The sequence below is a fragment of the Cuculus canorus genome, chromosome 4 (assembly GCF_017976375.1).
Source record: "Cuculus canorus isolate bCucCan1 chromosome 4, bCucCan1.pri, whole genome shotgun sequence".
Taxonomy (NCBI): Eukaryota; Metazoa; Chordata; class Aves; order Cuculiformes; family Cuculidae; genus Cuculus; species Cuculus canorus.
Genome location: NC_071404.1, coordinates 55,155,665 through 55,227,753, shown reverse-complemented (window position 1 = coordinate 55,227,753; position 72,089 = coordinate 55,155,665). Strand labels below are relative to the sequence as shown.

General features: G+C 39.2%; 1 protein-coding gene across 1 annotated transcript; it reads left to right on the top strand.

Moving 5' to 3' along the window:
- Nucleotides 1-20,501: 20,501 nt before the first annotated feature.
- DKK2 (dickkopf WNT signaling pathway inhibitor 2) lies at nucleotides 20,502-65,912 on the top strand. The gene is made up of 4 exons (XM_009564991.2): nucleotides 20,502-21,319; nucleotides 59,666-59,816; nucleotides 60,478-60,627; nucleotides 61,154-65,912. Exons 1-4 carry the CDS (start codon nucleotides 21,062-21,064, stop codon nucleotides 61,402-61,404), a joined length of 810 nt encoding a protein of 269 aa, XP_009563286.1. The 5' UTR covers nucleotides 20,502-21,061; the 3' UTR covers nucleotides 61,405-65,912.
- The last annotated feature ends 6,177 nt before the right edge of the window (nucleotides 65,913-72,089 follow it).

The window sequence follows — 72,089 nt, the reverse complement described above, 5'->3', positions numbered from 1 at the left end:
GTAGAATTTTTTGGCCTTGTACTTCATCAGAGCAAGAGCAGGACCGTTAATTCTGAATGAGAGACAATGATTAGATTTATGATGCAGTAGGAGTTTTGTGTATGTAGACTTCCTTCTTGTTCCATCTTCAGAGCTCTGCTTAACTTCTTTTGTAGCACTTTGGATTATAATTTATTGCCTGGCAACATGTTTTCAGAGACTCTCCTGTCCTACACCATAACACCTAGGCAGGACTGCCATTGAGACCTAATACAGCGATGTATAGGATCTGCTCTTATGATCTCTGTTATCTAGAAAGCAGTGTGTGAGCCTGTGCCAGCGCCATCTCTAATCCACACAACTGTTCCTGAAAGCTTTGATGGAGGGGACAAAGGTTCTAACATTGCTCTTGATTTTTCAGAAAATGTCTCCTTTATGGACCAGGTGATGGTCCATAAGGCCCCCAAAATCCTATCCACCTTCAAGCAGTTAAAATACATACAGACTTGACTGCAGAGGTCAACATAGTTTAGTCATCTTGGGAGAGGATGACCTGTAAGTTACGTCTTCTGCTGGGAACCCATATGTAACCTTAAATCAGGTTTGCTGTTACCGTTGCTCTCCTCCAATTGTGTCAAAGCTATGGAAACACCTTCTGGAAGACACGGTGAGCTGCAGGGGCTCAGTAGCTCTGAAACCTACATGCACAATTCTCTAAGTTGGTGCATGGATAAAAATACAGCAGTGATTCAGAGATAAATGTCTAGCTTGGGTTTTTTGAAAGTTGAGTCCAAATTATCTTAGTTAGCAAATTTATTATGCTCACTATACTCAGGATATTTTGATAATTATCATCCCTAAAAGTATTTTTACAGTAGAGAGGTGGTGCTAGAAGATTCCTAAGTGTTAAGTTAATGAGAAGGGCTGGTGTACAAGGTTTTAGATCATGGAGATATGAATGATAGTTGTTGTGTTGTTTTATTTAGCAATTTATAGATGAATTATTTTGCCATATTATGTTGCCTGATGACAAGTTTAGGTGAGATTATTTCCCTGAGTAAAGCCTAATTAACATGGGAAATATATTTTCACACAGAGTTAATAAGGAGACAGTGACAAATTCTAAAGCTCTTCTTCTCATTTAGGAGGGAAGATGAGACAGCAAGATGATTTTAAAAATAAATATGTATTTGCAAAAATGATGTGCATACACAAGGTCAAAGCTCTTTTGGCAAGCTTTCCAAATGCACTGAGTTATCTAAGGATCATGAACTTTCAAGTTTAGTAGAGGTGGCTGGTAGGTAGGGAAATTCAGCAGACCACTATCAAAACAGAAGAGATGGTCTTCGTTCTCCAAGGAACAAATGTAGTTGTGCCTCCGTCCACATGCTCTGATCTCTACTTCTGGGTGAAAGCTTTGGAAATAAACACTCATTCATTATGAAGGCTTCTAATGTGAACAGTAAAACTTCATGGTTTTTTTCCTTTGGTTATGACCCATGATGGTCATACTCAAAGAAAGGAAACCATATTTGGTAAGAGTCAGCCTTTGTTATTAACAGATTTTATTCATATAAATAATATATTTTATTGCTATAAACTATTGGCTAACGAGATAGGCATCCACCAACAACAGAACTGTGAACCAGACCAAGAGGATATAAGCAAAGGAATGGGGTTGTTTTCATCCTGAATCTTTAAATGGATTCCTGAGATTACTTGGTGCTCTTTTAGCCACTAAAGTTCCCACTGGCGTCTAATTTGTCTTGATCTGGTCCAGTCCAGGCATTGTTTCTTAATCTTTTACATATTCCAAGATGTCACTTGGATTACTAAACAGACTCTGTTATGTTGTCAGACATAATTTCCCATGGAATAACTACCTTGCTGCATCCAGATAACAATCTTCATATGAAGATCATTTGTTGTTGCCCAACATGGACAAATTCCAACTACTATTCTAGTTTAGATGATGAGATTTTTCCGACAGTAGTAGTAACTCCTACATAGAGGACTTACATTAGAAACATATTTATAATTTCCAGATATTTCCTATGGAAAGGGGATTTTTGGACTGATGTTTTTCTTTAGGTAGGTGAGCCCATCAAAAAAGGCTGAAATATGTTTAAGCCAGCAGCTAAGTGCACAGCTGAGCCTAGCAGAACTGAAGAAGGACTTTGTGGAAGTATACCAGTCAAGAGTTACTGGCTGGAAAATATGCCAAAGCCTAACAATTGGAAAATACATTTGTAATGCTGCTTTTTGTTTTTAAAGCTCATAGCATGGCAAAGTAGTGAGTGACAGTTGCTTGGACAAAACGATTCCTTATTTCCCTCCCCCCCCCCCAAAAAAAATTAATATTTCAAAAAAGCATTTTATTCTTCTCAAATGATGCCAACATTTTAAATTCAATATTTAATTTGTATATCAGAGACTAATTTTCCGAATGTATTATGTCTAGATATGCTGAGTATATCTAGAGAAAACTAACTAATATTGAACTTCTGGTTTGTTGTTCTTGTTCTTAGAATTATCATAGTCTACTTTTTTTAAATTATGGAGAAGGATAATCATTATCACAAGTAGGAATCACAAGTTCCATTCATCTGTAACTTGTGTGAAGTGAAAAGGACACTTCATTATTAGCATTGGAAATAACAACAGCAAGTATTATTCTTTTCATATGAATCAGGTGAATGAATGATGCACTGGGTGGGCACAAATGAACAAAAAGGGATGGTGGCAAACTTTGAGTAATCTTGTGCTTGAATCTAATCCTGTAAAGCTTTAAGCATGTGTTAAAATTCACTCGTGTGAATGGTGAAGCTGTTGATTGAGACCTGAATTACCTAGCCAGGATAAGAGAGTTGCTTTAAAGTGAGAGCTGCCAGGCTGTGAGAAGGCACATGTGGCCCATGAACCATTTTGATATATTTGATGAGGGCCCACTGAAGTGGAAGGCTAAATATCCAGCAGCCAAACATAGAATAATATAAACCTGCTGAAAGCATTGTTTTCTCAGCACCAGCAGGGCTCTGTTTCCCAGTGGCTACTGCGTAAGAGGACAGATGAACTTGTCCAAAAGGGCATGGTATGGAAGATCCTTGCCCAAAGCCTCATGCTAGGAGATGTCCAGAGGTGTGCTTCAGTCTGCTTCACTCAGTGGTGTGTAGGCAGAGAGAACTTATTTCCAAAACACAGAAAAGCACATCCAAGCCATAATAATACTGTGTGCATCGGTACAACTATTACAGCTTCTGAATCAGTAGCATCCTGTGCTTTTATTTCTCAGGTTAGGATTTTTTTTTCCCAAGTGATATGAAAACTCTTATGGAAACATTCTTATACATTGAGCCTTTGATACATAGCTGGAGCAACAGGACTTCTGTATTTCCAAAGCTTAGATTTGCTTTAAATGTTGCTCGCTGGACAAGGTATTTGTGTTCCCTAATTCAGGACGTTTTGTTTCCTGTCCTCTAAAACAGACAGTCACAGAGAACTACATGATTCGGGAGGCTTGAGATCAAATCACGTTGAATACCTTTGAGAGAAATATAGCACATGGTAGTGGAAAGAACCATCTCTTAAATGAGATGACAGTTCTCCACCTTGCAAGACGCAGTTGCTGTGGAACTCACTAGAGGGCATTTGACTGTACTTTACAACCCTGAATTCTGATTTAAGGGAGGTGAGTGAAGAAAGAGGTATAAACCAGATATAGGTGTATGGCAAATAGAAAATGTTAGACTCTTGGTCCACTTATTTCAATTGTTGATTTGAGTACATTGGAAATGAAGTTTAGATTAGATTTGTAGAATGTATATAGTGCCTTTTCTTCACTACGGAACTGAGACAGAGGTGTGCTCTGCAATTCACTCTGAATTAATTTTATCCAGTTCTTTGTTCTTACTGTTTTTACTCTGAAGGAAAAAAAGAAAGAAGTAGATAACATACTGATTCGTTTTTATGAAAGCTGCCAGAATAAGCAACTAGGATATTCACTGTAAGTATTTCAAAATATCTAGCATTTCTATTTGTAACCACTTAATCTTATACACATGTTAAAGGAAATCAATTTTTAAAAACCAATTATTTTACATTTAAGTTTTCTGTAGGTAATAGAACCTAGAAGACCTTGTTATTTTTAATATATAAACTATTCCTCTACCTTGGAGCTTTAAAATATAGAGGCATTTGGGTCAGTTGTTTTCATCTGCTGTGTAAACAATCCCTAAATCTTCCGAATTTCCTAAGTATTTCCAGTTGCTTTCAATTTTGAGGTTAAAAAAAGGTGTAATCAAATGAGTCTAGCAAACCTGGTTTGCCCCTCATATCACTCTCCCATCTCATATTATACCTGAGTGCAAAGCCATTCCTGTAATTTACAACGGTAGCAACCTTGTATTTGCTGAAGTGAGAGGACACAGGTATGTTACTGATTGATTAAGAATAAATGATGAATTAGAAGTGGCAGAAGACGTTGTTTTGGGAGTCTTGGGCCAAATTCCAGACTTTTGGCTTTGGTTCAAACTCCTACTGGTACAAACAGAACTGGTTGAGCGCTATCCTTAGTTTTTCCAAAGCATTGCTCTTTATCATCTCCTAGCTCCAAGAGCTACATCTAAAAGAGAGCAAACAAACAAACAAAAAAAGTTCAGTAATTCTCTTGGACTTGGCAGTGAAGAGCCCTGCAGAGAGACTCTATAATGTCATTGTTCGCCGAGGCTTGTTGTTGCATCTCTCAACCATGTCTAAAGAGGCAGGAGGTGAAATGTTTGTGTGGTCCATGAATGGCTGCTGAAACCTGCCAGGTCCCCTCTGGCAGGAAATTCTGTTGAAACACATCAGCTATATTCTTCTCTCAGACTCATGTCACCAATCATGGCATTGCAGTCTCAATTTTTCATTTGTGTGTTCTGGGTACTGGTTATCTGGTCAGCATCCAGACCCACCTGAACTTCCACAGCTCTTTATTTTGCCCCTTGATGTGTGCACTCTTTTTTCCTGTGAACTGGCTCCTTTGTTCAGCCACTGAGTTACCCTGGATCTGCCTTCATGCAGTTTACATGGCTTTTCTCTCCTGCACTGTTAGTATTCCCTTTGTGAACTGATAACCTTACATTTTATGGGGGGAAAACCATACTACCTCTGTTCTAGAAAATGTTAAAACTGATGGGGCATAAACAGTTGCACTTTGGACACATAATAGCTAAAAATTAGAATAAGTTATCCTCTTCAGTCTTTCCTTGAGATTCTTTTTTGCGCCAGTGCCTATAAAAAGCCTCTGAAAGATGATATGGCTGAGGCACAGAAGAGACTAGAAAACACTATGGATTTAATTATAGTGTAAAAAGATGTAGAACATAAAACGTAAACATCAATAGCAATATAATCCTTGCATACTCTTCATGTGTCATTTTAAACAGTCTCCTGTTTGGGCCAGAACCTATAGTGATATCTGCACTGCATGCTGCATCCAGAGGTGGCTTTGGAACAGCGAGTGCAAGCGTCAGTCTGGTGCTGGTAGCCATCTAGGTGGAGCAGCTCTCAGCCCAGGCAAACCACAAAACCACTCGAATAGCAGGCCAGGTTAACCTGCTGTCTTCTGCAGCCAGCACCCAGCCAACTTGCTTAAAAATAGCTCTTGTAATTTGATATGAAACTACTGTGTGTTTGCTTAGTCACATCCACCATCTGTAGAAGGGATGTGAAGATTATTGGTACTACCATGAGGCATAGTGACAGCAACTTTAAATAAAAATCTACTCTTTGAGATGGGGACAGATGCTGCAGAGCCTCTGTGAAGCTCGTTTGCCATGTAACAAAAGTCCCTCAGTACATTCTCTGTCTCATCTGCATTGAAATGGAGAACAGCTGGGGTTAAGTAGATGCACTTCAAAATTGTATTTTAAGTCAAATAGTTACATTAATGAGGGATTGATACCAACCATCCCCCTGAATGATCAGATATTCTGACTCCGTAAACACAACAAACTTAGCTCTGTTCATTCATAATTAAGAAAATAAAAGATTAAAAACAAGCAACTGTCTCTCTACTGAAGAAAATCAAACCTGATGTATCAGACCAGCAAGCAACAATTTTTTCAATGTTGCTTCCTTTATTAAACAACCCCATCCTGCATCTACCATGAAAATTTGGATGGCGGGTTGAGATCACACTGAAAGTCAGGGTGGCCTACATCAGAAAAGCTGCATTTCACAGAACATTTGCTATTGATATGTTGGGAAAGTGTCAGACTTGCGGGAGGACTGGAGAGTATTTGCATGATAAATTAATAAGAAACAGTTTAGTATACTAGATTACTAAAGCATGGTTAATTCCGAAGCCAAAGCCCACACATTCTTAACTTTTTTTCCCAGCTGAAGAGCCAATATAGTCATGTATTTTACAGGAACTGTAACATTGTTCTTTGAAAGCAAACCCAGTGTTTAGAAAATCCAAAAATGAGCTAACAGCACAGCATATAGGCATCACACAGGATGTTATTTTAAGCTGAAATACAAAAATGTCAGTACATTTGATATCTTTATTTGCAGCAGTGTGCTTTGAGAACACAGGTCACATACACTCTAGCTTTACAAATCCTGTGAAACTGAGATTATTTAATTTGTCTTGGGAAGCTTGGTATCTGACAGACTGAAAGGAGGTCTACTCAGCAGTCCTCAGGGGTTTCAAAAGATGCAGGGACATACGTTCCTCTCCCTCAGTTTTGAGAAGGAGCTGTTTTTTAAAACTTCTTTCCTCATCTCAGGAGCATTTTGAAAGTCAGTTTCTGAACTGCAGAGTTTAACCGAGTTTAACTTAGTTTAACTGAATTGGCTGTACATCCCCAGCTACTGCACTCGTCTTCTGGAAGCTTTAGTCATTTTTCCTAGCTTGAAAAGAACAATGGACCAGACCTATAGGAATATATTTCCTCTAGAACTAATTTTAAATGTTGCCCTATTAGGCAACTCAGGAAGACTACAAGGATGTCTTGAGGTTATGCTGGGAGCAAATCAGAAGGGCCAGGGCTCAACTAGAACTTAAACTTGCCACTGCAGTAAAAGACAATAAAAAGTGTTTCTGTAAATTCATTCAAAAAAAAAAAGGGAGGGCTTAGAAGAATCTTTATTCTTTATTGGATGCAGGAGAAACACAGTAAAAAAGGATGAGGAAAAGGCTGAGGTACTTAATGACTTCTTTGCCTCAGACTTTAATAGTAAGACCAGTTGTTCTTCAGGTACTTATCCCTCTGAACTGGAAGACAGGGGCAAGGAACACCCCATAATCAGGGTGCTTACACCACTTAGACACACACAAGTCTATGGGGCCAGATGGAATCCACCCAAGAGCACCAAAGGAGCTGGTGGAAGTGCTCATGAAGCCACTTTCCATCATTTATCAGCAGTCCTAGCTAACTGGGGAGGCCCCAGTTGGCTGGAGGTTAACAAATGTAACTCCCATGTACGAGAATTGCCGGAATGAGGATCTGGGGAATTACAGGTCTGTCAGTCTGACCTCAGTGCTGGGGAAACACTGGAGGTGGAGTAGATAGTCTTGAGTGTCATCACATGACACGTGCTGGACACCCAGATGTTTAGGTCCAGACAGCATGGGTTTAGAAAAGGCAGGTCCTAGCTGACTAACCCAATCTCTTTCTATGACAAGATGACCTGCTTAGTGGATGAGGGAAAGGCTGTAGATGTTGTCTACCTCGATTTTAGTAAAGCCTTTGACATCATTTCCCAAGCATTCTCCTGAAAAACTGGCTGCCCAGGGCTTGGGTGAGTGTAGCCATCACTGGGTAAAAAGCTGACTGGATGGCTGAGCCCAAAGAATTGCAGTGAATGGAGTTAAATCTCATTGGTGGCCAGTCATCAGTGGTGTTCCTCAGGGCTCAATATTGGGGCCAGTTCTGTTTAATCTCTCTATTGGTGATCTGGATGAGGGGATTGAATGCACCCTCACTAAGGTTGCAGATGGCACCAAGTTGAGTGTGAGTGTTGGTCTGCTTGAGGGTAGAGAAGACTCTGTAGAGGTATCTGGACCGACTAGATCGATGTGCTGAGGCCGGCTGTATGAGATTCAACAAGGCTAAGTGTCAGGTCGTGCACTTATGTTACAACAACTCCATGCAATGCTACATGACTGGGGAAGAGTGGCTGGAAAGCTGCCTGGCAGAAAAGGCCCTAAAAGTGTTTGTTGACAGACAGCTGAATATGAGTCAGCAGTGTGCCCAAGTGGCCAAGAAGGCCAATAGCATCCATCTTGTATCAGAACATTATGGCCAGCAGGAGTAGGGAAGTGGTTGTTCCCCTGTACTCGGCACTGGTGAGGCCACACCTTGAATACTGTGTTCAGGTTTGGGTCCCTCACTACAAGAAAGACATTGAGCTGCTGGAGTGTGTCCAGAGAAGGGCAACAAAGCTGGTGAAGGGGCTGGAGAAAAAGACTTATGAGGAGTAGCTGAGGCAATTTGGAGTTGTTTGGCCTGGAGAAAAGGAGTCTGGGGAGACACCTTGTCACTCTATAGCTACGTGAAAGGAGGTTGTAGTGAGGTGGAGTCAGTCTCTTCTTTCACGTTACAAATGACAGGACAAGAGGAAACAGCTTCGAGTTGCACCGGGGGACTTTTAGATTGGATATTAGGAAAAATTTCTTCACAGAAAGGCTTGGAACTGGCTGCCCAGTGAAGTGATTGGGTCATTATTTAAAAGATGCGTAGATGTGGTGCTTAAGGACATGGTTTAGTGGTGGACTTGGCAGTGCTAGGTTGACAGTTGGACTCAGTGATCTCGGAGGCCTTTTCCAACCCAAATGATTCTATGTGACAAAATAATCCTGTTTCCTAAGATCACATGAAGAATTACAACTGGAGCAAATTCAGTGTATTCTCAGATTAATCAATACAATCAAAAAATAAATAAAACCTCCATGTCAAAAGCAGGCATGACATCCATGTTGCTGCAGAATGAAAAAGCTATCAAATGGTCCTGTCATCTGTAAATCAAATGTTTAGTAACTAATAGGTAATTTTATAAGATTAAAGTCAGAGAGAGGGAGTGCAAGTAAGCATTCAATCACCTTAACCTTTTTTTTTTTGGAGGGAATTTTGTCTCTTTGATAATGAATGCATGGTAACAGGCACCGGCTTTCATTGAAGCAGCAAAACTTCACCTCCCAGCCATTTTGGTCTGGGCGCTTGCCTTACAGTTAATTTCACCATTTCACCTTAAGCATTTGACCGTGTCCTCTGAAAAGTGCCCTAGATTCTTGCCCCTTTTGTTTTGTTTCTGAAGAATACTAACTCTGGTGGTAACCATCTGGGTTGCTTTGTTGGTTTGTTACTGACAGTGTGGTCTGTAGTAACAAATAAAAAAGAATAGTCTCAGGCTTTAACCGGGCAACAAAAATGTGCCATGCAATTTCCACAAAGATACTCCTCACTGCTGCCATAGAGATGCTGTTGATGGTCGTTTGTAAACCAGTGGGAACAGAGATAACAAAAAAAGACAAGTAGTTAGAGACTATGCATGTTAAAAAGAAGTAATAAACCAGTATTAATTTTCCCCCTTTGCATATAGAATCACCATGCAGAACCTTCTCTCAGAGTTTCAGGTAAAGTGTGCTTGTGATGCATGCAGACATGGATGTAAAAGACCTTTTTTAGTACATTTATACCGAATTAAAAATTAATCAAATGTTTGATGCTTTTCTTTAATAAAAAGCCATACATAGTTGTCCACTCTTTATGTTTCTTTTTCATTCCTCTCCATTTCAATATTGCAGACTATTTACTGTTATTTTGTGAAAAATTCCTGACCAAGAAAGACTAAGGTTTAGCATATATTAGTAACAACTTATTTTCATTTGGTACGTAAAATCAGTAAGATTGAATGGCCCATACATAAAGTATGCGGTAGAAATGAAGTAATCTTTGCTCACTGGCAATCAGAGGCAAGTTTAGGCAAATACATAGAAGTGAAAAATTTGAGACTTTAAAATATAAATAAAATGTCCAAAACTGAACACACTGCAAGTGAAAAAAAAAGAGTCAAGGTAATAAGCTAAAAGTTTAAAACTTTAGGTTAATTAAATAAAAATTAAATAAAATAACCCAAAACATTCCTAGATTATTATTTTATTTACTTCTTCCTGTTGTCTCAGTTCTTGTTCTCTTCTTCATAGTTTGAATTCCAGTGTTTTAATAACGTAATCATTCATTCTTTTACTACTGTTACTTCATACAATTTTGAGGCGTCTAGTAGCACCTTTTGCCGCAGTCAAGTACTTCTATGGGTAATACAAACACTTTGCAGAGGACACCTACTGAGTCAGGATACAAGTTAATATTTTGGACTATGAACTAATGTTTCAAGCCTCTAGAGAAGCCTAAAAGATCCAGCTTGGACTGAAAGAATCACAAACATGAAAAGAGAATAATTCTAAACACTAACATTTCCATGCTTCTATTAATTCACTATGTTTTACTTTGAAAAAAAATGGAAAATCAAATTCAAAGATCAAAGTCCACATAACTTGCTACAGACAAATTAGCATTTCATCTAGATTATACATGTAAATAAAATTGCAGCTTGCTCCTAAGACATAAAAAGCAAAGGTCAGATGATGGAAATAAAGGAGAAAACATGTAAGACTCTTTGTTCTGCATTTCTTGGCTGCGAGTATGTTCAGCATCCTGGTACTTGTTATGCAGAAAAATAGAGCTGACTATGTAGATAATAGGAAAAAAGGCAAAGGACGAGTTCTGTTCCCCTTGTAGCTCCACTGGTGTCAACAGACTTGAACCAGGAATTTATTTGCAGGGGTCTTTATGTCACAACTTGAAGTTCAAGCGCTGACTTCTTCCCAGACAAGTTATGCTGAGTAAGGCTTCTAAAGGGTCCAATTAACTCTCTCAGATGGAATAACCTGGGGCAGAGCAGGCCCTGGAGCACAGTGGTAGGAAGAACCAAGCTTTGGGCAGCAAGCTCAGGCTGAGGTTTACGTAGTTATTTTCTTTGAATTACTAAAGGCCAGAGTGGGGCTGAGTTACCCAATGCCAGAATGGGAGTAAATTTAGATGCTCCCTGAGGCATGTGTGTTTGTGAAGTGAAGAAAGCACCCTTCTCTCTGTCACACTGGCTGCACACCACAGAGAAGAGGCCCTCTCTTCCTTCGCCTTCTGATGATTTTTGTCTCCTTCTTACACTGAGAGAAAACCGGAGAAACAACTGCAACCGGGCAACAGAGCATAAACACACACACACACAAGAGGAAAATGACAACATGTTGTTCTTATCTGTAACTATTGCGCTCCACAGTTGCATGCCATCACCTGTGGAAGTAGCCAGAATACAGCCTGCATAGTTCGTTGAATGGCTACCCTAATTTCATCCTCTTCGAAGATTTTAGGAGGAAAAAAGTCCCATAATTCTGGATTTTGCTGCTACTTTATATAGCAGCCCTTTAAGCACTGTTTTTAAAACAATATGGATTGAACCTTTCTTTTTCCATCCACTTTCAACAAGAGATATAGAGATATAGGATTTCTTCAGCACTAGTTTAAGGTTCTTTTTATCTGCTATGCAAGAGTGGGATACTAATTTTTTTTTCTTTTCCCCACTTCTGTGAAAATTGCATATAAAATGTTACTCTTACAACAAACATCATGTCCCCTCAAAACATAACTTTATAGGTGGTTAGAAAGCAGTCATTAAGTTGGCTTATCAATGGTAAAAATGTGTAATAGAAACAAATCAGAATTTTAAAAATCACAGAAATTAAATCCAATTGCAAATCAAAATGTTCCAATTTTTTTTTGAAATTACTTTTTATTTAGACATTTGTGTTATTTATATTATATATTGCCAATTATTGCAATCACATTTGAATGAAAGAGCTAAATTGATCAGGAATGATATTTAAAATATTCTTTCACTGAGAGAAGTGAGATATCGCTTATTTTGGACAATTGTTTATGAAGTCTGTATTTTTTTTAGAACAACGTAATTGGAGAGGCAGCTAGTAAGTGATCAGTACCAGATTTTTTTTATCAAATGGAGTCATATTAGCCTCTTAGCATTTTGACTCTGTTTAATGAACTTAACCATTCAACATAAATTGTTACATTCCACATAAGGATTTTTTGTCATGTATTATTATCTCCTGATTCTACAGCAATATACTTGTGCTGAAAAAAAACCTCTATGTGTGTGTTTATGTTCTAGAAGACTTATCTCTCCATCTTTTAGTTGCTTTCTTAAATACAGATGGTGAATAAAACTGAACAATCACACAGAGAAGGCAGCGGCCTCCCTAGCTCTCTCTTTTTTTTTTTTTTTTTGCAAAGTAGAGGCTCTATCTACTCTTTTTCTGAGAGGGGGATATTTATTACGGCCTGTAGATACACCATACTAGTTCCAAAATAATTTATTTAAGGTAGGTTTGCAAGCCAAAGCAAATGATTGAAAATAATTTTAAGTGTAAATGTTTTATACCGTCTTCAGATGTTACTTTGTTTATCATAAAACGTGAGATAAATGTAATAAACAGCAATCAGCTTTTCAGTACTTATTATAGCTAAAGTTGCACAATGATTTCCATTCTAACTCACTTTTCAGCCTCATAATTTTCTGCTGCTTTCATTCCCGAGAAGGGAATTTTCCTTACGGTTATTTTTCTTTGGAAAGTTTGAGTAACTTGGCTCCAATATTGCCAAGAATATTGCAAAGAAAATGGGTGTATGTAGACTTGTTAATTATAAGTATTTTTATTGTTTAAACAACTCTTCAACATATGTAGCTGGGGGAGGGAGGCTAAAATTTCAGCTATTCCCGTATCAAGTCAGCCATCTTTCTGGGCTACCGCGAATTCGTGGTTTGGTTTTTGTGTTCTTATTCTCTGGAAAGCCACGTGCTGTGCATACACAGCATAGCTTGCATATGTCTTCCTTGTGGTGCGTCATACCAGGGAGCCCTCTGAGAGGGCCAGCAGAAATCCTACATGAGGAAGGGGAAGGGGAAGAAGGGGAAGAAGGGGAAGGGGAAGGAGATGGAGAAGGAGGAGAAGGAGGAGAAGGAGAAGGAAGAAGGAGATGGAGAAGGAGAAGGAGGAGAAGGAGAAGGAGAAGGAGAAGGAGAAGGAGAAGGAGAAGGAGAAGGAGAAGGAGAAGGAGAAGGAGAAGGAGAAGGAGAAGATACCACCTGAACACTGCTGCTTCTCTCTCTGCCTTTGTGGCTCACTCCTGTCAACGAGATCAGAGGGTTTAACTTGTGGCCTCTGGGCATGAGACCCACACCTTTGCTGTGTTTTGCTGAAACCTTTCCTTTTGAAAAGTACTTCTTTCTCAGACTGACAGAAATGTGTACTGCTCTGGGAGTGGGGTCAGGCTGAGTTCAGTTCAGTGACTCAGTGAAGATTCTTTGGAGAAAATAATGAAGTGGCTTAAAATAATTTAAATTGACTGGTTATTACGTTTGGCTTTTGAAGAAATGTTTGTTGATGATTATCAATTTGGTTGGGCTGGGAGTGTTTCCCTTCGCTTTCATCATCTGCCCAAGAAATTGGTGACTCCTACTCCAAAGGGTTAATCATTGTGAGAGGGGCCGATTTAAATCCTGAACTGCGAGCAACTAAACCAGTTGCAGAACACTGTGTCATTCATCAACTGTGACACCATCCTGGACTGTTTTAATCAGAAAAAGGAGTTATTTATGAGGAATAACAGTAATGTTCAGTACTTGTCTTTTTGAAAAAAAAAAAATGTCAGCAGGAGAAAAATCATAAATACAGACTTCAAAATAGTTTTATTGCGTCATTTGCCTTCCTGCTCATGAGGAATATGGCATTAGGAATTAGACTCAAAAATACAAAAATCAAAGGATGTGATATTTCTTCTCCTGTTTCCGTGACTGGGGTTGCACGCTGCGAGCCTGCCTTTCTCTGGGCTGCGGTCATGCCTCCTGCTCCGGCTGCAGCCGGGGCTGCCTGTTGTGTCTCAGCCGGGCCAGGCAGTAATTACACCAGCAGCTGCGCTTGATGACAGTTTTGGGGAGAGAGTAACCTTTAGAGGGAGAGGTGAGCTGGGACTTCTTGATGTGGCCTGACTAGGCAGGCGTGGCGTCAGCAGCAGGCTGGATGATCAGCAGCAGGCGTCAAACCCCTGCCAGGGGTTGTTTGTGGTGGCAGCCCAGTGAGTGCTGCGCTAGCTTGCTCTAATTGCTGGGGATGCCAGCGGTCCTGAAGAGTGATGCTGAGACACTGCTGCCAGAACCTCACCCCGTTGTCCCCACAGTGCGCTGGCAGTGTGTCCTGCAGCGCAGAGCTGTCAGCGATGGAGGCTGAGGAGAAGGAAGAGCTTTACCTGGCTGGTAGCCTGTTTCAGTGGCTGCAGAAGGGTCTCTCCTGCATGTTTGGTTTGCAGGGGGAGGGCTGTAGCTTTCATGCGTCTTCAGTCAAAAGGAAGAGAGGAGGAGGAGTGGGATAGCCATTAGGGCAGTGGTCACATCTGCAGACTTCAGTGTTGGTAGAAACGTGGCATAAGCTCTAATGAGCGGTTCCCCTGATGCTAATACAGAAACACTACCTATGGAGAAGAGTTTTGTGGTGGCCATATACTTTGTTAGCACAGATTTCTGGAGCCGACACCCACCTGTCATGCTTTCGGGTATCACAAACACCAACCTTTCCTCTGTGTGCTTTGCTGGGGTCACCATCACAGCACATGAAGCGCTTGGTGGAAATGCCAGAGTAACGGGATTCTGTTACCCTTTATCCCCATCTCACAACCAGTGCCTGCGCTCTCTTGCTCTTGTACTGCCATGCGAAGCCTTCTCTATGTGTGCGTGGAAGTCGATTTATGGGGTTTGGTTGTAAGCTGGATACAAAAGTGGTGAAAAGGGAAAGAAATGAACCCAAAATATGTCCCCATAGAGAGCTGGAGGACAGAGGGGAGGGAGGAACTCCTACAACGTGTTTTTTTAAAAGAAAATGTTGTATTGTTAAGCTGCAGCCTTAGCAAAACTAGGAATAGCTTGATGGTCCTGATTGAATTTTTTTTAGTCAGACATAAAATAAATGACAGAGTAGATCTGAGGCGCAGTACTACGGGAGATTTGGCCATATCCAAGTCGTGAGAGTTGCTGTAAGGGGCAATGGAAATTCAGCGCAGCTGGTGAACTTAAAAAGTAATAACAAAAACCGATACACCTCTGTGTTATAGAAAATATTTCATACAACAAGTATCCCAAAATGCTTTATACAGAATTAAAACCAGATTTAATTTGAAGAACAGGTAATTTTGTTTATTTAAAGGAAAGAAAAACATAGGATATTAGACTGGACTAAAGCTGGAATAAATAAAAACATTGTTGAACTGAAGTCAAGTGGCTTAATATAGGGATGCTTTAAAATACACAGGATTATATTCTGGCCCACAATGTTTTGCATTTAGAGTATGGTCCTTTGGAGGAGGTCAGGTTAAAGGATCTCCCCATTTTCGTTGTGTTTCCTTTTTGTCTTTAAATTGAACATATTATTTTCTCATGTTCCTTTGTTTCTTGATTTGTTTCTGGTAGGCTTTGGCTCTTCCAAACATCCTTATTAAAAAAAATTCAAAGACAAAAGGGGGGAAAAAAGCAAGAGGAGAAAATAAAGAATACTCTTCCATGACTTTCCTACCCCTATAAAAACCCCTTTCCTCCACAAAAAAAAAAACCAACAAAAAAAGGGCTACAATGAACCTGATGGAACTCCCTGACAAAGAACAAAAGGGGAAGTACATACAGAAAAATGAAAAGATAGTCAAAAAGCAATTAAAATGTCAATATTTTTCAATAAAAATGCTAATATGTTGGATTTTCTTTTGCGCATTTTTATTTTGGCAAAGATAGGCCTTGAGACTAAAAAAAAATCTACAAAAATCTTTGTTTGTTTAAGGCCACAAATTTTTACATTTTTTAATTAAATTTATAAACAAGCATAATTGGAAGAAATACCAAAGGATTTGTAAAGCAAAAATATTTGTTTAGCACACTTCAACCTCCAATATTTATTCAGAGTTTAAAAACCTGTTTTAGAAATAAATACAAGCTTTACTTTGTTGTGAATCTCTTCTTCGTGGGTGCAAATAAGACAGAAAAACCTGCTTTCTTACATAAAGCACACAAACTTAGACTCAAAGAGACATAAATGCATCTTTCTCTATTGAAACTTATATTTAAAACATTAATTGAGACCTGAGTACTTGTGGCTCATTGATGTAGTTCTCAGTGTTTGCAGCTGGAGGTCTCGCTGCTGTTTAGTGAATATTTGCCCTTGTGACTGTTGAGATTTGCGCACATGGGCTGTCACCAGCACAGCCTCTCCTTCTACCTCGTCTGCAGAAGGAAGTAACTGTTAAAGCTGAGGGTCTTCAGACAATCTGCCTCCCAAGTGAGGGCCAAAGTACCACCTCTGGAGGATCCCAGGAAGATCTGTGGTTATAGATGCAATCAGCAGGTTCGATCTCTGTGATATGGTACTTGATGAGAGATTTCTAGTGACCATCCCATTAGTCACATAACATTGACCCCTGACCGATTTTTGGGGTGATGTTTCTTCCATTACTCTGTCTGGTTAGCTGCAAAACATTGTTTTAGGCAAAAGACTATATTGCTCTGAAATGTTTAATTAACCACGCGTGCACACACAAAGTATGAGGGCCTCAGCTTCTCCAAAGAGGGCACCCAAACTTAATGGGCAACTTAGTGATAAAGTCTCTTTCTGCCTTATTTTCAGTAGAGTGACAGCTTCTTCTTAGTGCACTTCATGCATTTAATAACCACTGGATTTTGTAGCTGGTTCCTCTGGTGGGTCCTCCACAGCACTCAAGCGTTTAAGAAGTTCTTGGTGTTTCTCAAAACGTAGGTTGCAGTGGAATAGTCATAAAACTGTAAAACAGAGATGCTTCTTAGAATTTGTGCCTCTATATCATCTTATCTGAGTAAATATTGGATGTAAGAGTTGCTTCAATGAGGAACATAGGAAATCCATACCTAAGTTTGGAAGTCTATATTTGATCAATTTGAAGTACACAAGGCATGGGTTAAATGGTACTTAAAAGTGAAAAAAACCAAAATACCAAATAATATCTATCTATCATGGGTTGTGGGGGGGTGGGGGGTGGGAGCTCCTCTCTAAGACAGGTTTAGTGTTCTGTCCGTCTGCTTCTGATTTTGTTGGTCTTAAGAAGTATGTTGGTCTGGCAGCAGTTGCCCTGCAGTGAAGTTGGTTGTTACTTCCTCTGGAGGGAACCATCTGTCAGGGTAACAGAGCAAAACCTGTTTCCGTTTCTTCAGAGATGCAGCAAACTGTCTTTCTTTCAGTGCAGTGAGTTACAAGATAGGTCTTGCCCTGTTGGAAAGATATTGACTTCCATTCCCACTAAATTTAAATTAACGTCTGGAAACTTAGTTGAATCCAGCTGACTGATAAACTTCATATTTAGCTGGATCCAGACTGATTTGAAAAAAAATTAGTTTGAACACCTGTTCTTAAATATCTGAAAACCTTTGAGCATTCCTCCCTAGTTTTCTTCAAATTTCTAGAGGTTATGAAGATACAGGGACTTTGTCATTAATGTAAAAGATCTTGGAATGTGCCTTGCTTTTTACATTTATTAACTTAATTAATAATTTTAGTAATATTCATAGGTATGTATGTAATTAATTTAGACAAAATTTACTTACAGTCTGGTCCTTTAGGTGCTGTATGCCTTTAATACCACATAGGTCCATTTATTTCAAGAAGAGCTGAATGATACTTACATGAGATCATCGTATTGTTCTTTTTTATTGTCATGGATTCTCTTTGTGCATCTCATCATAGAAGAGCAGTTTATTTTGTTATGTCTGTAATCCTTCCTTATTCAAAGCAATTCTGGTGGAGAATACTTCACCACTTACAAATTTCTCTTCCTTCATGTGCGAGAGAAGCACAGGTGGATATTTTTTGCATTTTTTTAAAGAGTATCTGTAATAGCCGAATACTAAAACGATAAAACATCTCACAAACCTCAGTGAAGCAAAAGACAAGTGGGTGAAGGTATTTCTTGAGTAGGATGTCACCTCATACAAGAGGTGACATCCAAAAAAGGATGTCAGGTGTGTTTCTATTGCTGTCACCAGAGTTAACAAGTCGGTTAACAGATGCAGAGGCCAGTGAAGCCATTGTAAGTTGTACAAAACATTTTGGAGAAAGGGGCTGTTTGAAGTGAGTTAACGCAGACTCCCAAATATTTTGATCAATAGTTCAGACCCGCCTTTAATTTTGTCAAATATCTCAGGGGTGAGAAAATGACGCTTTTCTTGTCCAATTTGTGTGGTAATCTTGCAAAACCTGTTGACTTCATTTTTTCACAAATTTGGTACTATCCATGTGCACGGTGGATCAGGACTAAGGCTCCATAGTGGCATATATGGAGAATACCAGGAAGAAAGATGTGAATTGTAACTTAAGCGTTGTCTTCAGCGTATTCATTCACCCAGCAAGAACACTACATATGACTAGGGCAGTCCTAATCCTGATAGAAAGAAGAAACTCAGGATTGGCTTGTCGTTAGAAATCAGGGAGCTGTTACCAGTTTGTGTTTCTCCATCTCGGCTTGATCCTATGTAAAAGGGTGGGTGGACATCAGCCATGCTGTGTTTGTGTGTGAGGCTCCCTGTGCACATCTATATGTATAACATGTATGAATGTCTAATTTTGTGTGTGTATGGTGTTACTGTGGCTTGCTGCCAACCTTCTATGAAATTATCTGTTAGAGGTTTTCCTGTGACCATAATAGTTGTTTGCCTTTTGGTTTGGGAGGGGTGAAACATCAGGAGGGCTGGATGTCCAAAGCAATCAAAAAGCATTGGCTATTATCAGTTTCTTGTGAAACTGCAGGTTGCTTTCCAATCTTTTAGAAACACTTCTTTACACGTGTCTTCAGGCATTATCAGGCCTGAAGACAGAAATGTAGTTTTAATTTATCTAGGACTGCATAAAGATGGATAAACGGAATGCTGTGAAGAAGGCAGATGTTGGCTTTTGTTTTCTGTTTGTGGTTTTTTTCCTGAACCTAATTTTCTGAAATAAAGGGCTGATAAAACTGCTGCTAGTTCAAAACCAGTAAATGTGAACTCATCTGAAGCCCAACTCAGAGAAAATGCCATGCTCTGTAGAACAGTTTAAAATCCAGTCTTGTGGGTTGATACGCCTTTTTCAGTCGTTACTTTAGAAAAACCAAACTTTCCTTGTGAGATGGGACTAAATACTCCCCCCAAAATTCTAAGGTTTTAACTGTGGAAAAAAATATAAGTTAATCTACTCTTTACAAGATGCTCTGTTTAATAAGTGCAAGCTCTAACATTGGGACACACTGCTAGCAGTCACGTGTTGATAGAGAGATAAGATTTTAAAACTCCTACCCGAGGTGGTGTGGCTCATAGAGTATTCCCATCAGATTGCTCCTATGTCTTAGGAGTGCTTCCACTCTCTGGGAACAGGAGCACTGGGGGAGAAAAGAGTGCTTCACTCCTCTGTGGTATTTCTTGCCTTAGCAAATTCCTTCTGCACATAGTTTAATAGATGAAATATCAGGTAAGCATTTATTCTTCACCCCTTCTGCTGTGTAATGATGTAACTGAAAAGGATAGATAACTTAGAGGAGGTAGACCTCAGGAGAAGGGGAAACAGGAAAGTTCTCTATACCGTTCTCAGACGAGGTAGTGTTTGTACACGAAAATGTGGGACAGCAAGAGAGCTGTTCCTCTTGCCCTCTTTTGATCCCTCCACCACGTCAAGGGGAAAGACAAAGGCTTGTAGCTGTTACGCTGTAGTGCCCCATGGTGATGTTCTCTGCACTAAATCTTTTGCAGGTAACAAGGAATAGGGAAAAGCCACTCCAGTTCAGCTGATTTTTACAGTCTGTGTCCCCGTTTATCTTCCTTTTTCTGAAACACAGTGTTCTGGTGTTGCAGCAGGAGAGTGTATTGGAATGTGGCTATAGTTAGTAGCACCTGGATGTTTCACAGCAATCGGACACGTGCTCCTGGCAAGGAGATGGAGAAGATGAACGCAAAATAAATCTGTCAGGTAGCTAGTGGCACTGTGGCACTGAGAGGCTAGTTTTGGAGGAGTGCAGTGCAGCACTAGTGGCTGGACATGCCCTTTACCCAGGCAGTGGACTTTGGAGGCTGTGTGAGGGGATGGAGGGTGCGAAAGTTTGTTGGGCACGGGGCAGGGACAACCACTGCCGGCTGCTGCGGTAGTGAGGGGGGCAACGAGAAGTCACCAGAGACCCCCGAGCGCGAGGGGCAGCAACACAGGGGTCCTGCCCCTCTGCCTGTGTCCTGGGGGGCAGCCAAAGCCTCCCCCGTCCTGCCCACAGAGCCCCTCGCCCTGCACCAGTGGGACTGGAGGAGGAGGAGACCAAGCGCTTTCACTCCCGCTGACTGCAGAGGCTGAGGCAAAAGACAGAAAAAGGAGGAGGAGAATAAATTGTAAAGAGAGGGGGAGAGAGAGGGTGAAAGAAAACTAAGCCCAGCTTTTGCCGGTGCTGCTTGGATTGGATCTGGTTTGAGTTTCCTCTCTGCTGGCTTGTGCAGCGAGAGAGGAGGAGTGGGGGGAAGTAACTCGCTCACTCTTCCTCTGAAGCTTGAGCAAATGTGCTGTTGACTGCACTGGTGGGAAGCTGCCCTGGGCGCAGTTGCCTCGTAGCTTATTGCTCTTAGTCACTAAAGACTTGCCAGGACTTCTCAAGGACCTGGAAGAAAAAGCTGTGACTTCACAGACCTGATGATAGTTACTCAGTGCCTGTAGACTTGACACGGTTTCTTCCTATTTTTTTTTTTAGTTTTTTAGTTATTTTTCTCCTCCCGTGTCTCTCAGAACAGCAGCTCCTTGAGTGTGTGGCATTGAAATCTGTTACATTGTTAACAACTTCAGGAGATATTTTTTAAAAGATTTTTTTTTCTATCTCTCTTTTGTTTTCTTTGACTTCAAAAAAAAAAAGAAAAAGAAAAAAAAAAGAAAATCCTTTTGGGGGGAGGGGAGATGATCGTGCTGATGTGGAATAAGTGCTCCTGCTGTCTCCTCTTACTAGCCGCGGTCCTGATCGTGGAGAGCTCCCAGCTAGACAGCTCCAGCTCCAAGGTGAACTCCATCAAGTCCACCCTGATGGGGGAGGCTCCAACTCAGGCAACCAACAGATCTGCAGGCATCCACCAGGGATTGATGCTTGCTAGCAGTAAGAAGGGCAAAATGCTAGAGCAGATGGGAAAACCTTCCAAGCGCTACCACCGACAAGGAGAGGTAGGACATTGATTCATTGCTCAAGTGTCTGTCTGTCTGCACGCTATATGCAAATAATTGTTAGTCCTCCCTTTACATTGTTTTCAAAGCTTTACTCTGCTTAATTATTTAATTTACTTCATTGGAGTTGTCTGGCGTAATATAGTCTCATAATTGGTGTTAAGAACTGTGCAAGTGGCAGTTGAAAGGTTTAAAACCTTTCATTTTTCTTTGTAGGATTAAAAACTGGTGGAAGAAAGAGTAATCTAAAAGAAATATATAATCTTCAGCATTTCTTTTTTTAAATCCTTCAAAAAGCTACTAGAAGAAAAGGAAGAATTTTCTTGACAATTCCCAGACACTAAATGAATTGAATTTGAATAGGTGAGGAAAAATTGGGCATGAAGCGAAAACAGTGATGAAACAAACTTGGTTTTAAAACTTACACCTAGCAAGCTGATCTCTGACATCTTTCTCCATGGTGAGAATGAAAAAGCATGCTATCCTAGTGTAATAGTTTAAGGCATATTTATTTGCTTAATATGACAGAAAATAAATTCTAGGTTTCTTATTCAGAATACACTCCAGTGGTTGTGAAAGTTTTTTTGGTTATGTCCAGTTGAGATAACCAGGGACTAACAGCCCTGAATACAAAGTTTCAGTGTAAGAAGGGAAAAAAAGATTATAGAAAATTTATGAAAAAAGATTGCTGACTTGCTTATGCAGTCTTCTTTCTCCTCTGTCCTGCTTGGAATCTCCGAAGTCTGATAGAAAATTATCTTCATTCAGCTATCTTTGTGGTAAACTGTAGAGCAGCATTTTAAGCCATCAGTACTTCCCTATCAAGTCTCAACATGGATGGTATGAATGTTGTGCATTGTGGTGTTGAAGGAGGCAAACTGTTTCAGAAAATATATATTTTATACTACTGGGTATTACTAGTACCTCAAATACAGCTGCTTTTCATAAGCAACAAACAGTGTAGCAGCAAGGCAGCTGCCAACATTCAGCACTAAAAAGGCAAAATACTTAATGCCTGAAGGGTCTATATCTTGCCTACATTTTCCATAAAGCAGCAGAGAAGCTACAAATTCAGGCAATCCACAGAATTTGCTGGTGTGGCAAATCAGCTTTCTAATAAATTAATATTATCATTTAGTTTTGTGTGCTGGCGTAATAACAGTAGGGTAGTTTTGGCTTTGCATGTGAGAAATTTGTTTTTAAAATCCTCCAAGCTTTCTTTCCCTAGCCACTCTATTGTTTTATAATTTAGCCAGAATTTGGTTGCCTCTCCTTACCTCTGAGCAAAGTTTAGTAACAGATGCTCTACTGAAGTTTCATATTACTGAAGAACTGTGTTCTTTCCTAGTGCACATTGTAATAATTACTATGTTAAATCACCTTGAGGAAATACAGGAGCATGATATGTATTCTTATATGCTCTCCTTGGGTATTCTTCTGTTTTCTGTGTATTCACAGTCAGTATGTAGGACCTTTTCTTCACTGAATGTTATCTCAGTGTCATGAGTTTTAATGCAGGTATTTGTGGGGCTGCACTGTCCAGCCCCAAACACAATTCATCATTTTTGCCTCTTGGGGAAGTCTTGCTACCTTTACCTATGAATAATATCCTTAGAACTTCAATGTGTATTCAATGCAAAGTTGAGAATGATTATATTGGAATTCGCCCAATTTCTGGAAAACAAGTTGCAGTGTTCACTGATCATATTGGCAAGATTTGCCACATACTTGCCAACCTGAATTGTTTGCCGGGGGACATTCTCACTGGTGTGAACTCACACGGTGCACTTCAAGTCAGAGACAACACTGTATAAATATCCGTACTGACAGAAGAGGTGGCAAGCATGTTAAGGTGTCCTGTTTGTAGCACAAGCAAAGACCCCTGAATTTCTGTGAATTTGGCTTCCAGGGAGCAAAGCCTGACCTCCAGCAGAAGGTTGTCATTGATGGTTTCACTCTTTCCCTGGGACTTATCCCATCCCCAGCTCCTGCACGGTCTCATGCCAATATAGTCCATGAAAATAACCCAGATTTGCTACCAATAATTGTAAATGTTTCTTTCAGTCACTTGTCTGAAGTAACACAATTAACGCAAAATTGTAGTAAAAAGAAGACACAGAAAAATAAAACCAAAAAAAAGATAGTACTTTTGTGATAATGTTTTATCTTTGGCTGCCGGTACTTCCAGTTGCAGGGTGGCTAGGCTGCTGTGGTTTTTAACAGTTGCATCACACATCTCAAACAATTCAGACATGGCATTTACATATTTTTTTTAAAGTACTCCCTTAATCAGTTAGTACATGATTTGTTTAGATTATAGGTGTTTGTGCTGAAGTTTTGCATGCCGTTTTCTAAAAGAACAGGCCTATGCTTTTCTCTCTACAACAATCTGTTGCGTGAGTGAAATTTATATTGTGTCAAAGGAGCAGCACCTTTTATATCTTGTAACATTAAAAGGTGACTTGAGTGTCTTGTTTACAACTATGAAATAGTTTTAGTGAAAACCAAGGACCTGCAGCTTAAAGAAAAGCTAATGGAATTTTGCTGTTGCAGTTGTGACATCTCTGAGATGCACATTCAACTGTCTGCAGATACACATAATGCAAATTAGAACTCTCCCCGAGACTGATGAAAGGACTATCAGGCAGCAACATATTTACTTATTCAGCTTGGTAGGACTACATGCTTTCAGAACATTTCTTACTATGTTAATGTAACATTTTCAGTTATGTTAACTCTCCAGATGAGGAGCAACTTGGGAATCATTAATCAGCAGTAAATCACAGAATCATAAGACAGTTTGGAAGGGACCATAAGGATCATCTAGTTCCAATCCCCCTGCCATGGACAGGGCCACCTTCCACTAGGTCAGGGTACCCGAGGGCCCATCCGAGCTGGACTTGAACACCACCAGGGATGGGGCATCCACAACTTCTCTGTGCAACTTGTGCCGGTGCCTCAGCACTCTCATAGTGAAGAAATTCCTCCTTATGTCTAGTCTAAATCTGCCCCTCTCCAATTTGTATCCATTGCCCCTAGTCCTATCACTACATGCCCTTGTAATAAGTCGCTCCCCACCTTTCTTGTAGTCGCCTTCAGGTACTGGAAGTCTCCTCGGAGTCTTCTCTTCTCCAGGATGAACAACCCCAACTCTCTCAGCCTGTCATTGTACAGGAGGTGCTCCAGCCCTCTGATCATCTTTGTAGTTCCCCTCTGGACCCATTCCAAAAGCTCCATATCCTTCTTCTGCTGAGGATTCCAGAACTGGACACAATACTCTAGATGAGGTCTCACAAGAGAGGAATAGAGGGGCAGAATCCCTTCCCCCCCGCCGCTGGCCACGCTTCTTTTGATGCCGCCCAGGATACAGTTGGCCTTCTGGGCTGCAAGTGCACACTGCCGGCTGATGTTGAGCTTCTCATCAATCAGCAGAGAATGAAAAGCACTGACATGTTAAATCGGTGAGATTTCACTGTCTTTGCTGTTCTTCACTGTCTCTCCCATTTTACCCTTTCTGCAAACTGTTAATGTTTTCCCAATTTCACAGAAAATTGGAAAGTGTCTACAGCATTTGCACAAGGGAAAATATGCTCAGAAGTAGGACTGTACAGTGCATGTTAGGTTAACTTTCTTTTGAGGGAGTGTGAGTACTATACACTGTCTGCGATCAATTTCCCTTCAAAACTTGATTTAGAGAAGCGGCTTCTAGGAACAGCTAGCACACCAGCATTGTAGCCTTTCTAGGAAATTTTTCTGGACATATATTTTCTCTAAATATAGACAACACAGTGATTAGAGTAACAAATTAAAAAGACCGGGGTAGCAATGACGGTGGATTAATTTTTCTGCATGTTAGATACAACTTTCACCAAGTTAGAGCAAATTCTCTCTTGTGAACGGTCTCGCTGAACTATATGAATTCAACTTGAAAGGAAAAATCCTGCACATCGTAACTGATTGGTAGGCATAGCCACTCCATAGATTTCTGTATTATGTCTCTGAAGCCTCTTTAATTCACTTCAACAGCTTTCAACTTTCCTGCCCCTCTGGGTTATAGTCCCTACTCTGCTCTGACCCTTGTTCCCTCTGTCAGTGCTGGGGTTTGCACTCCTTTACACTCAACCACTGTTAATAATCTGATAGGCTCAGACCTACCAAACTTTATTTCCAGTCGCTTCCCTTCTTTATAGGGCACTATTACCTTCTACCCTTTCTAAGCCCTGGCCACAAGCCATTCTTTCACCTTTTTTTCCTCCAGCAAGATGTGTCTCTCATTTCCTGTGATGCTGTGTAGCTGGCTAAGTTTGTGCTTCCCACTGGGACTGTCTCCCAAGCTTCCCCCATGCTCACAACAGGAGCAGCACCAACAGAGGGACGAACTGGGATGGCCAAGAGAGGGGATCAGCACAACGGTGGGGCTGAATAAGAGATAATGAGGTCTGGAAGATGGAGGGAGGAGTGAGTGAAAAGCTTGAATGAGTTTTAACAATTCAGAGGCATGATAGACCAATATCAGCTAAGGCTCTGTATTCCAAATACACTCTGTTTAATTTTTAAAAAAATGTGGGATTTTTTTTTTTTTTTTTTTTTTTTTTAAGTCTATCACAGCTTGAGCTGAAATGCTTGAGACCACAGAAGCCAAACCAAAAAGGCATTAATGCAATGGCTAAGTTGACACTGATCTCATACCTATCAGTGCATGGGCATACATGGACTTAGTTACCCTCGAGAACTTGCCAGAAAATGCTTGGATGATACTTTTTCGCAAGTAAAACAGCATGAGATGTAGTAATTGACTGCCCTGAGAATGTTACAATAAAATGTACTGAAGACACCAAAAATGTAACCACAATATCTTGCGTAGCTACTAACCAGGATGGTATAAATGATTTCTTCATGGGATTAACAATTAATTACAATACCTAGATATTACATACAGCAACAACTATTTTTTTTTAAATAAATAAAGAATTGCTAAATCTGCAGAAGTCACCAGAGAATGTATTCTTTGCTCTTGCTGTTTACTGTTAGGAATCTGGGAGACATACTGGTTTACTGGCAGCAGCCTTGCTACATAGCCGAGTGCTTTATTTCTTGATTGCAAAATTGGGATGCAGAGTTTTATCTCCTTCCTGGGTCATTCTTGGTATCCCCTTCAGTTTGTTGTTTATACGACTACACAATGTAGAGCAAAAGCTCTGATAAAGTGTCTTGATTACAACTATATCCTTTAAATTTTACAAAAATGCCTAGAAATCTTCCAGGACTCTGATGTGCTATCAGGTGTGCAAATACTTAGGAAGAGCTGGTTTCTGTCTGGCAAGTCTGTGAAAGTCTAAGGACAACACAAAAGATGATAAAGAATGGCTACATTTTGCCCTCAGAAAAATGAGTCTGATTAACTCTTTATGTTTGGTTAACTGATGCTGTGCAGATGCAAATGTAGCATAAGTTTAATTTTTATTTCAATTATACCAGCACCGGATGTATCTTGAAAGCACTCCATATCTCATGGTTTGTCCTTAGTCTTTTTACAGTTGTACTTACAAATGCTCCACCCTGGAAATTGTGTTCAGGAGGAATTTAACTCCACAAAGGAAGAGTCCCACAAAGCTCCTGTTTCTGTTTGTTCTTCAGGCAATTCTTTCCTCTTTGGGTTTTGTTTTAAAACTTTGTCCAAACAAGTTTTATGTATATATGTAAAAATGTTAATTTGGAGAACACCTTCAAAGCAGAGACCTTGCCCTCCCACTCTGGATTTCAGAAGTCCCTACCAAGCTCGTCCTACCCCCACATGCACATGCTGGTCATGGCTGGCAAGAATCAGAGTGCAGTGGGCCAGAGTTGGAGCCAGCAGCCTTGACTTGGCCCATTGTTGGTATGTGGCTTGTCAGCACGACCTGCTGCAGTGCTGAGGAGTTTTGTGTCGGTGTTGGCATTGCAGTTGTTAGGCATTTATAACAGATCTGAGGACCTGAAGTTTGTATGACGCTACAGAAACAGGGGAGAAAAACTGAAGCCACCTCTCTGCTTCTCCTGCATCAGTAGATCTCCAAGTGTGTTTAGGGTTTGAGTTGTTGGGGTTTTTTTTGTTGTTTGAGAGAGAACTGAGGATAATTCTTTGGAAAACTTTGTGTTTCAGTGTCATGTTCTAGGCTGTATTTCCGGTACCTTTAGGTTGAAATCAGCTTCTATGAGCTTCATATCCTTGGATGTGAAAGGCCCATACAAAAGTCAAGAAGATCAGAAAGTTTGTCTCTGTTTTAAAATTAAATTTGCTTGTAAAAGTCTTTATTTTCATTAGAGAACATGAATATTCATCTCTTCTTTTTTTTTTGATCAAATATAGGATGTGCACTGACATCCCTGTTGAAGGGCATATTTATTTTAATGGAAAACTTTATGAACACAAAGCAATTTTCAAATTGCAATAAAATGTGAAAACAGGTGAATTTGTGGTACTTCCAAGCTCATTGCAGAATCTTTTACTATAGAATGCCGTAAGTACATCTGTGATTTATACATTTGTGCTCACACAAACAGAACTTGAGTTATGAAAATGAATGGATATAAACACACAGTGGGAATGTGGCATTCTCTCATTTAGTAGCTATTTTGTTCTTACTAAAGGAAAGGCTGGGACAATGCTACAGAAGATAAAGGTTGAGTTGTTGTTTCTCCCCCTCCCTCAAAGCACATAAGCACAAAATTCATCCCTTTGGGACTTTCTTTAAGCTAAGCTTTGATATGATTGAATTTTCATATGCACAGTAATGAATCTTGGAGACATGCATGTTGCACATATGTACTGCAAATGGCACCGGTTTAGCATTTTTAGCAATAAATGAAGGTGGACTGTTCTGCACATGCTCGGAAATGAGGTGTTGCTTCACTCTGCAAGCCCTCTGCCTCATTCCCTGTGCATCATGTAAGTGTGAAGCTGGGTGTGCATGCTTTTAAAAGCATATTTATTGGTCCAGTGAATGAGAGGACAGGGTTCAGTTCTATACATTTTGGCAGCTTGTGTTGAGTGAAGCAGTGACTTGCTGTCAGTGAGATCTCTACCCTGCAAGTCTGAAATGGCTAAAGTGGAAATCTTTTAAAAGGACTTGCAAATAGAATATGTTTATATTGCAGCAGGAAACTTATTCTTGGAATCTCATTCTTAACTAGACAGCATCAGGGAGATTAATGCATCTGATGGGGCAAAATCTTCTTAAGTTTTCCTTCTGCACAGAGCAGAATATTTTCCACAATTGTTACTTTTGCAGTGTATTGCTACAGAAAATGGTGCACTTCTTCTTAATAGCCTGCGAAGATGCTAAAGCTGCATAATTTGCTGTAAAACAAGATCTCTGGAAGAAGAAAACTGTAAAACCACTAACATAATTGCAATATGCTAAGCTAAATAATCTTGTTGGCATTAAATTAGTTTGAGCCATTTTCAGAAGTATCAGAATGATTTAGACCGCCAAAAAAAAATGGTACTGACAGACATGATACCACCTTGTATCTAACATTTTTGCTTTTATATGACTTCACTACTTTTGGTATATTTTTTTTAACAGTAAAACTCTAGTGTTTCATGAAGTACAGCCACTGTACTCTGGATGGCCAGTGTCAAACACTCATATCAGCTCTAAAGAAGACTTAGAAATCTAAGGCCTGTGTTTTGTTGGGACTTCGGTTCCATCTTAAAAGCTGTTGCTTTCTGAATTCACAACTGAAAATAGATTTTGGGCTTCCCAATGCTGCGAGTTTTAAGGAAATATCCACCTTCCACATGCCCTTATGGCTAGATTTACAGGTGTGTTGGAGTGCTTTACCTGATTTTCTTACCGTGGGTGTGTTCATGTGGAGTATAACGCAGAGGTGGTTTGGCTTATACAGTCTCTGTTCAGGGTGAGTTTTTATGCAGCATGGGTTTAAAAGGAGAAAAATCTCTGTCCATTATAAGATAGAGCAGCAGGCAAGAGATGGTGCTAGGGAGCCTTGGGCTTGGCAGTTTATCTTAAGTGTGTCTTCAGTATGAGCTGGGTGAAAAATGGCCAAATGAAGCTTCTGTCAGTCTGAGCTGGCAGGGCTAGTACAGACTGCACAACTTGCTGTATTTATTTGTTTCTTCTGGTTTGGCTTGAAAATGAGAAAGCAGAACCTACCTCCCACCTGATCCATTGTGAACTTCTTGGGAGACTCAGGATCCTGGTGTCTATCTTAAAAAAGAGAAAAGTTTCTGTTTCTCTCTACCTTGTGGGACATTTGGTTGTGTGAGGCACAGAGATTGATCTGTGAGTCTCCTGCTTCTCTTTGGTAGGAGGAGTATGGGATGGATGCCTACTTTCTTTTCAAAACATTATCTGGCCTGTCATTCTTCAAGTGGGAGGAAAGAAGAACATGTCAAATGGCCATTTCCTCTTTTAAATTTAGGTAGGACAATGGTATTCCTCACTAAAGAAGAGTTACAAATTGTGATTAAATACTTAACACACAGCTTTCACATAGAGAAAGACCGTGTGGGGTGAGTTACATGAAGGAATAATAGTGGAAAAAGCAAAAGGGAAGAAAAGGTGGCTGCTCTCCTGTGTTTATATCAGGAAATATGATGACCATTTGGCAGGCTAGAGAAGGTGGCATGGCTGTTGTGGTATCTGATGATAAGTTCATGACCTTTAATGAGATCTTAAAGGCAGTCTGCCATCATTAGTAGTCTCTTTGCAGAGGAACTGGCTCATTAACTCCCTGAGATGATGGGAACCACCATGCAAATGTGAAGACTGTTTTATGTATTTAGTGTGGCCCAAAAGTTTTACCAGCCTTGTATGTCTTAAATTTTTATTTGTCACCTATTCATGTACTAATAATGGTGCCACATATCCAAACACATACCATCACTATGTGAACCGAACACTACAGGGTTGCCCAGCGAGACTGGAAGTTGTTCTTCCAGACCCTCTGAGTACCAGTTACTCCCAACAAAGCTAAATTTGCAATGTATATTATTGATAACCAAGTAGTTCAACCAAATCCTGTGGTGGGGAGAGAGATTGGCTGTGGGTCAGGATTGAAGAATGGAAATTCTGTGAGGACACGGAAGGACCGGGAAACCAGGAGGTTGCCATCCTCTCCTCGCAGTTCTCCAGGGTAGAGCCAAGTGTTGATACTGCTTCCTGCGTTGTCTTAGGGGGAACGATGTAAACTGCCTATCAAAAGTTAAGCTTAAAAGTCTACTTTGTATTTTAGTGGAGGGGCTAAACTGCTTAGCTGCACGAAATGTTTTTGTAATTGTTTAAATAAATACAGGGTTTTTAAAATGCTCTTCAGGAATGCTTGTAAACTTCTGTGCTTGGTTTTGTCCCTGTTACTATCTTCCAGACATCCCAGTCCTCGCCAAGGAATGGCTTTTTAACAAGAAGAATCCTCTGGAAATTACTTTCTGAGGGGGTCCTTGCCACAGCAGCTGCAACAAATTGCAACTGAACTTCAGTCTCAGTTGTTTTTTATTACTAAAAGGATAAGTGACCAAGTTAATACTTGTATTATATCTTGTGACAATTTATTAAGTATCAAAATTGTAGTCTGTGGTGTTGTCTAACCAGAAGATTAAGGTTTTCTCTGCAAGGGAAATTTCTCTCAGACTTTGTACCAGTGCTTAAACTCAAAGATGCTGGGAAAGACTTGCCGATCCCAAACTGTCCTGTGGTTAGGGCAACCTAGGGTTTTTCTTCCACTAAGACTTCAGTGCTGGGGCCGAGGCCTTGCCAGAAATGTCAGTGCAAGCAGAGCATAACCAGCATGAGGCAGTTGAAAAGAGAAGTCACGGCACCGCAGGCTAATGCATGCTGATCCCCTGCCTGCTGTGTAAACAAGTCTCCAGGGGGCATTTTCTGAGCAAGCTGTTTTTTGAGTAACAGCATAGCTTTAGCATAGCTCAGATTATGCTAATTAGGAAGGATTTTTTTGGCAAAATTTTCCAAATAAGCAATGCAGAGTTCAGGGAAGTTAAGGAAGGATGGAGCAAAACCTGGGTTGGTGCAGGCTGCTTCCTTGTATCTTTGAGCAGGGTTTGCCAGCCATGAAGGAGTCACAGGTCGGCTTGCCTTCCCCTCAAGGTCTCTGTTCCAGCCTCGGGGCCAGCAGGGAGGATAAGGAAGATTGTCACTTCATTTGTCTAGAGAAGTAACTGGAATTGGAAAGAAGAAGCATCTTTCATTATGTGGGAAATAAGAGCTTCTAAGTTTTGGTATTACAGAAGTATGTAAAGTGCTAAAGAGTGCAAAATTTTCTTAGGGTTTCAGAGGTAGAGACTTTGGCTTTCTTAGCCTATGTATTTGTCTATATGCATATGAAGACCTTGATTTCAGTGTTATCTAAACCACAGTGGTAAACAGACACAAATGATATATTAAAATGCATCATTATTATTATTCAATATGAAAGACCTTTTTATTTCTATCTTTGGATTTCACTGGACATGTAGAAGAAACAACTGGCTGGAGGACTGAAGAGGGATGGTTGTCAGGTGATTGGAAGCATTATCTTGAAAGTCAGAGTGCCATGTTTAACTTTTCCCTGGTTACTTTCCTGATTTGCCAGACTGGGAAGAACATATTAGGCCCTGTGACTGACAGATATTTCAGATGGCTTTATTAAAATAATATTTGTAAAATGTATAAAGACTTTCATGCATGGAAATTCATAAGAGGCAGAAGATGTCAATTTAAAATGCCATGTCTACTATTGGTGCACTTCAATAAACTGAGGTTGTGGAGGGTTTAAGTACCAGACAGCAAAACTAGATGCCCTCATCGGTCCTTGAGGAAGCCCATTTCTAATGAGCTTCATGGGTCAGGTTCCCTCCTTCCACTGGCACACTGTCACTGGCCTTACTGTCACTGCTGCAGGTTTGGGATTAGGATCTCGTTTGTTCATTACAGTCACAAGGATGGTACTTTTTCTTAAGCACTGTCCTTTTAAGTTATCAGTGGGGGATAGATAACAGAGGCACACATGTGCACTGCAGGTGTGAAGGGAACTCTTAAATTGTTTATGAGTGCACAAAGCCCCATGAACAAAGAAGGCAAAAAAGAATGTTGTTGTTTTAAGGAAAAATATGTTTGAAGGCCCTCTTAAATATACAGCCCAAAAGGAATAACCAATAAGGCTGCAGATTTTCTGTGTAATAGGGATTAGCACTGTGAATATCTTTAATTTGTTTGCACAGGCGTATACGACAGATGGGCCTAGCTAGCTGAGATACCATTCAAGGCTGGAGGGAGTATACACTTTCAGGTTCTGGTCTCAGTGAGCTAGCTAAAAATCCCCTCCAATAGGAACAAACAGACAAAGAGTAAGATAGCACTGTCTTAAGTCTGTTTTAAAGGTTTTAGATGAGTAGAAGCCAGTGCATGCATTGTGCAAACAGGTATAACAACAGTGTATGAGTTCCAGATCTAGGGTGCAGTTGTCACTCTTGAATTTGATGGCTGAAGTCTATTTTGCAACTAGAGGGTCAAAACAGAAGGGTCAGGGATAGGGAAAGTGAAAGAAAACCCCTTATCTTCTGTAACAGTCACGCAATGATATCTTCACTTGTTCTGGAACAGCTTTCAGGTACACTGAGAGCAATGTCTGTATTTGTGGTGACAACTCAGTACCCAAAGAAACGATGTGATTCTCTCCCCTCCAGCACTGTTTCCCTGCAGATGCACCAAAAAATATGGCCACAGACGCAATGTGATGTTGCCCAGAAATGACAGACTTTGTCTCCTTGCACTGCAAAATGTGCTGTCTCATTGCCTGTTATCCAAGAAGTGCTACATGCTTCTATGTAGAAAGCCATCTCAAAAATTAGGTCCTTTTTATAAATAGGATCAATTTCGAGGCTGTTTACACAGTCCTCTGGTCTTTTTGTATGAGTTCTGATCTCCATCTAGAGAACCTCTTATCTTAAAGCAGTGTAATTACTTTTTGTTGTAAAACTGGACAAAAAGGATGCAGAGATGTTGCAGCCAGAGCTGTAGCATTTCTTTTTAATGAGCCTTTTCCTGCCCGACCCCATGTAAAGCAGTAAGACACATCATGAGCTCTGCAGCTGGGATGGCTACCCTGGCACATATATCTGACACATGAACGTGTTGACTTTGGCCTTCTGGAAGCACTGGACCCACGCTGTTCTCCAGAGATGTGTCTAAGTCACTTCCCTGATACTGTGGATATAGTGACGATAGGGGCAAAACCTGAAGTGGAATTCACTAATTCAGATTTAGCTGATTCTGTGGAAACAGATTGCTCAACAGAGACTGACATTCAGTTTCTGGATTTGATTTCCTCTTGAAGATTTTGAAGAGCTGCTTAGTTGATGCAAGGTTTTCAGCTAAGGTGATCCATGCTACTGAAACAACATGAGCAGATAAGCCGTGAACACAGTTCATGTGCTGTCAGTAGTGTGACACGTCTGTTACTGCAGGACAGGAAGCTCAGCTGCTCCTGGTGCTGTTGGCTTCACTGGAAGTCCTTCTGCTGGTATGCTTTCACAGCTCGTAAGTAAAATTTCACACTGTTTTTACTTTTGATTTGCTTATGTCCTAAAGACCCTGCTGGCAGGAAATTAGCTTAAATGGTAACTACTAGAAGACATTTTGTGAACAGTTTCTTCTTCTAAAGTTTTTTTTTCTATAGTATATTTCACCTGAATTATTTCCACAACAAAAGAAACCTTAAACACTTTCCTGTCCTGATAACATGTATGAGGCTGAGGATTCTCTCTTCCTTCCAGCCTACCTCACAAAACACTTTAATGTTCAGCCTTAATCATATTTTTAAAGATAATATGAAGGTTAATGTTTCAAAACATCACCTTCTTACTAGGCTGATGACAAATCAAAATCAAATTTAATCATTCCTGGCAAAGTAATTTACCACTGCTCTTCAGATATTTGAATGAATGGAGCTATAGCTCAAGTACAAAAACTTTAAATAAACTGAATTGCCAAGGGATAACCTATTTCATAACTGATTAGAATAACTAATAACAAATCAGTAGATAGGAAAAAATACCAAGACTACATGGCCAGCTTTCACAATGCAGGGAGACTATAAGCAGTTTCACATAAATCTTTTAGAGACTGATGCTGTTCAACTTACTGGTAATAGAGCTTTAGTGAGGCACAGAAGTTTTTGATGAAATGTATTCAGAACAGTAACAACTTAAATCGACCCCAAAGAGTTGCAGTAAATGTCAATGTAGTGACCATTAGAGAACTAAAACTTGCAGGTAAAATTCCACTTCTACAGGTATAAAGCAATGCACGTGGCATAATGTGGTGGCAGTTGGGCACGCACAGTGATGACTTCTAAGTCAGAGTCACTTTAGCTATCAGTTAATGGTGAAGCAGCAGAAGAAAGAGACAAAAATTGAATATTAAAATAAAAAGCCAAGCAGAATATCAGGAACTGAGAACAAAACAAAAGGTAATTTTACACTAGTTCTAATTTTATGGTGCTCAGTAACTATTAAAAAGACATAGAAGCAGCCAGGATTAGGTGGAGGAGGACAACAGCAGGGAACAGAGCAGCAGAACTGCTTTGACATCGGAGAAGTTAAAGAGGACACAGTGTCCCAGTTTGGAAAATGTATGCCCATGGGGGAAAAAGAGAGTGAACTATAAAATAACAAAGAGTGAGTGGGTAACAGTCAGTCAATATTTTTCCTAGAAGAAGAGGCAAGAGCAGATAGTGTGAAATTATCAGACAGCCAGGAACTAGATTTTCATGTTGTATAGCTCATTGCCGTATGATGTTGTGAGAGTCGTATGGAACTGCTCAAATGGAGATGAGACAGACAGAGATATGTGATTGCACTGATAGGTACTAAACACAATGGTAACACATCCAGCTTCAGATATGTCTATGATGCTGTTGTTGCCTCTGTCTATGATGCTATTGTTGTCTGAACCTGGGAGAATGTATCTGGAAGGAATATTTCTGTACTTGCCTATGTTCTTTCTCGTTGAAGTATTTATACCTAGAAGGACAATGGCTTAACTGCTTTGCTGTGATATGTTATGGCAACTTTTATGCATTTATGTAGTTTATCAATAATTTATTATTTATCAACATAATAAATCAATATCAATTTATATTTTCTCAGTATCATAAATAACCCAGCGTGTTGCCTCAATTTATCAGGAAACTTAAGCATATGTTGATCATTCATAGAATCACACAATCACACAATCACAAAATTGTAGGGATTGGAAGGGACCTCTGGAGATCATCTAGTCCAAGCCCCCTCTAAAGTGGGTTCACCTACAGCAAGTTGCACAGGAACACATCCAGGCAGGTATTGAATATATACAAAGAAGGAGATTCCACAGACTCCCTGTGCAGCCTGTTCCAGCGCTCTGTTACTCTCACAGTAAAGAAGATCTTCCTCATGTTGAGGTGGAACTTTCTGTGCTCCAGTTTGTGCCCACTGCCACTTATACTGTTGCTGAGCACCACTGAGAAGAGCCTGGCCTCATCCTCTGGACATCTTAAATACCCTTATGTATTTGTAAGCACTGATAAGATCCCTTCTTAGTTTTCTCAAGGCTATAAAGACACAAGTCTCTCAGCCTATCATAAGAGAGATACTCCAGTCCCCTAATCATATTTGTGGCCCTCTCCTGGACTTTCCAGTAGCTCCTTGTCTTTTTGAACTAGGGAGCCCAGAACTGGACACAATACTCCAGGTGTGGCCTCACTAGGGCAGAGTAGAGGAAGAGTATAATGCCCCTCGACCTGCTAGCCACGCTTTTCTTAATGCATCCCAGGATACCATTGGTCTACTTGGCCACTAGGTCACATTGCTGGATCATCATCAACTTGTTGTCTACCAGAACTCCCACGTTCTTCTCTGCAGAGCTGTTTTCCAGCTGTTCAAAGTCTAACCTGTATACATGCAGGACTATATTCCACTTGAGGTGGAATATACACCTGCCTTTGTTGAACTTCATTAGGTTCCTCTCCGTCTGACTTTCCAGCCTGTCCAGGTCTTGCTGAATGGCAGCACAGCCTTCTGACGGATCAGCCACTCCTCCCAATTTTGTATCATCAGTAAACTTGCTGAGGATACACTCTTTCCTCTCATCCAGGTCATTGATGAATACATTGAACAAGATTAGGCTGAGTACAAACACCTAGGGAACACCACTGGCCGCACGCTTCCAACTGGATTGTGCACATACCCTCCGAGCTCTGTCATCCAGCCAGTTCTCAATCCATCTCATTGCCCACTCGTCTAACCCACACTTCTTAAGGTACCTAAGTGGATGCCAGCTCCCTCAACACTCGTAAGTGCATTCCATTGCGGCCTATGGATTTGTGAGTGTCTAGTTTGTCTAGACGATCCTCCTCAACCAAGGGACATTATTCCTTTCTCCAGACTTTCTCTTTCCTCCAGAGTATAGGATTCCTGATGGCCAGCCATAGCAGTAAATACTGAAGCAAAGGTGGCCATTCAGCAACTCTACCAGCTGTGCATCACGAGGGCACTCACTTCATTCAGCAGTGAGCTCACATTTTCTCCAATCTTCCTTTTGCTGCTCGTGTGCTTGAAGTCCTTTTTGCTGTCCTTGCTGTCCTTTGCCAGATTAAATTCCAAGTGGGCTTTAGCCTTCCTCAAAGAAAAGTAAATATTTTCACCAAAGGGTCAGATTTTCAAGTCATTCATCACTCAGAATGAAGGGTTTTTGTTATTTCTTCAACCTATGTTGTGCTTGTGAGTAAATTATTCCATCCCAAATTATCAGTATAGATAGGGCTGAGTATCTTCATACTTTATGGAAACTTCATATATACATCCTGCAATTTTGTTCTGAGCTTCTATGATAAATTCTGTATAACTCAGTTAATTGACTCTGAATTAGTCTTCAGAACCCACCTTCTTTTTTCTTCTCAGATCTCTCAGCCCTTCTGTACACACAGTTATATTTGAAGGCAGCATTCGCCATAGACAAGGTCAACAACTTTGACTGGACAGCAAAGTGAGTGTCTCTCGCGAGCTCATAGCAGAAGCAGTCAATACTTTTTCCTGCCTCTTGGTGAAGTGTTTACTTAGCTGATGAAAATATGCAACTTGGGAAGACAAAAGCGAGATTTTTCTCCTTTAAATATATCCTGTACATCAGTGATGCCGTTATAGAACACATTACTAGTGCAAATTATGTAACTTCTGCTGTTAGAACAACCTTGCATCTTTCTGAAATGTCTAACAGCCTTCCAAAGCTGCTACAATTTTGATGAAAACTACTGTCCCACCAGTATAGGGTTGGTTGGTTCCATCTACAAATAGATACAGACAGCTGAGGAGAAAGTGCAGCACAGGATCACAGTCAAATCCAAAAATCTCTTACTTTATCTTTCAAATGAATTTGACCAGAGATTTTAGGAAGCCTAAATAAAAGTCGTGGCTTTACAAGTGCTGAGAAGGTGGCTTTTCCTGCTTTCACCAGATCTCCCTCTGTATCAGGCAAAAGTGGGAATTTGTACTGTGTAAAATTATTATGTTCCTTTCACTGTTTCCCATAGCTGCGGTCTCCAGTTACCAGCTCTAATTTAATTAATATTGTTAGTATTGAAAAAAAATTTAGAAACTCTCCTTTGATTTACCCATGAGTGTAAGACTACTGATTTTACTCTACTGTTTGGTCTGCTTGTGTTTTTTTTATGCAAACTTTTATGGCATTTTTTTCCAAAATTTGTCATCGTATGCCGACTGAATTTCCACATTATGTGGAAATGTTTCTCTCGGAAAAAAAATTATATGATATTCTAAGGAACTCCAAACACTTTAAAGACTGTAACCTTAATCCAAACACTTACACAATGGGAGGTAGAGTATTTTTCAGGGAAGAAAAACATCAATGAAATTTATACAGAATGATGTTAAATGTCATAAAGTTTAGTAGGAAACTTACACAGGTTGAAAAAGATACTGAAAAAGATTCCCCTTAGCAGCAGGTTTTCTAAACTTGCCTTGTAAGTATTTGTTTTTAAAAGATGCATACTAACATATATTCTATTTTTGTAACACCATTTTTTGACAAAATATTGTGATTCCAGAATTCCTGGAAACATCAGAACTTACTGAGTGTTTTTCGTGCTTAAGAAAAAAAATTCAGTGGAAACTGCAAGATTTCACTGGGACTGCTCCATTTTCCCATAAAAATTCTTGGAATAAAAAGCTGTTTTTTTCTTTTTAATCCTTCAGTGAAAAAAATGTGCTGCATTCACAATTTGTACAGATTCTAGGCAGAAGAATATAACAATTTATTGCAGATAGGAAAAGTATTTGCTTTGGGAACCTGTGTTTGCTCTTGAATCGGCAGGTTATTGCTGCATTTGTTTTCCATCCTTCTCAGCTTTCACGCTCGATCATCCATCTCCTTGCAAAATTATATAGTCCAGTTTAGTAAACTCTTGAGTGTTTAGAAATCTAAGTTCCCAGGGCTCTGAATTAGGCTGGAACTCAATTCGTCTAACAGACTTTTGAAACTGGGGCTGCAATTCCCATTTCATTTAGATATTTAATGATCATTTAACCTTACCCCCTTGTCTGTACTTATATTTGCTGACTCATGGCTTTTTAGGTAGAAGTTAGACAGCCTTCAGACCAGAAGCATATGATCCCCCTCCAGCAGACAAACATTTCGCACTAAAGTTTTGAAGAGAATAAAAATCTAAATAAATAAATGCCAAGGTTGAAAAGCACCAATTCACCAACGTTGGTAAAGTAATTCTGCAGGAAAAATAAATGTTCAGCAAAGTGATCTTTCATTTGAAAATTGAATCCAGGTTTTATAAACTTAGAAGGATGAACAACGGTGTCAAATCTAGGGCGATGCAGTTTGTCCACAGTGTGTTGCCACAAGTTACTAATGTTCTGCTTATGGAGAAGTGCAATCTGAGCAAAAAAAGTACATTGTTTATCAACAAACTGTTGAAATCACTGTACCATGAAAGTCATTCATCATGTGATATATACAATTTATGTGTGTGTACCACCTCCCAGCTAGTTCAGAATTATATAATTCATGACAGATTCATCTGGCAACCCACAGTTTTTAAAATGAAGATATCTGTTCTATGAAGAAACATGGTAAAAAAATCATTACGTCCCAACAGCAACAAAAGTAGATCACAAAATGACACTTTCAGGAAAATCAAGCATTCCATTTCCTGTTTAACTTCTGTTCTAACATAGTTGTTCCTTATTTAAATTCATCATTATTGCCTTTGTATTCTCCTTTCATGAGGTAAAGTATTCATTTCTACCATGGAGCTAAGTGTAGTAGTAGTAGTAGTATGTTATTCAAGCAAGTAGTATGTTAGTCCCTACTAACAGAGCGTAGGGACTTAAAGGCCAGTTGTCCTATTAAAATGCTGTGTTATAACCTGCTGCCCCATCAAGCAGCCACACGTATTGGAAAAATCACTCTAAACAATTATCACTTGGAAAACCTCTTTCTGAATAGCACTGATTTTGTTCCACCTGTGCAAGTCCTCTGAATTACAACAAAATTTCAGCAATACAATGCTTGTAAGTTTACGGTATTTGTAAGAGCCAAATCAAAGTCTTTGTGCTCCAGCAGAGGGTGAATTTGCAGTCGACTTATCAAGTGATAAGTCAGGCTGTGGAAAAAGATTTTTAGAAAGCAACTAAAGCCTTTCTATGTTTAAAATCCTTCCAGGACTTTAGCCAAGAATATAATTTTAGGCATGATATAGTAAGGAGAATGTCTCTGGCTTTCTCACTGTAATAGCATATCCTAGTTAGGACCCGTATATTATTTTTTACATTATATCTGACATATATCTGCATATATATAGATGTATATACTATTTATGCTATGCCAATTAAACAGGAAAATTGTAATTTATTTTTTGGTTTTTTTTTTACCAGTACTCTAATGCTATTAGAACTGGTTTTGCAGTTTCTAGTACTAGGAAAAGGAAAAACATCAGAAAAGAATGTTTTCTTGAGAAGTTTTGATAAAGACAAAATCTTCAGTTCTTTTTAAGGGGAAAAAACCTTCTAGAAATTGGGCCTCTTCAAAACTAAGTTGTTCACAACTATAATTTCCATTATTTCATCTTATTCACTGCTCAAATCATAGCAAATTTCCTTTTCTCAATAGCTTTTGACTATAAGTTTAGAATTCAGAATTAAAGTAAAACTATAGTGGAACAAGTTTCTTTAGAAAAGGCATAGAGCACTTTCATGAATATTGTTTCCTAATGTTTAGCTTTAGTCAGTTCACAAACAGAATGAGGATTATTTTGTCTGTTGGAGATGGAACCTTTCCTGGGATCGGGCTGTGTACTTTTTCTGGTTCACTCATCACCAAAATTCTTTTGGTCAAGAATGCTGGTAATGCACATGCTAGAAGAGAGTACAGCTGGATCCAGATTAACAGGATTGATAAACGATGGGAAATATTTACTGTATGAAGGAAATTCAGAAACCATATGGTTCTAAATGGATCTGATGGGACTATTTAACATAATCCCTTACTTCAGCAACCTGATTACAGGTGCAAAGACTAAGAGATTTTTTTAGTGCAAATACTTGTGTTTGTTAAAAAAAAAAAAACAACTGTGACAACAGTTACGGTTTTAATCTTGGAAAAACATTGTTGTTAGTATGATGCCAACGAGGAAAACTAATATTTGAATATTTGCCATTCCATTTTCCCTAATAGGTTTGTCTTGCCATCCCTCCCAGTTTTGTGAGCTGGACTTGTCTTCCTTCTGTAAGATGGAGTTCCTTCCATAATGTATTCAGAGCAATGGGCAGCTTAAAATTTTCTTTTGTTGTAGCCCCAGGGCTTCAAGTGGAGAGGATCTTAGATAGGACTCGCTGGAGAACAGGTTATTCTCTGTGCATTAAGGCTTTGAGAAAAACCAGAAGCAGTCAAAGAGCTTCCTGAGCAGTGTTGAATCAGAATATGATTTGTATAGAATTGCATCTTATTACACTGCCTGCTGTTTTAGAAGAAAGCTAACACAGCTGAGACTGAAGATGGCTGAAATATGTAAGTTCTGCCCCAAAGCTTGTTGAAGTTAGTCTAGTGTCAAGTGATTTGAATTTGCAGAGACCAAGTTGACTAAGATCTCCCAAAAGAAATAACTACGGTAATAAGAAATGTAACATTGCTCTTGTACAGGCTATGGAAGAAATCTGGAATGGGAAGTAGAATCTACCAACTTGGTGCAACTTGACATACTTCTGGGAAAACAGTTGCCAGTTTCCACCAACAGAAAATCTGGCCCAGCAAATAAATTTATCTTCTTCTAATTCCTATCATTCTTGAATTGTAATATCACAAAACAAACCTGCATTAACTATTTCCTCATGTAAGCATGTACCTCAACAAATCTGACACAGAACTGTAATTAGGGATATAAACCAATATTCAATGTTTGTTCTTTTGAAAATTGTATCTCAGACAAACTTGCCGTGCAGATACAAGTTGTCTTTGAACTATTCCTCAGCTTTGGAGCCAAATTTTAAAATACATCTATAATGCTTGTTTGCTTGCATAGGTCTGTTAGCTTCTGTTGTTTTGGTGTCATGTTAGTCACAAGTACACACTGAGAAACACAGTTTTTGCTTATAGAGAATTACTTCTAAATTTCTTCCAGCTTGTAAAGGTAAGAGCAGGGTGGTAGAACAAAGAAATATCCATTTGAAATATGATGTTGTGACTCACAACATCTTATTTGTGACTTCTTTGTGTGCTGTGACCTCAGCAGATTTTCAAACTGCATCAAGGAAATATATATCAACGCTGTTATTTTTCTGTGGTGCTGAGAAAAGAATAATTAAGTGTAATGAAACAGCTTTAAAATTTTCTTTTAGGAGAATTTAAATCCCATATTTTCCAATAACGTGAATGTGGCTAATTCGAAAGGTAAACCAGAAAGGTTTATAGTACATATGGTACCCATTTGAAATTTTTAAATGTCTAATTTCTGCTGTGGAAATGGAGGCCAGCTTGTGTTATTTATTGTGGGATGCAAAAGGAAATCATGACCCTTTGCAGGGACACATTAGAATCCCTGTGCCATTCAGCCAGTTTTCTCCTGTCACACTTACTTAAATTTTCAAAAAGTTACTTTAATGTATTGAGTGTGCTCTTTATCATACTAGTTCCTGAGCACTTATGACAGCTTTCAGAGATTGCTGGTGGCTCCCAGTAGATTGTAATTCTAGAAACAGGAGCCTGATGCTAAGCATCAGCACCTGTTCTCCATTATTTTTCTTCAGAAGAAAACAATGCGAGGATAAGATTACATACTAATGGAACCCATTTTCACTAAATAGGTACATTTGGTCACATGTAATTTGGTGGCCCATAAAAGAAAAAAAGAAAATAGTAAGCTCTTTTCAAAAGGGTAAAACAAATAAAACTTAAATGAAGAGTTTCCTAACTACGTTGAATAAACCCAAATCTTACATGGCAGGTATACCAATATGCAGTATGTAAGTACATACAGATCCCTTGTTGGAATGGCTGTGTTTTCAATTTGATTTGTTGACATATCCTAAAAGACTCTGGACCTCATTCAGCTCTTTGTAAATCCACTACAGAGCTAGATTTGAACCCTTCTGGCATTTACACTGGAATTCCTATTCCTGCTTTGCTTAGAACAATGCAGCTCTTGTCTGTAACCGAGATTCCGCTGCTGCATCTCAGTAGAAAAAAAACCCCAAAACATTGTTATAACAGTTCTTGCAAATTATGTAGTTGTTTGTAATATTCAGTTATCATTTGCCATATGCCAGCATGGTCCCATGTTGCATCTCTGCTATACATTCATGTGACATATCTCTATACAAGTGAAAGTATTTAAAAAAATAAATCAACATGCACCTCTGTATAGCTTTTACCACATGCGTAGGGTATACGTAGGTGGTACAATTTTCAAGCATGAAAGCATACATATGTCTCCTATTCCTGGAATCCTGAACACAGTAGAATTCATACAGAACAGGGATAGCCTGGCTCATGGTAGCCACTAGTCGTATTTATGGACTCAGACCATTCTCTCAGTGGTACCTAAACATGCTGCTTAGTACTTTTTGTTGTGGTTTTTCCTTTTGCCAGTATGTTATTGCCAAGGGTGTTATAAAAAAGCACATTATATTTAAAAAAAAAAGAAAAGAATAAGGTTTTTCTTGCTTGTGCTGTGTGGTGATTCTCCTGTGAGAGTCCACATTGGACTATTGGTAGATCTTTCAGTAGCACTGCTTTTTGCAGAGTTTTTGGTAAAAAGCGTTGGGATTTTCTGAAACAACATTTGTCTTCTGAAGTGTTTTATTTCCTGAGTTCTGAAAGCACAATTCGGCAGTTAATCGAAAGGCAGCAGATGAAGGTTCACTGTACTTTACCTATGGCTTTGCACTTTTGGGGGAATAAGGTGTTATTAGCAGTGTTCGCTTGTGCCTGCTTGGTAGGTGCCACCTAGTAGTGCAAGCCCTGAGCCTGTAGCCTTGCACTCTGGCATCCTGCTCTGGAGCAGCTCCAGAGCTCCCTTGCTGGAAGATAAGGATAAGTTTAACTCCCAAATAACGGTAAAAGTTTTACCTGTCATTTTAGGCCCCTTTTTTGGAAAAAAAAACTAGGTAGAATCTGGAGAACTAAAAAGTTTGTAGTCAAGACTTCTTATGTGATCTGTGGGAAGGCATCCCGCAGGGGCCTGCAGAAGAGTAACACAATGCAAGGAAGTTAGAACTGACAGTAGTTGGTAGAGATCCACCACCCTTCTCAGCTGGGGCTTGTCTACAGACCTGTGAGTCTTTTCTATTTTGCCACAAGCAGCGTGATACTCAATGAGTAGATATCCTATATTCACTCTTTTAGGGTGAAACCTCCATTCAGTAGTCCCGTCAGAATCGATTGGGCCATGTGTGTATTTTGTAGGACACTTTGTAGATACTCAGTAGGTTTGGTGGCCTTATGGAGCAGCCTAAATGTAACTGTCTTGCCCACAATTACCAATGGAGAAAGGCTTAGAATCAAAAAGTAATCTGATCTATGCTCTCAGATGTGTCTGCTCTCTAGTATTGAATTGGAGTCTGAAGTCTGAAATTGGAACAGGTTTTGCTCAGAGAAAGTAGAATAAGTAGAGTTATGGAGTGTTCTACAGCTGCTTTTTCTGAATGTAGTTATCTTTTATAAAGATTAAGATTTAAAGAATTTTTAGATTTGCAAACATGTCTTATGACTTAAATACTTGTTGACTTGTTTGATCTACAAAAGCAGATTATTTAAGCTTTGAGACAGTTTCATTTCAGGTGTACAAAATGCATTTTTAAGGATATTGTCAGACCATGACACTACTGTGTGCATAGGTGAGTGGATGATTCAGAAAAATTAACACACACAAGTCTTAGATTTTCTGTGAAAAAATCAAACTGTTTGAATGCCTCTCTTCGAGAGTTTGTCCAAGTTGCTCTAAAATAACTTCAAGTGAATGCCTCCAACAAACACATCATTTACATTCCATAATTTTATGCTGTCATGTATTGATGACCTGCTATTCAAATCTTTACTCATACGATAAGTCTTTAAAGACTAAATCCATTGTGAAGTCCAGCCAAAATATGGGATTATATATCACAAAGAGGGCTACATGCATTAGGGAAAGATTGCAAGATCATTCCTCTTTAGCTTTTTGATTTCCTAAATAAATTAAAACCTTTGTCTGATTTTGGCTGGGAAACCCTCTTTGTTGGCCAGCCACAAAATTTCCATCCATTTGCATCAGGGTTTTGTTGTTTTTTGTTTTGGTTTTTTTTTTTTTTTTTTAACTCACAGAGCAGATAACAGCAATGCTGGATTGAACATCTAAAAGACGGCACTCCGGCAGAGCTGGAGCATGCACCAGAGCAACAAACGCTGCACAAATATCTTTGCTGTTATTTATGTAGCTTGCTAATGAAAACAGTGATCCCAGAGAGTCATGAACAAGGTTCTGCCTAATGGAGTCTCTTTAAAACAACAGTTTGCTTCTTTCTTTTTGAACTTTTCAAGTCTCTCTTGACTTACACCCAACAGGAATGATAAGGGTACTACTCCACATTCTTCAGCAAATCTATTATGTGCAGGCATTTTTCCATTCAGATGTGTGTGTATACTTAAAAGACGGGCTTAAGACAGACTCTCAATTCCAAACCAGATGTACTTTGATTTAAAGACTTTAAAATAATTAACTTGAATTTTTTGCTATATTATAAACAACTGTGTCTTAGCTATTAGTAAGAAGAAGCTGACACTGAAAAGAAGCAAGGAAGGGAGGTCAACAAAGGTTTGTATAAATATCTGGATGAGGTGTTGGGGAGGATCCAGGCATTTGTGTTTTGCTCCTAGCATGCAGTCCCTACTGGCCATCACTCTATAAACAGCTGGGTTTTCTCGGTGTGACAGATGGTTGCAGTGCTGCTAATGCTGATATTTATCAATGCCTTCTATCTCCCTTCACTGAGTTTTTTAACAAGGACTTAAAAATACAGGGGAGAAATAGTGAACTCAATGATTGCATAGGAGTGTGTGTAGACAGACTTTGTCCTCTGTTTAAAGAAAAACAGACCAACTGCATTATCATATGCTTCTTCCTATATTTTCCAGATCTTATTATCAAGAATATTAAATCTTGTTAATAGAAGAAGAGGAGAAATGAGAAAAGATTTGGAGAGGGATGCTTTGGAGCAGAGTCATTATGTTCTCACAGAATGTTCTAGAAAAATATAATAGCAATGTAGTTGTATTTTAATGTTTGAGTATTCTCAGGTATGCAGAGGCCTCACTAATGAGCAGTGCTTGTATGATAGGTCTTACTGAGGGAACTCGTTGAGAAAATATTTCTTCTGTTGAATAAACCCGGATGAAGGTACTTAGATTAAACTTCGTAAATATGCTATGGGCTACGTAAAATTTAAGTACTTACTAATTCATATCTCCTGTTGTTGCAGCTCAGGATAGCCTGACACCCTCAAACTAAGAACTTTGACTGATAATTTGAATTATACTGATGAAAATGTATGTTTTTCCTTTAATGACAAAGCTTACCTTTCTACAGCGTATATCCCAATTGTGAATTCTTTAAGGTAGAGCACTGACTTGCCTTTGGGACAAGTCTCGAAATGTCATGTTTAAATGAGGTTCTGTTGATTAAAATGAGAACAGTGAACCAAAGGGATCAAGTACGGGTTTTCAGGAATAAAATCAGTGTTTGCTATGCACCATGCAAATGTATGTCCAAAAAAATTTCACTTGTAATAGCCAACGCTAGCAGGGCGTTAGAGTAGAATAGCACTGCAATCCTGGCTTCCACGTGGGGAACTGGGACTCTGTAGCAGCATTTCCTTTCCCTGCAGGTACTGGGGGAGGACAGAGTCATTTCTCCGTCCTTTACCCTTTGCACCCACACTCAGCATGTGGAACACGAGCACCTCTAAAGCAGGCTGCAGTAGAAGCTGATCGCTTCTGTGCCACAGATACCAGGGAAGATGAATAACAATGACAGTGATACTTCTTTATTTTCTGCATGTTTTCACAAAGGTTGCGAACACTCAGGTGAATTTAAACACAAAAAGAGGTGCCCAGTGTTTTTTGCAGCTCTTTCAGTAGAGTAAGTGTGTGACCACCACTGATGTAACTGTAGGTTCAGTACAGGTGGAGATAAATCAAGCCTGAGCCCTCTTAAGAGCACAGTGCTAAAGACGTGGTGCAAAAAGCACTTCATCAGGGAACTGTGCTGTCTCACTTGTTTCAAATGAGAAGTATTCTGCACAAGTCTTGTCTCCTGGAGAACTGAAGAGCGAGAAAATTAAAAGGAATTGATTGTCTTGGGAAATACCCTTCTCATGACTGAGGAAAGGCATCTAGTGTTACTTCCTTACTTTTCTGTGATGAAGTACTTTTCATTCACCTCAGTTTAGTCTGCTTTTCTGCCTCCTCATGATGTAACTAGGAAAATAATCTCTTGCCTAAGAGGTGAATCATGCTTTGTGTACAGCAAACTGTTACAAATATATTTTTGCAAGCACACACATATAGATAACATCAATAATTTGAATAATTTTGCTGCTGCTTGTTGGACTACCCGAGACTTAGTTATAAATATTTTTATCTGCTTAATAGAAACTTCCACATTTTTTTACATCTGGAGTGGCACCTGAAGTACAGGGAAAGCAATAAATCACATCTCCTTTGCATCTTCCAGCAAACACTCTAGCAAAAATGTAAGGAAGGAAATCTTCCTTTGTTGTAATCACATCTCATGGTCAATGACTGGTTTCAGCAAGGAGTTTAAAGAGACGTCTGCACATATCCATGCTACAAGAATTTTTTTTTGGCATTTATTAAGTAGGCTGATCAAGTTCATCTATAAAACACGCTTTAGGCAATCAATGTATTTATGTACTTTTACAGGTATGGCTAGAAAGGAGAACTACTTTTTTTTCATACTTGGCCAGTGTATGTGGTCACTTTGATTTGTGTTTGTATCCCTATATAGAGAGGGTAATTGTTAAAGATATCATCACTTATATTTAGTACATCTGAAAGGAAGGGCACAAGTGCAGAAATAGGAAATAATCACACAGTTAAAAGGATGAGGGTTGAAGATAATTACTTGTGTACCGTGTGCTTCTTATGTGGCCTTGGCATAATTGAGCCTTTTAATCTACACTACCTTGGGTCCATCTGTTTAAATAAAAAAGAAAGAAGAAATAAAAAAATATAGCAAACAAAACCAACAAACAAAATCCCTTAGAATCTCTTTTGTCCTTGTCTGGTCTTGCTTACGTAGACTACCTAGCAGTTACAGAACTGATCGTGCAGAATTATAAGAAAGTATTTCATCTAGACACTTCTTTGAGCATGGTTATAATGAGTAATACCAAATGATACCAACAAGAGTAGTTCAAATATGGGTTGACCATGTGACAAATGCTTGTTCATGAAGCATGCAGTACCCTGGAGGATCCAGCTCATGCAGAATAAAAGTTGTCAAGAAGATGGTGCAATATTACCATGGTTCCTGTTTCTTGGTTTTCCTAACAAGTATCAGATATTCATGGAAGTTTTCGTTTTACAATAAATTTGCGTGAACTAAAAAGTAAGTATCAGGTTGCTGCATCTGGCTTAGCTTTAGAAGTGGAAATATAGTAACGGGATAAACGAAAGGGCCACCCACTTTAAAGTGTGGGTGACCCATATAAGGAAAAAAAAAAATCTTTAATGGATATTTATTCCAAAGGCTGTTACAAAGAAACTGCTCTCAGACTGATGTAGTGCCAAGCATAGAGGATTAAACTTTTTAATGACTTTTTGTTGATCAACATCCAAGACATCTAGGAACAAAGAAGAGATTCCATAACTCCACATTAAGAATATTCTTTTCAGACAAGAAGAGAGTGCTTGAAAACATAAGTTCAGAAGATGCAGTAAAACATAGCAGGGAAGAGGATAAATAAAAGTCTCAGCTGCAGAACAGCTTATTTTGAGGGTGGAGGATGGATTTATTGTAAATTCAATGTTACATGACAGAATCCTAGGTAACTGCATGCTGACAAAGACTAGAATAGGACAATGTCCATTTTGGCTTGACTCAGAAATTGCATGGGATTATTCCTGTTTCTTTGGACTTTTTTTTTGTGTATCTTTTTCAAGAAATGACTGTCCTTTGTAGGTAGTGGGCTCGAGTCTGCAATTTTTTCCCCCTCTCTTTTTTATTTTGCATTTCTATGACATTAGGTGTTTTTCCCTATGAATTAGATATTTTTTGAAATCCTATTGTCCTTTCCCTTCTGTGTTATGGTGCCTAGCACTGAAGGAAGTCTTGCTTGAAGACACAAAGGGGCCAATAAGATCAAGAAGAGGGTGTAGTCAGAGTACGATGTCTGGAATGAAAGATGGTCCCTCAGTGGCTATTGCAAACTGAAACTAAGACCAGTCCCTACTAACTCAGGAGCTGCAGACATAAATGTAGACCGAAGCCACTCTGTTCTTGCCTCCTGGACTGCATGTGCTCTGCTTGCTCTTTTGAGAATTGGGGCCTGGGTTTGTTTGAATTAATAGTGAAGTCATTACACTATGTAAATATGTTAGTGTTCATCTGGTTTTACTCACAAGTTATTCTTGCCTTGCTGTGTTGTTCCTGTTTTCTTGTTTATGCAAAATTAACCAGGAGCATTTTAAAAGAAAAACGAAAAAAGGGCAAATAGTGTTGAAAAGTTCATTGTTTTGTGATTTACCACAGGCTGAAGTTGGGTAGGCAGCTCTAACTTAATTGTATAAGAGTAGGATGACTTTTTTTTTAGTGATCTTAGGGGTCCTTTCCCTTTCTGCCATCTTTGGCCTCCTTTGAGTAAGGTGTGATAATTTGTCTTAATAGCCTAGAATTACACATTTTCCTTTTACTCTTACTGAGGAGCAGCAATATGAGTCTAACCACTTTGAATAGGTTGTCTGTGCCCTCAGGGGGCTGCGACCAAGCCCTTTCTCAGGACAGCTGCTCCTTTGTAGGTAGTCCCACTGAGTGAGCAGTGCTGGCTCCTTATACGAGCATAACTGCTCCTTGAATAAGTCAGGATGAGGAGCTATGCTCTCCTATTGTAATTACTCCTTTTGTTATGAAGGGGAAAGTCTCAAGTTGCTTTATTGACTCATGCTGTTTCTCACTTATGCAAACTAAAGGTAAGAACTGAAGAAATATCACCCTTCCCCATTCCCCTTTCCTTGCCCTCAAAAGTTATGAACATCTCTGAATTCTCTGTGGTGCATGAGACTGGAGAGTGCAAGCTGGTGCAGGTGCCCAGCATTGTTTGTTTGTTCCGATATTAAAGCTGGGCTGACTGATTCCTCTATTGTTTAATTTCAATGCTCTGTAGGTACTTTGGAGTTCGAAGGATGTAGTCCTTCTCAGCTCCTCTCACAATGGAACAGTCACAATCATCATGTTGCAGAGGGGCTCATGTAGAGCACGAAAAGAAGGAAAGTGTTTTGAATATCAGATGACAGTGGTGGTTTCTGATGCATGGAGGAAGAAATGGGGATTGAAAAAGGCGTATGAGCCAGGTGTTCTTATATAAATGACCATCAGGGAGACAAACAATAATGCTGACATTCAGTAACAATGTTAGATTGCAGTCAGCAGTCTGCTGAGGTGGAGACTGCGGTTCATCCTTCTCAGACATACAGCATCTGGCTGTCTCTCCAGCTGACACGACTCATGTTTTCGGGGCTGTCCTTTTAAACATGAGGGCCAGAGAAACTTCGTTTTGAAAACTAGTGTCTTAAATGCTTTGTATCCTGCAATGCAAAGCATATTGTGAAAGAAATAACCAAGAGTCATTTCCAGGGTGAGGATCACAGATGCTGCACAAATGTTTATAACCTGGAAGCATTCTCTCTCCAGGCACTGTAGCAGACAATGGGAGTTTCTGAGGTTTTGTGCTGACTTCAGTAAGACAGGGTTACCCCCATGCTTTTTCTAAATTTTGTGAATGTTTAAAAGCAAAGGAAGTTTACTTCCTGAAGCTGGCATCTCATTTTTCTTGTGGTGAATACATACTTGCAGGGATGACTCCCAGTAAAAGCTTCACCTTGAAAGGGCACCATGATTTGGTGGTGTCCAGATCTAGGTGTTAGAAGAGTAACTTACTACCAGGTCCTAGCAGTTTCGTTTTACTCCCAACCCACAGTATCTGAGTATCTACCTGTGGTGTAATGTTTGCTGCTTTGTGAGCCGTAGGATCTGCTAGCTGTTCCCATCTGGATAGTACTCTTAGATAAATAAAATCTCCATACTTCTAAAGTTAATAGATCCAGAGGGAAAACTGGTTTTGGCAACCTACTGTTCATCCATTGCAGTAAACATGTTGATCAAAAAGCCAGAAGAATCTTACTCTGGAATAGATGATAAATAGCCAATTAGAGACAAAATTAAAAAGCTAAACCATCAGAAAAGAGGAGGGGAAAAGGCAGAGATAAAAGGGCAAGAACAGTCTGCTGAAAAGGCTGGACATAGAACAAAGTCTGTATTAACAAACCTTTATTCTTTCAGCAGTCTTTAGCGATGCATTCGAAAATGACATAAAATTAAGACCTAGAGGCTTATTGTCACATTGATTTACAACTACATTGTTGACTTCAAATATTACCTAACATTGTTTTGATGCCCTCTGTTGTAATGCTGCTGCTGGCAGTTTACCAGACAATATGAATCATACACATTTAGACATAAAATTTGAGGTGAAATTGACTGTTCCTCAAAATTTTTGAACCTTCTTTAATCATGTTTTCTGTAAAGTAAGAGTTCTGTAGAGCAAGAAGCTTCCTTTAAAATCTAGCAGCATAGGAGCCTCATGGTCTCTCCGAATGTTGAAAACAAGGCACTAATGTACAGTCCTGTGGTCATGGTATGTGGCAAAGAGGGAAAAATTGAGCACCTGTGTTGTACAGTGTGTGTGTGGGGGGGTGGGGGGAGGGCAGGAAACAGAGTACAGTTCCTTTAAAATGGCATAATTCAGCAGAGTGACATCAATACAGGTCTATGGCTGATAATTTACCTTAAAGGTGTGATAGAATCAGAAGACCTATAGCTGTGCTGCCTTGGGAACTACAATGTATGTGCTGCATCCTGGTGATAGTTTTGTGCTGCTCTGTGGGATAAGCAACATATATCTGTGCATATTTTGGGCTTTGTGTGCTGCCTTTTAAGTTATTTGAAAATATAACCCATTCCAGGTTTCACCTAAATGAAGAACTGAAGGTGAATCAAGTTGAATAAACTTATAAGGTGAATTACTTTAAATGCCTTACACCTTTGAGTTTATACTTTCATAGTACATATAAAATATGTTAGTCCAATTTAATTCAGATAACAATATCTACCCAGGAATTTAATTGATCCACTTGCAGTCTTTAAAGTTACCTTCTCTGGATGTCCTCCTGAAGCCAAGGCCAGTGTTAAACAGACATTGCCTCCACCCAGTTGGATTAAAAATGTAGACAGTTCTGTAACAAAAGGTGTTGAATTGTAAGATGTTGCATAAAAGGTTCTGCTTTAGACCTAAAATGCTCATTGAAGTCTACCCTATGGGCCAAGAGATCACACAGGGCCACAGTATGATTTGAGACTTCATATAGGAAAAGACTTTGAAGGTATTCTGCCTGCACTGGAAGAGACATCACACGTACTGGCTAGTTCTGCATGCAACACTGGGTAACACAGGTTCTGTTTTTATTTTAAGGTGTTTGATTTTCTTTCCACCAGGTGCAGCTATACACTCCCCCTAAGCACAGCTGCCCCCACAACTGCCTACCACTTGCAGAACGGGAGGTAGTTTTCCATGACATTTTCACTGGGATGAGGAAAACCTGACTCACGACCCATGTGAGTCCTGCAGCGTTGTCAGTTCAGAGAGATCTCAGCGAAGTTTGTTTTTTGGTTGTTAAGTCTGTTAATTTTGTCTGAGTTTTCCTTGGCTCTAGCAAATCATGAGAGCTGGACTACTGCACATTTTAGAAATGTTCTTCCCCTGGTGGTCTAGCAGTGGGTTGAGTATTACTTTGAAACATGAATATTTATTGTCTTAATAATGCAGGCTTCTGGGACTATTAGCCACACAGTTTGAAGGAATTATCTTTGGAGGTTGCAGTATACATATCCATGCTGTAGCCCTCTGTGAATCAGACCTCATGAACAGAAGAGTTGTTTAAAGTTGAAGAGTTAAAAATAAGTTATTGCTAGAAGAAAGTGCTTGTGCTTAATCTAGAGGCATAAGATGGTGCTTTTCTCTCTGGGTCTGGCAGAGAAGTGGGTGAGAGATATATTAATTTAACAAGAAGCATGCTCAGTGAGAAAAATTGAATCATTAAACTTGTCATGGCAACTGAACGAAGTAAATCTGTTTCATTTGCAACTACTGTGAGTTTTGCTTTGAGGAATGGTCTGTGCCACAACAGTCACTGAGAGTCAAGAGTTTCTGGTGAGATCAGTCTGAGACAGGATCCATGTCTGGAGCTGTCTGAGAGCACAGCGTGATTTCCTCCGCGGGATGAATTAACCATGGCTTTCTGCTCATGCACAGTGAGATCCTTTGCTATCATCTATGCTTGTGTTGAGCTAAGAATAGAAAAAAGCAACATCAGCAATGCTGTGGGAAAACTGCATTTCTCCAGATGGCGGCTGATAAACTCTTTTCTCATTTGGGATTAAAACCAAAATAGTAGTAAATGATGGTCATTTCCCATCCACATCTTAATGTACATGTTTCCTTAGCAGCTATGAGAAAGATAGGCTGAAGTTTGTCAGTTAGACGTGGATTTGAATGAATACATTTGAGCTGCTATCAGAAAATAGTTTAATTCCCTTGCAAGGAGAAAAAAAAAACAACCCATGAACAGCTTAGAGTTTGTTTGGTTTGCTTGTTTGTTAAAGAGCTTTGACTCTCCTCCCTTCTGTCCTTCATTTTGCTTTACCACATTTATGTGGTTCTGAATGAAAAGCTCTTATTTCCATTGTTACAAAAGTTTGTATTATTATTGAGATTGTTAGGTCTTCTTCTTAACTTTCATAGAGGATCTTCATTGTATCTCCAAAGTGGTGAGTGGGACTAATCCATGTCTGATGTATTCATCTAGCTCTACATCCCACGTTTCATGCAACTGTCCCACCAATGTTGATCTGCTAAAAGCCAAAATAAATTTGAGATTCCCAACTCAGAATCAAGCTCAACCAAGGAGCCAAAGAATGACTTGCATTCTTTGTAATTAGTCTTGACAGCAGGCTATTTGGTTAAGGCATGTCTGCATTTTCTAATTTATTGTTATGCTTTTACTTTGGATGAACTAATTCTTCAGAGAGAGACAGAGAGAAAAGCAAAAGCAGATCTGATACCCATGTGGCTATTTCATGTTTGCTCTATGGGGACCAAGTTCTTGCTCAGAAAGATAGTTCTCTCCTGTCCAAAACAAGATGGAAATGAGAGGCTTTCATCATGATTAATCCAGTTTGTTGCTTCATGATGGCTAATGGCCGTGGAATATTAAGCAATATATGCCGTCCCAAGACTGAAGGGCAGACTTTCTTATTCATCTCTTACATGGAGGGTGGATACTCTGTCCTCTTGCCTATGGTTGAGCTCAGTTTTGTTCATCTAGTTAGCACACTGGCTGTACGGAGGTCAGAGTCCACCTCCTTTACAGTCTACATTTTAAAATTTATAAACATATTATTAATTGAAATAGAGAAAATAAACTTTTTTCTTTAAGTAAGTGAGTGATAGACTTAGTTGCAGTGTCAATTCATTTGTGGTGAGCTGTCTCATAGGCATGATGTGAATATAAAATATTATATTGGATATGATATACAAAAGAAGAAAATAATGTCTGCTGGATCTGATAACATAACATAGTGACACAGGTGTTTGCACAGGGTATTAATAACTAGGGATTCTGTAAGTACAAGATTGTGAGTAGTAGCCTAAGTTTGATTTCTAACACAGTGGTACCAAGGCAGCAAAACCACTCCTGGGGTAACATGTGTCCATTTTCTTGAACCAGTTGTCTCACATTTGCAAGAGGTTCCAGGTCAGAGAGTGATGAAGGAGTGACCTGGCAGAGGTAGAATACTCTTATTTTCTGGGTGTACAGCTGGCTGTGGTTTTTATCCTCTTCTTCAGGTCAGTCCTCAGTATGGTCATGGGATCATTGTATGAGACAGAAGATGACCAAGTGTCTAGAACAGTAACCTCAGTGATGTTGTCATTTATGTGGTGTATGAGACTTTAGTTCTCTTTTTGAGTGCTGCTCATCATCCATAGTAAAAACGTAATGAATAACCTCCATGCTCTTTCTTCTGCTGGGAGTGGTAGTAGCCATGATCTCCTGTCAGGACCAACTCTGCACTTGGACTTTATGATGTGTTAAAAAAAACCCCCACAAAGTTAACTGCTTCTGGGGGAGTCACTACTGATATCTGTTCCACCAAATCACTTATTTAGGCACAGCCTCTCTCAATGTTGAAGGTGGGTCTGGAGCCAGCAGTGTTTAGGACTGCTTGTGCTGGACAAATGATGACACAACCTAAGTAAATATGCCAGTAGCTCTTCTCTTCTTTCTCTGACATAGTTAGCTAGTACAGCTTGGAGTTACTTTAGCTTAAAAACATATGAAACATAACAATATGAGCAAATGAGAACCTAGTGACTAAGACACTGGCTGAGAATATTGTCTTCAAATATTTTCTGGAGACCACACTGAAATTCAAGCCCTTATCTCCCAAAGCTCAATAAAGTGTCCGCCATCAGTCTACCGTCTCACCCTTCAACACATTACAGCATCTGTCTTACTCTCCCTCTGAACTGCTTCTCCATTACATTCTATAGTGCCAGACAGAGAGATCTGAGCTAACTGACTCCATAATGCGATAGTCCCACCACTTGGTATCTCTCCAGCTTGCAGTGAAACTCTTTCCTTCAGGATGACTCTATTAAATACACAGGATAGTAATTGACTGTAGCAAAAATATTAAGAAAACCTCATTGCACTGAGAAAAGTTGCTAAGTTAGATCTCCTCTGCCAAAAAGGGAAGGCAAAGGTAGAAATAAATTCCTGAACACTCTGCAAATCAAGGGAATGGCATTTAGCTACTTAGTCAAAGAAATTCGAGAGTCATTCCCTTTCTAAGCCTCACTGTGAAGTTCATAAAAAAGGAGGAGCTTCAATAGTACTGGAAGGACTTGTTCAACTATAAAAAACCCCCAAACTTTTCTCCTCTAAAATCTACTTTGTTTCCTTTGGGTATTTCTGTCATGCATTCTTGCTGTTTTGAATACAAATTCATGAAGGGCAGGAATGGAGATTCATGTTCTCTCTCTCAAAAAAAGAAAAATGTACCATTTACATGTTGCTCTGACCTGCCTAGCAAAGGTTAGTCTTGGTGTACTGATGAAGAGGGCATCCTGGAACAGTATGAGCAGCATTCATCTAAATATTTGGCCTGAACCCTCCAACTTTGCAAAAAAATCCAGTACACCTTTGAGGTATATTTTTTGGACATGCATTGAAGAGTATATTTTATACAAAGATAGAAAAGTAATTGGAATGGTTGATGAGAAAACAGCTCAGCAAAGCAACGCTCTTAATCAGACAACACTTTCTAAAGATGCAACTCATTATCACAGACAAATCTAGTTTATGTCATGCTATGGGTGATTTGATTGCCTGTAATCTGGGCTAGCAAAATTAAATAAGATTGTTTAAATACAGCTTTGGGGAGTGCTACATATTTTATCTTGGTTTCATCTGGTTTCCAATAATATCAAAGCCGTGTTTAATGGATAGAGATTTATGACCAGAAAATGATATGTATAGCTGAAGAATGTGAAGGGATGATGTGCCTTGTAGAATTAGTTATCATTGTTGGGGAAGTTGAGCTGGTTTACAGCTTGCTTTTTCCCTCTCCATCTGGGTCTGATTTGTGTCTTTGCAGTGTATATAGGAAATGTTCTCTGCAATTCTCTAAACGGAAAGACTGTATTTCAGGCACTGTGGTGTAGGAAATTCTGAAAACCTTGACTTGTGCATAGACAATTATTAGTATGTACATTTTTACACGTATATTTTCTTTATCCTGTATTTTAGAATTTTCTTTATCCTGTATTTCAGAAAATATATATATAAAAATACATAGATTGGTTCAGCTACTACCAACAATGGGACAATTACGAATACATTTTCCCTACTGTTTGCCAAGGTTATGCACACTATATTATTTTATTTTTGTGTTTTAATGCCAAGTACTGTGCAGCAATAGAAATTACTTTCCTAGGAGAAGGAGCTATTCCAATTAATTTCTAGTGACTAGGAGACAGACATAAGGCATTTTGCCAGTTTTTCTTTGAGCTACATGTAACACAAAATAATTTTTTAATGTGCTGCAGTCATAAGTAAGTGAATACTTTGGATTTTTTTTTTTTTCATTTCGGAAGTGTCATCTTTATTTAGGATGAAGCTCTAGGTTGAGACAAAAGGCTGAGTTGTAATACTTTTCTTGGCAATTTTTAGTGTGAAAATGGTCTCTGATTACTTTGACCATTCTTAAAGATAGGACTGAGAGTTGGCAATTAGATGCATATTTTAAAATATTTTTTACATGTCACTCAGGCTAAAAGCCAAAAGTAAACCAGACACTAGATATGGTATGTGAGAGCATTCATTAGCACCATTCAGGATCAGGGAACTCTCTTTTTTTTTTTAAAGCTATTTGAGAAACAAAAAAGCCCTGCAAGTAGGCTTCTTGCTGACAAGTTGCAGGTGTAAGCCACATGCCCATATTGGAAAAAAAAAGAGATGCGGTTATGAAGGTCTTGATGACAGACAAGGGTCTAAAATGCCTTCATCTCCAGGTTTTAGCTAATTCATCTGGTTTTGATTTCCATTTCCGCCAGCTAGCAGTGTTAGTATTTTCTAGATTCACTATAACCATGCACAGGTCTATATAAAATCACTATTCTGCATTGTTAAATCCTGAATTTAGTAAGGTCTCAGTCAGGTACTGACTTAAAAGTCAGGTACTTTTAAGTTAGTTAGTTTTATGGTAACTACATCATAAATTGTAAGTCAGTCTTAATGAGGAAAAGGATTGGTGACATTGAGGGGAAAGGTCTTTATTTTCACGTTGTTAGAATAGGTAGAATACATTTATACCTTCAAAGTATGAAACAGGTGAGTGTTTCCATTTGTGTCTTATGGCTACGCCTAGCTAAAAAATCTGGTCATCTATGATGTTCATCCTCTCAAGGTTCAAGTCAAGAAGAAATGTTTATTTTTAATGGAGAAAGACTTACACATACATCAGGTTACTCCAAACAGCTGTACTCTCAAATCATTCTTCAAGGCAGATCTTCAGAGGGCAAAAGTAATGGGGCAGCAGCAAGCTGAATTTAAATTGTTATTAGATAAGTAATCTGCCTACACTGAAAATTAGCCAATTGAGCTTTTTGTTTGTTGTGAATAATTCAATTGTAAGAGTCCTTTTGAAAACTGTAAAAACAATACTTTGATTTATTTCAAATGCTGAAGATAATTAGTACAGAAAATGTAAACATTGTTTCAGAAAATGCCCAAATGTATCCCTATCTTTTTATCCAAACAAATTCCTCAAGTGTAATTTTGAGGAATTAAAAAATCTATGGTTAATTTAGTAGTCAATAAATTAGATGCAGATAGATAGCATAGTTGTAGCCGTGTGGGAGTGAGCTGAAAGCATTTTGGGATGTGGCAGTGTGTGTTGCTATGTCTCCTTTAAGCATCATGTCTTTTTATATTGTAGGAATAAACTTTTCTGTCTCTTTTATGGGAGAATGCAGTGTTTTTACACACTTTTTTTCCAAAGTCGGTTTTACTGTAAGAGAATGCTGGTTTTGATGAATACGGGAGGATTGTATACTTGTGCCTCTTCTTGCAGGGAGTCATATATGCAAGACAGTTTGTGCTCTGTAATATATTCCAAGCTGCATAGCACAGGGTGCCGTTTAGCAGGTGGCAGGTGTAAGGAGTACACTAAGCCCATAAGTGAAGTAAAAGTTCTCAAAGTGAAATGCTAACTGGTAATGTTCATTCACTTTCAAGGAGTCCAACTGGTGTGGGCCAGTGGGGAGTGGTGCAATTGCAAAGGAACTTATATGAATGTGATATAGATGTTTACTGTCAGAACCGTGAACTTATTACCCATCAGTGTATTTCACAACTATCAAAGGAAAATGCCTCCTTGGAATTTAAGTTAAAATTTTACTTATCAGAGGGTGTGTTTCGCATTTTCTGCTAATTTTATGGCTCTGTTTACTCTTTGCTGTGGAGTTTTAAGCTCTTTTCTATGAATCGGAGGCCTGAACCCAAAAAATTATCAGCTCTCTTGTGCCAACTTCTGTTTGAAGCAAGAAAAGATCAAATCACCAGGGAGCTGGTTGTAACTCCTTAATTCTTTAAGCAGATACATCTTCACCACCAGCATGAGCTTAAAAGATTGCTAGATGTGGTGATGTTGGGCTGATGGCTGAACTTCATAATCTTGCAGGTCTTTCCCGACCTTAGTGTTTCTATGTTTCTGTGATCCCTGGCCCTAGTGAATGGTATCTCGACCGTCAATTTGTTTGTTTGTTTAGAGGTTTTTTTGGTGGATGTGGGGTTTATTTTTGGTTTTGTTGGTTTCGTTTTTATTAAATGGGCTGCATATATGCCGTGTATAAAGGAATGCTTCACTATAAACCTTACTTTCACCCACCAGGCTTATCCTTGCACCAACGATAAGGAATGCGAAGTTGGGCGATACTGTCACAGTCCTCATCAAGCAACGTCTGCATGCATGATGTGCCGGAGGAAGAAGAAGCGTTGTCACAGAGATGGCATGTGTTGCCCTGGGAACCGCTGCAACAATGGTATATCAGTAATTTCTTGGGTTTCCTCCATTAAAACCAGCATTTTGATAGCATCTATTTCTCTCAGTGTTCCCAGCAACAGTGTATTTTTCTGGGTGACTCTGCTCCTTTTTCTAAACTAAGAAAACTTCCATTTTCTACTTCATTCCACTCCACTTCCTTTTCTTTAATAGTATCACTATGTCTAAGGCTAGCGTACTAATAGGTTTTTTCCCATTTTGGGGTAGGCACACCTAAAATGCTGCTTCTGCTAACTGAAATCACAGCAATATATTCTAGTTTGATTAACTGGAAGACTGCACAGAACCCATATTTTTAAGGAAGCAAAAGAGACTTAATGAATCCTTAATCTACTCTTCCTGGAGAGGATTATAACAGTACTGTTTGTATTCCCATACTGTCCTCTGGAGAGAGATGTGTATGAGGTAGTCTTTGAGTGCTCAGACTGTAAAACCAAATTAACAGCAAGACCATCTTTCAGTGACTGAAGCAGAGCTGTAGTGAAGTTAGGTATTGGGGATCAGAGACAGAGGTCTGATGAGAGCCAAGTGTTGCTAAGGCCAAGCCCCAACACCTTCATGGTCCTAGTCCTGATCCTAGTCTGTATATTGGTTGCTTTTCCTCCTGTTCAAATCTTTGATTGTCTGTCTTTTCTTCACAGGTATTTGCATACCAGTAACCGAAAGCATCCTTACACCTCACATCCCTGCTCTTGAAGGGCCACGTAACAAGAAGAATGGTCATTATGCTAGCAAGGATTTAGGATGGCAAAACCTAGGGAGGTCACGCTCCAAACTGTCACACATAAAAGGTAAGATCACATTTGTACTACTCTGCTTTGTTCCTTCGTGTCATGAATCGTGTTATTGCTGTTAAGATACAGTAGTGCAAACCAGAAATAGGTAATTTCACAGGTGATGAATGTCGCATCTATCATGAGAATTCACAGCATGACTAAAAATGTGGTATAATATCAACCAACAGTTCCTATGATTGAAATAGCATCTGCTTTCTTCTCTGTGTCAGAGGTGGATTGACAATCCGTTTTTCGGTTGTGCAAGATTGCACATATCCTCTTCTTGTAACAATCATGTAATTAAGCACTTGTAATTCTGCTTATAGTCCTATAGCTGAATTTCACCTTACTGAGTCTTATGGCAGGCCTCATTAATTGCCCACTTGAACTGTCCTAATTAATTTCATCCATTATGTCTACATCCTTCAAACAGCCACAGGTGGAAATATCATCTCTCCTTTTTCTGAGCCTCATTTGCATCAGTCTGCAGTGAATCTGTACATTTTCCCATGAGGTAAAATAATTTGGTTGCTCTTTTTAGGACATGAAGGCGATCCCTGCCTACGGTCATCAGACTGTATTGAGGGACACTGCTGTGCTCGCCATTTCTGGACCAAAATTTGCAAGCCTGTGTTGCATCAGGGGGAGGTGTGCACCAAACAGCGCAAGAAAGGTTCCCATGGACTGGAGATTTTCCAAAGATGTGACTGTGCCAAGGGGCTGTCTTGCAAAGTGTGGAAAGATGCCACCTCCTCTTCTAAATCAAGACTTCACGTGTGCCAGAAAATTTGAATGAGGATAAGGAAGATAGTATTAAGTGACTGTGGCTTTATGTATTTTAATACATTATGGCATTGCGGGAAACGAGGACTGCAAATGAAAGCAGAATGGCTAACATAACAGTTAGGGTAGCAGTAGAAGTCACACCAAAAGCATTTCTTTTTGAGCTGATGGTAAACACAAGTGCAGCTGAAGTTCTCCTACTGTGCAGCTCTTCTGTAAATAACTTCTAGAGTTTGTGGGAAATGCTAGGATGCAAACAAGTACAGTGGACATTCATGTCACTTACCTTGCTGTGTTGTCCCATGATGTTTCAGGGGTTCAGTGTTAGGGCTGCGGTGGGTGTCCAGCATGGTAATGGCTGCTAAATGAATTATATACATTGTACTCCTATAGGAAGCATTGCCTGCCCGGAAGATACATCTGTCGACTGAAGGTTATCAACCGCATTGCAGGTGTGAGAAATGGAAATAAAGTTACTGTGAATGTCCACAGATCCTTGTCATTCAGGGCTGACACTTCAGCAAAGAAAGCACTCCTGCAGGACAGGAGTGCTATGTTTTGCAGGCCCTCATGAAAGAGGTGAAAACTTGCCATCTCACATTTTCAAGACAGTAGCAGTTTCTCTAAGAGGAGACATTTAAACAGGGTTTTGTTTCCTATAGATAGGTAAATTGAAATGCTTTGTGTAGTTCAATGTCATAGTATGGCACTTAATTGCTTGTATTTGCCTCAGTTTACTGCTAGTATACGTTGGGTTGAACAGATGAAGCAAATGTGTGCATGCTGAATCCAAAATTATATACAGCAGTTGCTCATTAGTCATAAATATACTTTCCTTGCCTAAGCATGCTTGTATTATAGATGTTTCCAAAAGAAATAGCAGAGTGTTGAAGTGCCTTACAGAAAGAGCTGTGAATGTGTTTCACTATTACTGTTATAAGAGATGATACAGATGTTTTTCGAGGTGTTAGAAACATACTGCTACAAACTCAAATTTTTACAGTATATTAATGGCAACAGGTTACTGATGGCACTCTGCAGAAATATAATGGATTTGTTTCTTAGAGGCAGCAAAGAAAAAGGGGTTGGCTTTTGTGTGCACCTCCTCTCCTGCAGAAAATGATGGAAGAAGATGATATGACACCAAATGACTTGTTAAACATCATGTGATGTCACAGCATACTAGCCTCCATCATGTATTCAGCCTGAACTTGATGTCCTCTCAGTCTGGACTATTCTGTCAGGAATGATGGAAGTATATGGACTCTGGAAACAAGCTGACAACTCTACATTGTTTTTGTACTTGTTACAAAAAGGACAATCTCCTTCCCTTGACTTGTCTCACAGGTCTTTCTTCATTTTAATTATTTGCAAGTATTCCTTTGTATAGACATTGGTAAAGAGACTGATATTTCTTTAAAGAAGTCTGATTTTATAATTGACCTACTGCTAAGTTGTAATTATCCATTTATAATTACCCATTTTCATATTTTGTAATACAAGGGACTTTTCTGTTTAATCAGTTCTGAACAATGTGTGTAGACCAATATGTAGTTGAACTTTGAAGACCCTGTAACTCATAGCTGACACCTCTTTCCACCAATGGTGGTTTGAAAGCTATAGCTTAGCTCAACCACCATACTCATACTTCCCAACTAGGACAGAGACCTCAGTTACATTGCCTTAATCTTTCATAAGAGTCTGAAGAAGAAGAGTATTTCACATCTCTTTCCCCACTGGAGCTGGATTTATTTACCGAGAGGGTCTTCTGTTTTTTAATAGTCTCAGTGTTATCTTGCGGTCCTATCATTGCAACTCTGCTATTTCAGAGTTTTCCCAGTGTCACTGACACAGGAATAAGGCTCAGATATAGCAGAATTTGAAGACATTAAAAAGGTACAGGACACACATCATACTTGGAAGAGAAACTCCATTGCTGTCATTTTGACTATATATAGAAGAAAATGATACACAGCATGAGCAGAGGTGTTTGCAGAAATATGGTCTCAGCAATTTTTATCTCTTCTTATCATTGGTCTATCCTTTTTCCTCTTGCAAAACATAGTTATTCGGGATAATTTATTTACAGGAAATGTTTAATGAGATGTATTTTCTTATAGAGATATTTCTTACACAAATCTTTGTAGCAGAATATATTTGCAGCCTGTTGACTTTAATGTAGAAAAATGTATAATAAGATTAAATATATTAAATGTCCTTTCCCATTCCTCCCCAAATATTTCACCTGTATTCCTTTCCTTACCTGCTGCTTAAGAAGAGAAGTTCTTTCTGGAAAGATATGCAAATCTATTGAAAAAAAAAACCCAAACCCATATATTTTAGCTGTACAAGAAAAAGCATCTGACTATACTTGTGTCTCAAAGCACTGTGTAGCCTAAGTTTTGGTAAAACAAATGAAGGTCATCCTAAAATTCCCATGTGTCTTTTCAACAAAACTTGTTTAAGTGGCACCTATCGGTATGCTTTCCCTGGGACATTTTATACCTAAACATTAGAGAATAGGTTTTGAAAGTAATGCACCTGAATGCATAATGTTCAATCAACCAGATTGAATCGGAAAGGTGCCCAGACACCTTCCCTGGATAGATGTACATAGCAGAGAGGGTAAAGCTGGTATTCCAATTACATGGTATTTTGCTATAAGTTACAGCGTACAAACGCACTGTTGCAAGATCTAGAACTGGCAACTCCGAAATGGCAGATAACAGCATTCAGCTCTAATAACATGAAAGAATCCATGTGACACAACTGAAACAATTGCTACTAAAACCAGCCAAATTGTGATCCCACAAAACCCGCTGCAGAGCTCAATAAATATTGCAAAATAATGGTTGTGCTTACTGAACAACGGTCTCAACATTCTTCTTACTTTTTTCTGGTAACCATTTGGTCAAACAGATATACATTTGGAGGGTGGAATAGGCTAAAAGTCACCCTGGTGTTTGTACAAAATGAAAAGTTTTTGCTACTGTTATTTGCAATATTTGGTGGGTAGGCCTTTGAAAAATTCCAACACTTTTAACAGCAACATAATAAAGCTGGTTGGTTGTTTTATTTATAATCACAATAATAATAAAGCCATGCTTTCTTACCTAGCTCACTGGTCTGATGTATCACATTTTTCTGATGTTGCATTAGGCAGGAGTGAAGGAGCAGAGCCAGTCTAGAAGTCTGTGTTACCTCATTTTAAATCATACCAGTTCACTGAGATGAATGGAAATTTTCTGCTTTATTATCTAACACAGTTTTTAACATGCCCACCACTACCAAAGGGTGCTAACAGTTCGACACAGACCCTACACTCATTCTTACCTTCTGTTTTGCCTTGAAATTTATATGACTGTTGCCGTTTGCTGAAATGTGGCAAATGTCTGCTTCAGCCTCCTTTTACATTAGTGCTCTGGCAGCTTTTTACAGACGTGCTTGAGCCCACAGTGCAGGTGGTAAGGAGGAAGCACAGGAAATGGCAGCAGTGGTGAAGAGGGTGGACTGGGGAGAGCCAGCCAGGAGCTTGAAATGGCAGGGAGAGGGGGAAAATCTACCTCAAAATTTTGTTAGATGCTATTGCAAAACCCACAAATGTTCATGGTGTCCCACCCATTACCAAGAATGGACGAAGGGTAAATATGTGCTGTCTGTTCCTAAGCCACATCCCCACAGCAGTGACCCAAAGGGAGGATGCGTGACTGATCGAGTGATTCTTGTCCCTCCAAAGCTGAAGTGTTGAGCCTACGTCCCCTTGACAACAGCATGAATCTCACCTTGGTCCTTTGTAGCTCCAAACCTTAATAATTCCAGAGGCTTTGATTTGGCACCAACCCTCAGATGCATTGTTCATTGCTACAGCTCACAGCCTGGCTATGCCTTGGCATCCCACTGGAAGACTGCAGCAAAGGAAGGAAAAGACAACGCCAGGAGACAGCTGCTGCACTGCAGAACTCCAGCTGGTCCCAGAGTTATTATTTTGACCACCACTGATGGGACTGACCCCAGTGGATATACAGCATTGGATAGAGCTCATTGAAAACTTGTTTATTCTGGCAGCTCTCTGTTTTTTTTGGAATTGCTTATTGTTATAGCATGAGTGTCAATTACTTATTTACAAACGTCTGGTACCAATAAACTCTTTGTTTTTTTTACAGAACTGGCTTGCAGCTTGATTTAGAAGTGGTTTGCTGCATGCCAACTTCCTGAAGTAGAGGAAATAAAGTTTTAAAGGAAATCAAAATTTTAAGAAGCACAGGCTTTCCTCTCACCTTTTCTTTTTAGGAAACAACTACTTAGAAAAAGAGGAAGAAAAAATACATAATTAACACAAAGAGATACTCTGACACATTTTTAGTCTTTGTGCCCTTAGCAAAACTCATACAGCAATTTTGCACTGCTATTATCAAAGCAGGCCAAAGACCAGTCAGAAATCAGAAATGTACACTTGTGTGATTGCTATAACATATGTATCTCTGTTTTCTGTTCCTTATAATCTATTCTTTATTTCTGTGACTATGTTATTCATCAATATTCAATTGGCAGGTTTGCACACTTTTTTTAAAAAATCAACTATTATTAATAAAACATTCAATTATTCAGTACAATCATAAGCATAGAGCTCACAAGTATTGTGTTTTTCCTTAAGGATAATAACTTTTAATGGACTCTTCAAGGTATATAAATACACACAAAGTAAAGAACAACATAGTTCTGGAAAAAATTGCCAGGAATTTTGAAATGGATACATTAATGAATCCAATGGCCACCTGAAGCTTTAGAAAAATCCACATCAAAATTATCTGAGCAATGTGTTTGTCAGTACAGTCTTGAGTATTTCCTGAAATACTTCTCTGAATCTTAAACATTTTTAAGTATATGGAGGCTGATTTACCAATGATTCAGTAAGCAGAAAGTCCTGTAGAGGTCAGTGGGAGCACTTGAGGTGCAACACTTTGGTAATGTTATCTAGTGTTCTTGTGGCACCTTTGCTGAAAAATAAAAGAAAACACGGAAAATACTCACTGTAGAACTGCAAAGGCTTCAGAGATCATCATTAAGAACATTGTAGCAATGGAAAACTCTTACAGGAAAGGAGAGTCACAGAGAACAATGAGGATTAGGCTGTGAGTGAAGGGTTTATTGGCTATTTTAGAAAGAAAATTATGGTGAAGGTTATGATTAAGTACTATGAAATGATGAGAAGTTGGGAGAAGGCAGCTTGACGCAACAATTTAAAATTCTTCAAATCAGAAAGAAGGAGTAGGTCATTGTATTCCCATGCATAGTAATATACTGTATTTTACCCACTTAGCCCTTTTAAATACAGTGATGATCATTTTCCTACAGTACACTTTGCACAAGGTGTCAAATAATATTTCCCTCAAAGCCTTCTCAGTTTAAAGTCAAGAATAGAGAAGGTGGCTTGTTCCACGTTTAAATACCTGGCTTATCCCCAGTTGTTTTTATTTGATGTTTTTTTAATTTTTCTACTGAATGAAGGAGACGTTGTAGCTATGAGTTCCTCCTCATTAAGGTACTTCTACACTGAAAGCAACTCACATCTCAATCTTCTTAACAGTCTTTGTATCATGGTCCTTTTTGCTGAAAGCACACATTAGCCTTATAGAACACCTAAAAAGACATAGCAGATGGTTTTTGATGGCTGTACTGGGGACATCTGAGGCTTTCGCATCTAAGCAAACTGATGAAACTGCTTGAGATTTTGGGACAAACACAATAACTGCTAAAGTGATCAGCAGTTAAATGCTCATATCAGTTTTGTTTCCATTTAAATTAGTACCTGTGGAGGTACTCAAATAAATGCTGTAGTTTAATGCTCATCAGAACTAGAGCTAGTGGGAAACCTGTGCAAAAAAAAATTTTTATTATTTTCTTTCATTGCTTCCGTTTGGGGGTAGAAAACATTTTTGATCATGGATTTTTACGTTTGGTCACCTCTAGATAAAAATATATTTTGTACTAACAAATTGTTCATTATTAGTGCTACATCTTTTTTTGCAAAACCCAATATTGTGACTTTGATATTTAGAAAGTTTCCTCATGTCATAGCAACAACTGTAGACTACAGCCCTATCTGTCTAAGCTCCTATCAAAGAAATGTTTTCCAGTTCTTAACACACAGTGGGCTTGGCCCCCAAGGGACACCTCCAATGCCTGCCCAAGAACCTCTGGCTCCTTGGCTGACGATATTCCCTCCATTGACTGCTTATTAAATTTTCAACAAGAGTTTTCACTCTCATTAATCTTTCACCCACAAGCACCTTTGACAGCAGCTGAACCACCAGCATCGCCTTATTGCTTTGATTTATCCATTCCTTCCCCACCCTGAGTCTGCAGCCATCTCTCTGTACTTGAAGTCTGAAGTCTTTGCTGCTGGGACTGACTTTTTGTTCTGTATTTGTACAGCACTTAGCACAAGAACATGCTAGTTCATTACTAAAGTTCAATTAGGTTTTACTAAAGCTAATATTAACTATTTTTACTACCACAGATGACTGGAAACATAAACATCAGATAGGGTTATTCTGTTAAGAATTCCTAACGTGAAATGAAACACAGCACTGCCCTGCCTGCCTCATACTACAACAGTTTTCAACTTGTGGTTCATTAACCCCTCCCCATGTTCAGAGAGCCTAAGCTAGAAAGCATCCCTCATTGTCAGTAAGTTGGAAAAAAATTTGGAGTCTGCAAATCAAAAAGAGGATAGAAAAATACTCTACTGAACCTATGGTGAAAAAAACCCTCATGCTTTGCAAAAAGGTGAGCCAGTTACAGACTCCGGGAAGTTATTCCCTCTTTTCGGTGAGAATGTGAATCAAGCTGCAAGTATCTGGGACAATACACACCCTGCAAATTCAAGCAAGCTGATGGCAGCGCTACATTGTCTTCTCCCAGGAAGGCAGAACTGTGGCTGTACGTTTCCATCTATGACAACTATACTTTAAACAGTATCTCGCCATCATACCTGATATAATGCTAACTGCAGAAATCCTTGTTATCTGTTGTTCCCATCCCATAAAAAACATATGACTTTGCTATACTGGGATTATAAACTGCTCCTAAAGTAACATGATAATTTAAATTCCATCTCTCAGATGGGCAAGGCAAACAAGCAGTAGGTGAGCCTTCCAGTTAGTATTTTTTATTTTTAATAAATGATGCGTGATGGTCATATGCTAAATCCATTTGTCAATCTTATTTTTTTTATCTATTGCCTAGAAAATGCAGCAACCTCCTGATGGAAGGGAGATTTGGGGGCTGTGAATTAAAAACAGCATGCTCTGAGGAGTGAGGACAGGTGCAGTTTTTGGCCAGCTAAGGAGGTAGAGAGTTGATTGTGAGAAGCATCTAGACAAGACCATTAATTAGGAAGGGGGGAGGAACGAGGCACTTTGTCAAAACAGTTTCCAAACCCATGACCTTTCACCTGTAGCACCCTGATCCAAGTCCAGCCATGACCAAGGGGATTCCAGCTTGTCCTGATGATGTGATAGTCTACACACACAGTGGTTGGTGGTCTTGGATTTCTTCCTGGAGACGTAGAGTTCCCAGCTCAGCTCAACTTTGGTCCAACTGGCCATCCTCATTATGTTATAATGAGGCCCGAGGTGGAAATAAGCTGCAGAGGCACATTCTTTCTTTCCTCCTTTCATGTGCCTTCTGAGAAGCTGCTTGCACACTGGCGTGGCCACGTGAGATGTGTCATAGATGTTAGCTTGAGCTGCACCATGCTGAGCAAAGTGACACAGCTGAGCCACTGCACGGCTCATGAAAAGGAGTTTCATCAGGAAAAGAAGAGGCCATGTGCACCTGTGGTTTGACAAAAAACCCTGACCAGGCCTCCAGGAGCACATTGCATCATATGTGGAAAGTCCAGAGTGATTTCGTTCATAGCCAACACAAGGCAGCCCTCAAGGAGATGTGATGGATAAGCTGAGTGGTGCAGTCCAGCAAAGCTGTTCATTTGTTCTGGGACAAAAAGAGCAAGCACCTGCCACATTTAGAAGAGGTTATGACATGTGTCTCCATGCTCAGACAAAGGAACTACTCTGACACTGACAGCCCCATACAATTGTGATTCTGCACAAGTTCATAAAGGTTGGGCACATCGAGCCCTGTTGACTGATGCCATGCACACCAGGCTGATTTTTGTGGTTATTAAGAGCTATTAATCTACCAACCCAAGAAAAGAAAATAAGTTAAAGTGAGGTTTATAATACATGAATTCATTACATTATATGAAATAGAATGAGATCTAAAGGAAAACAATACTTGCCACCCATAAATTAAATGAACACTGTACAGCTTTTGACCATAAAATGACACCTTTCTTCAAAAAGGAGAGTTGGGCATGGAAATATCTTTTGTGTACGGCTCTTATGATTTTTTTTCTAAGTAGAACTTCCCTCCATCCCCCCAACACTATCAGTCTTTCCTTTGCTAGCCAATACCAAATGATTAAAACCTGAGAAGTCTCACAGAATATCACATCACTCCTTACCCTGAAGGGGCAAAATTTCTGATCAGGGTAAGTTTCTTGAATCTTTTTCCTTGAAATTGCTTTGCTTTTAGTTTTGGGGAAGTTGCTTTGCCTCAGGACAGTAGTTTCTCTGCTGTTTGGTTAACTTTGCAGTGGAAAGGGAAGGCGTGTTTGGACTTATGAACTGGGGAGGTCACTGCTGGGGTGGAAGGACCCTTCAGGTGTGTTCTAGGAAGTCAAACTGCATCTGTGCACTAGCTTTGGTTGGCTGGTATTTACTGACCAAGCCTAGAGATCTGGGACAACTGGACTCAGCTGTTCTTGGACAGTAACAGGTGATTGAGCTTCTACATATTATCCTTTATCTGTTCCTGAGTTCACAAAATTTTCATTTGTTAAGCGTACTTAGCAGATGTCTATGTATCAGAACAGTGTGAAGTTCAGTGAGTTTATCTGGAAGCATCCTCTACTCTTTGCAGCCATGCTGTATGTCTATTACCTTTGCTCTCTTCAAAATAATCCTGAAAGCACTAGAGATACACAGAGGGACAAAATCCAGAGTTCATTTCAGATCTTGAGGTAATTCACCATCAAAATAAAAATATGTTGGAATTAAGATTTTTTTTTTTTTACTCAGCTGTACCATCACACACATACTTATATAACTCTTTTTACAGAAAAAACCAAAAACCACTTTCCTTTTTTTATTTACCCATTCCTTGAGGACCATGCTTCTATATAATTTCAACTGTTTTTGAACTATTTCAAACATTTACATCACATTTCTAATTAAAAGTATAGTTCTATTTCTATTAGTTTTGACCCTTAGAGCCCTTTTCACTGCTTTTCAAATGCATTGGAGATAGGAAAACCAAGGACAAATATAAAACCCCTGTATTTAGTGACACAAATTGTGAAAAAATGATTTGGAATTGGTTTTGATGGGTAAAGGGAGTGAAGGGAAAGACAGCCATTTTAATATAACATATAAAAATGTTTTCAGAATATAGTAGACAATACACAAAATGAAGAAAGGTCTGTATGCTACTCAGCTTCTCTCAAGCAAGACACATTCTTAGCCAGGACCTAAAAATATAGGTCCAGCAATCTAATATTCATATTTTGAACTTAACAAAAAATCGTAAGCATTTAAGTTATTTTAACATTATATATCAAACATCAAGGACTAGATTTCTCTTTTTTCCTGTATACGCAATAAATTGAACTAATCTTCTTGCCTCTAAACAAGATCACATTAAAATGTCTATAATGATTAAACTAAATTTAAAATTCTAGGAAAATTAATAAACTTCCCAGAATTCTTTTCTACATGATAAGTGCTGGGCAGAGACAAAACACTTAAACCCTAAGTTGCCAGTCCTGAAATGGGGGGTATTATTGATTTTTCATTTAACTAAGCTGTCTAATGAGGACAAATCAAGTGAGATTTTCACAGATGCTGACTTCTTAGCAATTTTCTTGGATTTCTAATTGAACTTTTTAACAATTTTCGTTAAATAAATTCTTCTTATGGCTGTAATTGACTCGCAGTTGTTGTTGTGGCACTCACATCTGTTATACCATTAGCAGATATACGTTCAGAATTACAATTTGAATTTAAATGTTATTGATAAAACTCTATAACAAGAGTCCATTTACTTTTGTAGCACAGAAATGCCACGATTTTCGCTCAAGTGCAAGATACTGTCTGTATACTTAAAGGGCCTGAGGTTTCTCACTCAAACAGTAAGACCAGATTCCCAAGGGTCAGGCTGGAGAAAAGGAAAAGATGGTTATCTGGGCTGCCATGGCCTGTTTGCCTGCCCCATAGCATTCCATGACGGGGGCTTGGACAACCCATTGTGAAAGGCAATATGTGTCACAGAGAGGTGATCTTCTCCAACTTGAGTCATGCAAGCTTTGCAGAAAAAACTGCAAGGAAGAAGAGGAGCTGTAGAAAATGATAAAGAAGGGACTGCTGATACCAAAAGTGTTTTCTTAATTCTGAGTGGATTCACAACTGGCTGCTTGGTCCAAGCTTGCTCCACTCTCATCTCAGTTCCTTCACTTCTGCTGTGCTTGACAGCTTCCCTTCCTCTCCTCCTCTATTGTTTTTCTGCAAAAGTCCCCTTTTCTTTGTCTTTCTAATCACTGAATAATATTCGCCTTCCAAAAAGGGAGAATT

What these genes read in the sequence shown, in the direction of transcription:
- DKK2 (XM_009564991.2), top strand. Translation starts at nt 21,062, where the DNA reads ATGATCGTGCTGATGTGGAATAAGTGCTCCTGCTGTCTCCTCTTACTA. An exon ending in GCTACCACCGACAAGGAGAG is followed by an intron (nt 21,320 to 59,665) that starts GTAGGACATTGA and finishes TTCACCCACCAG; the next exon opens with GCTTATCCTTGCACCAACGA. An exon ending in CAAACTGTCACACATAAAAG is followed by an intron (nt 60,628 to 61,153) that starts GTAAGATCACAT and finishes TGCTCTTTTTAG; the next exon opens with GACATGAAGGCGATCCCTGC.